The sequence below is a fragment of the Passer domesticus genome, chromosome 11, assembly GCF_036417665.1.
Source record: "Passer domesticus isolate bPasDom1 chromosome 11, bPasDom1.hap1, whole genome shotgun sequence".
Classification (NCBI taxonomy): Eukaryota; Metazoa; Chordata; class Aves; order Passeriformes; family Passeridae; genus Passer; species Passer domesticus.
In genome coordinates this window covers 1,974,569-2,046,657 of record NC_087484.1, presented here as the reverse complement: position 1 = coordinate 2,046,657, position 72,089 = coordinate 1,974,569, and the positions used below count along the sequence as shown (strand labels likewise).

The 72,089-nt window shown below is 43.3% G+C and overlaps 2 long non-coding RNA genes across 3 annotated transcripts in view; both read right to left on the bottom strand.

Moving 5' to 3' along the window:
* Positions 1-24,151: 24,151 nt before the first annotated feature.
* Positions 24,152-55,265, bottom strand: LOC135278632 (uncharacterized). Of its 2 annotated transcripts, XR_010346084.1 has the most exons (7): positions 54,340-55,265; positions 33,725-33,878; positions 31,737-31,803; positions 28,388-28,447; positions 26,455-26,767; positions 25,455-25,585; positions 24,152-25,155 (listed from the first exon to the last, which is right to left on the bottom strand). It is a non-coding gene; the product is annotated as an uncharacterized LOC135278632 (long non-coding RNA). The 2 variants fall into 2 exon arrangements; XR_010346085.1 differs by lacking the exon at positions 33,725-33,878.
* Positions 55,266-64,886: 9,621 nt separating this feature from the next.
* LOC135278406 (uncharacterized) overlaps positions 64,887-72,089 on the bottom strand; it is a 21,778-nt gene continuing 14,575 nt past the window's right edge. Inside the window, exon 5 of the long non-coding RNA XR_010345919.1 lies at positions 64,887-65,313. This is a non-coding gene — a long non-coding RNA (uncharacterized LOC135278406). The remainder of the gene's footprint in view (positions 65,314-72,089) is intronic.

Here is a 72,089-nt window from a genome sequence, read left to right as displayed (position 1 = left end):
AGAGGGTGGTCAAAGGTCCCTGTCCACTTCTTCCACCTCCTTGGAAGAGAAGTTTTCCAGCCCCTGGGGAGTTCTACAGCAGAAGGTTTAACTTCAGCCGAGCATTTAATTTAAGGTTGGATTTCAGGCCCTCTAATGCAGACTAGTTAATCTTACAAGGAGTTGTTTTACCAGCCTGAAAAGGTTAAGAGAGAACTTCTCAGACTTTCAGCTTCTTCCCTCCTGCTTCTGACCCCCCTTATTGTTAATGTTAACTTGTCATATTTAGGAACTGTGACTCAGCCTTCCCAGAATGAAGCAGCGTCCCTGAGGCCACTCAGGAGCCACGTGGTTTGTATCCTAAACCCAAAAATCTTCACAGAAAATAAGTAGGGGGAAAAAAAGGACCCTGAGCTGTTATTCAAGCACTGAGGGTGCAGAACTCCACCAAAGCCTCCCCTGAGTACGGATGTGCCGTCCACCACTCAGTTCCTCCCTCAGAGGAGCAGAGAGTCCCTGATGCTGTCAGATGTCCTTGGAAGAGGCAGGGATGACCTTTCCCAAGTGCTGGAGCAGAGCCAAGCCGAGCAGGTAGCACAGAGCTCTCCTCAGAGTGACAGGGGACAAGCAGCAGGGCTGGGACAAAAGGGACAAGGCACCTCCATCTGCTCCAGCTCGTGCTGTGCTGTTTGAAATGGATGAGGGGAGAGGAGATATTAATGCTAAGAGCCCTGGGAGACGGGGTGCATCCCAAATCCCCACACCACAGCACACATCACACATTGTTTCCAGCACTGTAATTATCTGATAAAGCTGTTAAGCAGCCCCCTGAGGTGCCATAAAGAATTCATACTTCCCACCAAAGCAATCGCAGCCACGGCCAGATATTAGTCAGCAACAGGATGCTACTTTGGGGGGGAAAATTATATCAGGAGAGCCATTTCCTTTTATTTCTGAGAAACTTAAGGTTTGTGATGGGAGGATGAGCTGGCTGCACTCAGCTCTGCTTGAGAAACACACAACTTTTCTTGGCATGAAGAGAGAGCACCAAACATTTAATATGTGCACAAGGCTGGGGGTCTCACGTTTGCCTCCACCCCACACTGAAACCTTTTTAAGTGAAAGATAACCAAGCTTCTATGGATTGACCCCAAATTAAATTTAGAGTTCAAGGCCAGGCTGGACAGGGCTTGGAGCAACCTGGGATGGTGGAAGGTGTCCTTGCCCATGGCAGGGGTGGCACTGGATGGGCTTTAAGATCAACCCAAATCACTCCATGACTCTGTGATTAAAGAAGCCCAAGTGTACACTTAAGCTCCCCAAACCTCAATTGCTTTGTCAGTTAAAGAAATAATGGGAAATTAATGATGAGACAAAAGAAAAATTGCAGCTACAGCTACTTCACATTGGAGAAAAGATGCCCTATAAAATAAACCAGCTGTGCTTGGAGAAAATTCCAGTCTGAGGAAGCTTCCAGGCACCATCCAGGCACTGCTCGTGGAGGATGCTGCCAACGACCAGGTGCTGCAGCACCTTCCTGACCTGCTTTGTCAAAGCAGCAGCACAGCTCCAAGCAGAGCTTCCCTGCAGCTGCTGCCTGGGAAAAGAGGGATAGACTGGTTCAAAACCTGGATCTGGAACAGTTCCCAGGTGAGGGATGGGGTGTCTGGACCAAACTTCTCCCTGAAGCATCCTATGAACCTCAGGAATTAGAAATTTTTGACCCAGGAAAGTCAAATATTATGCAAAAATCCATTTTCACTGAGCCAAAAACTTTCAGTTCTTGAGGTCAGAGTCTGTCAGCACAGAAAGTCTAAAACTCTCAGCACCCAGGGCTCCAACACCCAGGCTGCACATGTGCCCCTGTGCCCACCTCTCCTGTGATGAGGCTGCTCCAGGAAATGTTGGGAACACTCTCATGGATCTGCACCGGGGTCATTGCTGCATGCCAGGGAAACACCCACAGGTGAGCTCTTCCCAAAACTGCTCAGCAGCACAGCTGGAGACCCAGAGGGAAACACGCCCAGCTCAGTTCTGGTTTATCTTCCATTTTTAAAGTGCCAATATTGACACAGCCACAAACGCCCATCTCCCTCCTCACCTTCAGCAGCAGCAAACACAGGGGGTGACTTTGAGCCTTGTTTACCAGGGAGACCAATTTCAATTCTCCTCTCCACTCGTCTTTTATCTCCATTTCTTCCCTCGTATCCATATTTACCCTCTGCTCTGGCATCACAGAAATGTGTTAATGTATAATTAATGTGCATTAAGCAGCACTCTGAAGGGGCCTTACAACCCACACTGACCCAAGAGGAGCCTTGCTCCCCCTATTTCCAACACCCCCATTGGAATAATAAACCTGGGTTTGATCTTCCTTTCTTATTTTTCTTTTTTGGGAGCAGTTTTGATCATTCCAGCAGTCTCTGGTTGTTTTAAAGTGGCTCCTGCACCCAAACACTGTTTTGGCCCCAGCAGAGTAACTGCAGCGTGCTCAAAAACAGAGCTGCAGAGCAGCACTAAAACATTCTGAGCTATAACATTTACACTTGTATTTTATCATTTCACATATGGAGACATCACCTAATTGTCAATAGACTCACAACAATTCTCATCAAGGGCCTCACCCATAGCTCCTCAGAGTCAGTGAGACCATTCTATTGCCTCCAAATGGCTTTGGATCACCCCCAAAAGGAAAAAAAAAAACACCAAGATAAATTGCAAATTGTCTCATTAACTCCTCCAAATGTCTTTTGAACCATTTCCAGAAAAATAAATGAAGGGGAAAAAAAAAGTAGTCAAGCACTCCAAGAACACGACTGGAGTAAAAGGAGAAATAAAAATAAAAATGCAGCGCCCAGAGTAGTTTCAAAGTTCTACGAGAGAAAATATAATCACATATTGCAACTGACTCCTAAAAGCCAGGGAGAACCAACCCTGCCACGAGGCTGCCCCTCAACCCTTTCTGTCCCATCTCTCGGGCTCTGCTCGCTGCTCTTGTGGAAGGATCCACAGAGTCATTATCAGAAATCACCACACTTCTCCCCATCTGCACCCGTGCCGAGCTGAGCGGGGAAATAAAACAGGAAAAAGCCCAACAAAACCCCACACAAGTCACAAACCAGTTCCATCAACACATGTGGGTTCTGATTTAAACTGCCATTTTCCTGTTCCTAGAAGTCTTTGTTTTACTTAAACCATGTGGACTCAAAGTTCTCTTTTACTCAAGTACATAAAAAATTTCTTAGAAGCCAAACACAACAACAAAAATCCATATTAAGTTCCCAAGTCCAAAAGTTTTCAGATGGAAGGAGCCTAAAAATAATTTTAAAAAAAGAAAGACTGGATGTAGCACTTGGTGCCAGGGTTTAGTTGAGGCGCTGGGGCTGGGTTGGACTCAATGATCTTGAAGGTCTCTTCCAACCCAGTGATTCTGTGAAATATCTCTAAGAATCCTACCCTGAGCTTAGAATTCATCATCTGGGGTGCAGCAAATGCTCTGGGTATCTGTGATTTTCACTTTCTCCTATGCCTAGAATTGGTTAATTTGAACCTGTATCAGAGCAAAAATATTAATGCCACTGTCCTGAGTATTTCCTGTTCACTGCTGAAATAAAATCCTCTGCTGGGTGGTGATTATGAAGCCTGATTGCCCTCATAATTCCAATATCTGATTCCCTTAATTTCCAACTCTCCCACCAAATAAAGCCCAGGACAAGGGAGAAGATTCATTAGCATTACTAAATTAAAATTATTCCAACAATTCACAGTCGCATCCTGCTGGATTCCCCGTCAAACCAAGCTTTGTTCTCCAGCTTTTCCCTGTTTGAGGAACAGATTGTGCCAACCCCATGTCGTGGCTCCCCAGAAGGGGAGTTCAGAGAGAGGATCAGTCTTCATTTGTGACTTCAGTGGTTCTGATCGAAAATTGAGTTTTGTGATTTTGAGAGGGGAGAATTCTCACAAACACAGCAAAAACAAACCCCAACTGTTCTTAGTTTTCTGTATTTTAAAAAGTCTGTGATGTTAAAAATATTGCAGACCAAAAGCGTGGAATAGGAAATGCAGCTGTTTACAAAATACAGAGCAATTTTTGATTGCTTGTATTCCATCAAAAAACAAGATATTGTGATGAAAAATACCTCAGCTTAATCACACATCCTGAGGTGATATCCCTGCATTTTCTGCTGTGTCAGGGTGAATAATTCAGTTCCATCCAGATAAGATTTGCAATATAGTTTGAATTTCTCAGTGCATTCTTCTCTCCACAACACATTAGAGTCCAAAAACAGACATTTACCACAGAGGGACAAAAAAGCAGAAAAATTCACACCAAGCTGACCAATTTTGGAAATTAAGCCAAGATATTTTGCGTTTTCACCTCTTCAAAAATTTATTCCAACATCTGTCACCCACAAAAATACACATCCAGGTTTCACTCCACAAAAATAATAAATAAAGGGAGAATTTTTACATGATTATTAATTCATACCTCGAAAACCCCAGAAATATTCGGGAGGGTCTGGTGTTTCCTTCTCTTCCTAAAGAACTGGAGACTTGACCTAATGCATTTCCAAAGATTTGGCTCCCAATCCAAGATTCCTCACCAATTCCAATTTCTCCTCCAAGAATTTAGGAAGAAAATCCCAATTTCAAAAGTTATCCTAGAGAAGGCTCCAGAGAAGCATTTCAGCCATTAGAGAACATAATTACTCCTCCTTTTTTAACCCTGTTCCTTGCATGGAGCTTGGCCACAGGCTGGCAGTTATAAATTAAATGTTCATCACCACCATAACTGCACAAAAATAACAATTATTTCTTTTTCCCCTGAGGTGCAGCCAGCTGTCCCAGAGGAAGAGACACCGAAAAATCTCAGCATCATTTAGAAAACTTGGAAAAAATCTCCAAGACCATGAAATCCAACCATTTCCAATGCTGCCAAGGCCGCCACTGTCCCATGTCCCAAGTGCCACATCCTGGTGGCATTTAGATCCCTCCAGGAATGGGAACATGGACAGTTCTTTATCTTCTTTTTCTGCCTGGGTCAGGGTCAGCATTGAAAGTGCTCAAGATGGTATTTCATGTTCAGACTCAGATGTTTATTAGTTCTTATTCATGTCACGGTCTCACAAACCCTGAGTTCTGTTGCACTTCACTCCAACACACAAAAATGCAGCCCCATCTCTCTCTCTCTGCAAGGCCTTTTAAGGATAAACTGTCCAATTAAGAAATGACACCTCAATTATTTCTACTTTTAACCCAATAACCAACCACCCATGCCCACAATGGGGACTTTTTATCCAATTACACAAAACCACCCAAACCCACAGAGAAGAAGGTGAAGAAGAAGGACCAGTCTCCACCCCAAAACCTCCATCTTGCTTTGTATATATTACTAGATTCTAAACCCTTAAACTCTGAGTTTCCCACCCTGTGATATCACACACTGCTGTTCAAACTCCACACCCACAATCCCAGTTCCATCACTCCATTTTGGAAGCTTCTCCACAGCCTCAGGTCAATGCAGAGTTCTCCTGGGGGTCAGTGCCTGTCAGGAGAAAGTCTGAAATTCTCAGCACCCAGGGTTCCAACAGAACACCTGCCCTGGGCAGCTGCACCAATGTTTGACACCACTTTTGGTGAGGAAAACTCATATAAAAGTTCCACATGTTGAGGCCACGCTCGGCACCTCAGCAGCCTTTCCAAACCCAGTGTTTTGTGCGTTTTCCCTTTCTGTGTAAAAGCAGAAAACCCCAGAAATGCAGGAAATATAAATGGCCAAATAAAAAAAGGAAACCTATTCAGAGTCTGCACTGAACCACACTCCAGGGAACTTGTAACTGCTTCTCAGGAGAGCTGGGTAAAATATCTGTATGGAGCACGTCAGCAGGAATTACCAGCACTTATTTATGGCTATGTCACCCAATCCTAACATTTATCCACTTTATGTCACAGCTTCACTTTTAATTTGATCATCCTCCTGATTTTCTCCACATCCCAAGGCCCTGGGGGCTCTTTAAAAATAATACATTTATCGAGCCAAATTCACAGGGAAACACCCCAGATAAATCCAGGCCAGCAGTAAATAACCATTGGCTTCTCCCCTCAGATGCTCCAACTGCATTTATCCCACTCCCAAAAGTCCCAGGCTGCCTGTCCAATATCTCCATTTTCCACTCCTCAGCCCCAGTGGCTGCATTCCCTTCTAATGAGCTTTATTTTTGCACTATTTTTGCACTAAAACAGCTTAATTCTAAGGCAGGATAATTTGTGCTTTATCAGGATCCCAAAGAACATCAGTTTAAATTAAAAAAAAAAAAATTTGCCAGTGACAAAGAACAGATGTTCTTCAAAATTTTACCAAAGATTACTCCTGTTTTGAGCAGCTGAGAGAAGTTTTAACAAATAATTTCTGACATCAAATTCTTTTTCAGCACAGGCAATCCAAAAACATGTTTGAGACACTGAGGTAAAGATAAAGATTTGCAAAATACTCGATCCTCAATTCTCCTCCTTCCTCAGACAACAGGATGTTGGTTTGGGGGGTTTTTTATAGCAGGAAAAAATAAAATTAAAAATAAAAAGTATCAAACAAGACCAAAAATCTGGCACCAGCTTATTAAATATTCAACCAGTCTGGCCCAGCGGCATGTGTCTAACTCAGTCTGGCAAGTTTGCTACTCTCTGAAGAGAGATTTATTTTTGCATTAAACATGCATTCAAAAAATTAAGTTCAAGGGTTTGACAGGCGAGTTTGGGGAGTTTAACAGGGGATTTATTGGCCTGAAGTTGTTGCCACCTGACTTCCATGGAAGTTTCTCACCCATCTTCTCCAGAGGGATTTTTCCACACCTGACCCTCCCAGTCCTTGGGAACAGAGGCTCTCTTTAGAGCCTGGCTTTTCCTTTTTTTGCAACAAATCTGCCATTGGATTAAAGATTTTTTTAGGAAAAAAAAAGAAAATTGTATTTTAATGGATTCTTTTCCTTCAACAGGACATGTAAAAATAGTTACCTTGTGCATTAAGTGACTATAAAAGCAGCTGCCATCATTTCATTTGCTTTTAGAACCTTCCTCCACACATGATGTCACATTTTGCACACTAAAATAAAACCTGGCTGCACTGAAACTTCTCAGACAGCTGGGTGGTGTTCCTGGGACAGGGCTGGCTCCCCACATTCCCAAACCCTTGTTTTCTTTGATTTTTCAAGTTCAGCAGAGGTCCTCCAATCTCATCATAAAAACCATAATAATTGAGTGAGAATAATAGGAAAAGAATTTTTAAATGAAAGGCAGTGTTCAGCTGGGATCTTTTTCCTTGGGTGTATTAAGGGATTTTGATTTTTTTTGGTAGTTTTTTCTCATTTTCATTTTAAATTGAGGATAAGGTGCAAAGTGCTGCTGGTAATTTATTTACACATCTACACTATGACCATTAATTTGTCAAAAACCAGCACAAACCCAACTAAAACCATTAAACTGAGCCTTAATTAAGTGACAAAATCAGGTCACCTGGGCCAGCAAAGGGACCCCGAGTCCCCACTGAGCACCAACACCCCTGGGACAGCACTGCCTCTCCCCAGCAGGAAAATTCCTCATTCCCACTGCGTTTTCCCTGGCAGATGTTGAGTCCTTCCCTTGCCAGGAAAAGCAGCATTTCCCCAACATGCTCAGGAGACAGGATCGAGGTGGAAGCTGTGGTTCTTCTACTTGACTCAGAGTTCAGCCCCTAAATCATTCCAGGAACATCTCCAAGCCCACATTCCCAGCAAAGGCTGCAGCTGCTGCCTCCTCTGGAATCCCCATTCCAGCAATAATGGATCATTGAATTACAAGAGGCAGCAGAAAAGGACAATTTGTTACTGCCATCCTGATTTTTTAGTTCAGATCATCCTGGCAGGTCTCACCAGCCGCTGTTGGATGTTCCACAGGGCCACACAAACCCCACAATCATTTCAAACAGCATTTTTTTTCTCTCTTGGTTTTCTGGGCATAATTGCCAGGTATAAAATACAGCTCATCTTGAGCCAGCAAACCCCAGCACAGGGCTGCAGCTACATTTATTTCTTCTATAAATAGCATTTCATAGAGTGCTCACCGTGGAATTTATACCACTTTAGCAATAAAATGAAAGTGGTGTTTTGGAAACAGCATAAAAATGCATTTTTAATCATGAAACCTTGTAAACCTTGTCTAGAATAGTGTTAGAGACAACTTTTCCTTGCAAAAACATTGGAGGGATAAATGCTGACCAAGTCATGGGTCAGATTTTGGGATTCAGAGAGTGGCTCCAGACACACTGAGCTGTCTCAGCATTTTAGGGTTCAAGTTAAAATTACAAAGCAATGAATTTTGAACGGGATTATTCCAGAGATGCTTCTGGGCACTGCTGGAGAAAAAAATCTGGGCATGGTACAGGAGGCTGGTGAATGTAATTCCAGGACTTGGGATGGGGAAACCAGTGCATTTCAAAGGTGGAGATGGCCTGGTAGAACCTGGATTGGCCAAAAAATCATTAATTCCCACTGCCCTGAGGGCCCTGATCCTCCCTGGTCACCAACAGCTTCTTTCATCAAGGTCGGGCTTTGGTGGGTCTTTGTCTCCATTACCAAATTAACACTTAACTCTTGTTAAACTTGAGCCTAAATATGCTGGCACTAACATATGAAATTCCAAAGTTCTGGCAGGTAAAGAGAAAGAAAGCATCAGGATAAAGTCAAAAAGAAAGTAAAGCAAAAAAGGAAGAGTAAAAACCCAAACACATCAACCTCTTCCTCTTTATCCATGGAAAAAGAAGAAATTCCTTATCCTAAAGCCTATTTACCACCTATTTCCCACAATTTTCAGGAATCAACAGAAAAATGGGAAGCTGATTTTCTCCTTTTCCTAACAAGTGAAATAAAACCCAAGGAAAGGACTGAAATGGTGATTAAAGTAAAGGAAATTATTGGGGAAATCACAGGGACAAAAGAAAAAAGGATGTAATCATTGGCTTCCAGAGTGCATTGAAACTTGAATTCATTGTCTTCATGGGAAGATTGAACAAACATGATTTTAAATTAAATTCTGAACAGCAATGAACGCCCTTGGCCCAGACACTTAATGGATGTATTTTTTAAGGGGTGAAAAAACCCTGAAACCCAAGAAATTCCCATGAGGCAATCTGCAGCTCTTTCCTTTGGAAAAGCAGAAAATCCAGCAGGAAGGGTCAGTGAGGACACAGCAAAAGGGGTTATTTATCTCCATCCCAGGGTTTGGCTCCAGGGGAGCACTGAAGAACAGATATCCCTGTGCTTCCTCCGTCTCCCAAATCCAGAGAATTCCCACCACACAGATTCCCAGCAGCTCTAAAGTAATTCCTGAGCACTGCAGGCTGGCCTGGCTCAAAAAGTGCTGCTGTAAATAATTCCATGGTTAATTCAATGGAAGGGACAGAAACAAGGGAATGAAGATCCAATAGGAGCCATTCCTTGAACTTCCTCAGGGCGCCAGACACAGGAGGTGCTGATCCTACACAAAATCCAAAGGGCAATGCATATTTTAAAGGAAAATCCACTGCAAGCACCAAGGGAAGGCTGGCACTGACTCAGGGAGCTGCGCCTGGAGCACAAAAACCAGGAGAAGTCTCATGGAGCCCGCTGAACCCGAAGGAATCAGACATGGCCTCGGGAAGGCGACGCGAACATCAAATATTCCAGCTATAAATACCCTGCCTGCCTCTGGCAGCGACCTGGGCCACGCAGGGATAAACAGGACAAACATGGGAAGGCTTCTGGACCTCCCTCCGTGCCACTGACCACATTCCAGAGAGACAGAGCCACCAGCACACGGAGCAGGAGCAGCCACTGTGGACTTGCCATGGACTGGGTGGGAATGTCAACACTCCACGGATCCCAAACTCATGGGGGAATTGAGCTGTCCTAAAAACATCACCTCAGTGCTGCAGCAATAAGGGGGAAGGTGTAGGTCTATAAAAGAATTCTGGTTTTGGATGAGATTAGTATCCCTTTCTTTTGTTGCACACAGTAGGAAAAGTACAAGTGAGAGTCCATCAGCATTTCCCTTGCACTTTCAATCATGACTCATTAACACTTCATTAACAATTGGAGCTGTGCTTTAAAATATGCTGCATTTTGCTCAATCACTGGAATTTCCTGACCTTTCAGGAAGAGCCAACAGCAGATCTGCACACCTTGAAAAAGTGAGGGAAACAACCTAAGCAAAACTGGACAGAGCCAAGGAGCACACACCCCACCACCACAGCTCCGAAACCACCAAAAACTCCTCCCAGATTAAATCTATAAACCAATAAAAAAAACCCTTCAGTATCAGCACGAGGACTAACAGGAGTTTGGTGAATTATTTACTCACTGAGCAGGAGACAAGGGAAAGCTTGCAGCAACATCAATACTTGACACATTAGTGAGTCTTTCACTTCTGCTTTATCAGCCTGCTCATGTGCTCTCAAGTTTGCTGACCCATATTCTGGGGCTCACTGAAAAGAGCAGCCTTGAAAAGATGTGACAATCTTGTCCATGTAGCATCAAATCTGGAAAAATGAGATCTCTTTTTAACAAGTCTCTTCTGCAGCCACTACAAGGGTGACTCAAAGAACAGCTGGGATTTCATTTTGAGTTTTCCATGACACGAAGCTGTTCACTCATTCTGGGCATTAGCCGCAGATAAATGCATGTTTCAGGAAAATATTAGAGTTTTGACATTGCTTCCACTCTAATTTTTTTTTTAATTTATCAATGTTTCATTAACTTTCAGACAGAGAATGTCACACCTCTGATCTCTTCAGCAAAGGTTGGTGAATGACTAAAGGAGCCAAACTCATCCCTGCTCTCCCAGCAAGGAAAGATACAAAGGAAATAAATCAAACATCTTCCCTCCTCTCCATTCTGCAACACAGGAGGGAAGAGGCCACACCAGAGCTTCCATGGAACCAGAAAAAGCTGAGAAGGCACAATTTTTCCATGATTCCCCTACTGAAAAAAAACATCTCCCAGAGAGAATTTATAAGTCCAGAAGGACAAAACACTGAAAATGGCAATGCTCCCATGGATAATCAACAACCACAGGATATTTTTCTTCATATCTTTAAATATGGATAGCACCTCCTTCCAGATCAGTCTTGCTTCAAAGGGACAAAACATCATTTGACCAAATTTGATGGTTTTATTGGAAATTTTTATATATATAGAAAGATAAATGAAAATTAGATTTTGAAGGCAGGAAGCGGAAAGAAATCCTGCATTTTCCTTGAGTCTTTATCACTCTTTCCTGATTAAGCAACTGTCAGGCCCACCAGGGTTGAACAGTGACCACATCCCTTGTTCAGAGGGAAAAGCCCCCACTAAAAAAGTTTGCTTGGAAGGAGGAATTTGGCCCACGGATATTTCCTGGAGTAGTTACAGAAAGGAAGGAGCCTGTTTGAGCATCTCAGGTCACCAGCAGACAATTGAGGCACAGATGTAGAAAGAACATTGAGCTTTGGGGGATAATCAGATTTATTTTTTTCAATAAGTAGAGCGTATTATTTTCAAGTGGTTAACTGAGAATAACTCTTGCAGAAGTACAATATAACAGTAATTATTCCAAAATCAATGGCACAAAAGGGTTCATTTCAAATCACGTTATGATTGCTGGATTAAAGTAGTTATTATATAATAGGATAGCAATTACTCCACCTTAATAATTTCTGGGTTTCTGAGGGTGAAAGTGATAATACAAGCTACAGCAGGTGTCAAATTTTAGATGTTGCGGAATGAATATTCCAAAGGCTGGAAAGAAACAAACAGATTAGCATATAAAAACCACAGGCATGGAAAAGAGCTAAAAATACCCAACTACTTCACCCCTCTCGCCTTGAGCAGACATCCAGAAGCAGCTCCCTCATGACAAAGGGCTCTGAGCACGCAGCTCAAATCTACAAGGAGGCTGAAGGTTCTCATCACACTATCCTGAAGGAACTTCATGGCCTCTGGGGTATCAACTTTGTGACTCCTGAGCAGACAAGTGGGACAGTCTGAACTCCCAGATCTGCAGGACGCCCTAAAGACACATCCCACACCTCCAGCACAGCTGGGTCTGCTCTGCTTTGGGGTTTTGTCAGCTTGTTTAAGGCTCCAACTCCTGGAATGTCCCTCTCTGGGGCCCTCTGGACACAATCCTGTGCCATCACCCTGCCTGAGCAGGGAGGTGGCACCAGGGCATCACTGTGGGCCCTTCCAACCTGACCATCCTGGGATTTGCTGTAAAAACACCCCTAAACACATTGTTATTCCGGGTTTCTTGCTCCCTTATCTCACTTCTTTTTAATCCCAAGCTCCCTTCTTTTTTTTTTTTTTTCCCTAATACCAGGTGCAAACTGTTTTTTAATCAAATTATGAGAGCAGCACTTTTTCAGGTGCCACCTTCAATCCTGCTTGGAAAACTTGGAAGGAATATAAAGGAGAAACAACCCTCTTGACAAGCTTTTCCAATTCCTCTCTGTTCTGTGGTGGCTTTTCCCTTATTCCCAGTTCCTAAAAGAAATCTATGTTAATAGACCAAAAAAAAATTGGGATTTTTCACAGATTCAAGGTCCCAGAAAGAACTGGGTTGGGGTTTTTTTTCCCCGATTTTCCTTAGAGGGAAGATCCCATCTGTGCCTCAGGGCATCATCAGTTCCCAACAGCTGCAGCATCAAGGTAGAACTAAATACACAACTGCCTGATTCGTCTTGAAAATCGAGTTCTCTTGGTATTACAAACTAAATGGCAAGTCCAAATGAAGTCCAGCTAATTCCTAAAGAACAAATATTTGAGCCCTGACAAGGAATGCAAAGTCCCTTTGGCAAGGGAAGCAGGCACGGAGGTTCAATACAGGTAAATGTGCAGAGTTTAATACAGTTAAAGCAAGGAAAAAGGAAAGTCTCTTAAAAAGGTAAGTTTGTATCGATTGTAAATTTACTAAATGCAGTTCAACACAGGAGTTTTTGCCCAGGCTTGTCAAAATAGGAAAACACAGAGGGAAAGCAGCCCTGGAAACACAATCAGGCACGTACACACAGGGGTTTGAGTGACCAATCAATACAGGGTAACAACTTGTTATTAACCAATAAAGTGATTGGCAAGAAAGCTCCTGACCAATTGGAGTCACACACAGGTCTATAAAACTGGATAAAAGGAGTTCTGTGAGTAAAGAATGGCCTTTTTCCACCATGAAGGAAATTGAGTCGTGTGATTTATTCCAACAGCCCTTGCACATGAGCAAGCAGGGCAGCCAAACCCATCCCAAGCCTGTGATAATTTGTGATCCAGTGTGAGACCTGCTCCTGCTCCCTGCATGATCCCAAGACTGTTCCTGGTGGTGAGGAGCCAGGATGAGGCCCAGCAATGCCCAGGAGCCCCAGCAGGGCTGCACAGAGGTGCCAAATCCCAGCCCCAAAGCTCTCTCCAGGCTCAGGAAAAGCTGCCCCGTCCCTCCCAGCACAGCAAAACCACTGTGCTAAAAAGGGTTTCTCAGTGCTTTCAGCAGAGAGATTAAACATTAAAGCAGACAGCAGTGGTACAAAATATTAATGCAGCATAAATAAGCCCCTTATTATCACAAAAGCATATTAACCATTCACCTCAGCAAAATTCCTCTCTCATCTCTCTGCCTGCCTTCATCACAGCAGCTGCTCTGGCTGATATAGGCCAATTCCTCCCAGCTTCATGTGGAATTTCCTCGTGCTAAAACGCTGGAAACATGACACAGAAATCTCCAAAGAAATCTATGAAGTGCTAGACAAAGCTGGCAAGTAAAGTGTATTACAGATTTGTTCCCCCAGCCTAAACTGAGGTAAAACAAAACAAAAAAGATACCAACCAAACAAAAACACCCACCCAACAAAACCCCAAAAAACTAATCCAAACTCCTTACCTTGAAAACAGCAATTGTCCCATTCCTAGGAACAGGCCAGCAGAAATATCCAATTCTTCTGTATCCATCAATCCATGGATTATATGAATTCCACACCCCAACAAACAGCTCTGCTTCATCTTTCCCCCCTCCCTCCCTTCCTTCTCTGCTAAATTCCCTTCCCACAGCCCCTCCTCCCCAAGGGGCAGCAGCTGTTCCTGGTCTGCAGCACAGGTCCCACGGGTGGGAGGGATAACAGAGCAAATTCCCACAGTTTGGGAATTCCAGGCACCCACCTGCCTCCCACGGCCCTCCTGGAATGGCAGAGAGCCCCTCCTGACACTCTGCAGGGAGTGTTTTGGGATTAAAGCTTGGATCCAAGTGGAATTCCATGGGATCTCAGGAGTGTTAGCAGGAGCAGGAGCTGTGTCCTGCTCGGGGTTCCCACAGGAGGGACATTGCCCTGCTGGAGGAAGCCACCAGTGCTCCAACAATGTTCCACTATTCCAATAAATAACAGTTTAAAATTTTGTCTGACTGTGCTCCTGGTGTTTCTCTCTCTGAGTTTTGCTGTGTTACAGAATGGCTTTAAAATTTCATTATTTCCTTCCCCATCTTGCCCCGAACCCCTGATATTTGTGTTATTGATCCACACTTGTGCCCAGCCTCACACCAAACACCTTTTCCTCAGTGCAAAACCTCTCTCATTTACTGAGGTCTCCAGCTTCAAACCATTGCCAAGCACATCCCAGAGAGCTGATTCCTTAAATAACACCATTGCAGAGGGAAAAAAAGGAATTAATTCCCTTTGCAAAGCCCTACATGGAGGGCATGTTGAGTCTTTTGAAGGATCCACAACCTGAATTGGCTGCAAATTCCAGAGGTCTTGGGGGCACTGGAAATGCTGGTTCCTCTCCCAGAGCAGGAGTGGTTATTGCCAAATTTGGGTCTAAATTTGGAGGGGTTTTCATCTCTCCTCAGCTTCTTCTTTTTCAGATCCTTCCTTTTTTTTCATTGTCATGCAGGGAAGTCAAACTCCTGTGCTGTGAAATTGCAAACTGTTTCCATGGAGATGATTAATATGTTCATAAGTCCCCAATAATTCATTCACTGCGGGACCACTGAGGGTGAAAAGTTGGCTGGCAGAAGAAGATGCCTTTAAAAACAAGATTTTTTTATTTCCCTTTTGTAATAACCCAAATAAAGAAACAAAACAATTAAATAGGTGCAATGCGAACAACATGAATATTTTCAATTATTGTGTCTCATCCCAGGAATTTTAACTTTACTAAATGTTAAGGAATATCTTGTCATCAAACCTTTCAATAATTAAAAGCTGAAGCAATGATAATTAAGGCGTGTAGATGATGGATTATTGTTATTTCCACAATTCCATCATGTGAGAGGCACTCTGGGGCAGCTGGCTGACAATAATTCCCCTTCAAGATCAGGATTGTGCCTTTAAAAACTGTCCAGGTGTGACAGGAATCATCTCCTGTGTGGTGGAACTGCTCAGCTCCAAGGGGAACTTGTGGCAAATTCTGATTTTTGATGGACACGAGGGCTGGATTGAGCCTTTCCAAAAAGTTTAACGGGAACTGGAGCTACTGTTAATCCTTTGGAACAGCCCTGTTTTTAAATAAGTCAGAGTTTTACTTAGACTCAAGCACAAATAGAGATACAAAATTAAACATATTGGGTTTTCACACCATTTGACCTCAAATTAATAACAAAACTGTTAATAGAGAAAAAAATAGAGAGTCAATGGTCGTATTAGAACAGTCATTAAAGAGGAAAGTAAAAATACCTGAGAGCTTTCACACATTTTGCCTTTTTTATTGCATCTCCTCATTAATGAATCATTTTCTACTAAAGCTGTGATGCTAGAATTCAGCCAAACATCCTGGGATGTGAGAGACAAGCAGAGCTTCTCCACTTACTTAATATAGACCTCTCAGCTGATGGCAGAGCTGGAAAAACTCACTTCAAAGCACACGAGCAGAGATGAAGGGCTGCATGTGGAAGATGGGGATGCTTATCCTGGTCCAGACTCTCCAAAGAAGGAGAAGCAATTAATTTTAATTAGATTAATTAAAAGTTATTTGAAATTTCGCACTGCACTTTTGACTCCCCGGTTCCTGGTTACCTGGTTTGACCCCAGGAGATCTCAGGGGTTGGGGGCAAAACTCAAGACTGAGGTGGCAGGAAATGAAGGTGTTTGTTTCCTAATTTTGGAGATGGCAAAAAGCATCACAGGGTGACCTCATAGACCCATTTTCCAAGCTGGGTCTACACAAAACTCTTGTGGTGCCTGTCTCAGTTTGAAAAGCCAGGTGTCTGCTAAGGAAGGCAGGAGCCTGTCTTGAAATGGAAAATGTAAACCCCCACCCTCTGAATTATTATAATTTTGAAATTAAGGGCCTCTCAGGCAAAGATATGGGAGTATGAATAACAGGTTTTTATTAGGGAAAGAATAAAATAAAAATTAAAATACAGTAGTACAAAAAACCACAGCCAGAGTCAGTTCAGGAGCTGAGCCCTGTGGGTCAGGGTGGTGGCACAGCCCCATCCCATGGGGGCTCAGCCCTCCTGCAGTGCCAGCTGTGCTTCTGCTGGAGCAGGGATCCTGCACAAGGCTGCAGTTTTCCTCTGCAGCTCCAGGGCTGCTGGAGATGGGCCTGGTGTTCCTCTGGGAATGCAGGGCAGGAGAAAGCTGCTCCTCTGGGAATGCAGTGGGCAAAGGCTGCTGTGCTGTCCCAGACTCAGATTGTATCCAGGTAGGAATGCTTGGCTCCTCCCCTGGGCGGAGCATCTCCCCATGGGATGCTGGAATTTTCTCAGCCATGCAGGGACACTCCCTGGCCATGGACAGCAGAGATCTCCTGGAGGGAGGATTGGCTGTGGGAGAGATAAAGAAAAAACTGCCCCATGAACAGCAGAGAACTGCCCCAGCTCTGACAGATGGGAATGGAATATACACCCCAGCCACAGCTTGCATTGCCAACCCAAGACAGTGCCTTCATGGAAGGTTTAAGGGAGACATTCCAGGCCAGGATGGGGCAAATCCTAATCCCTGTCAGAAGAAAAGTCTGGAACCAACACCTCGGATCCTCTGGATCCAAATCCATCCTGTTTTCTGCAAGTCTGAGAGACTTTGGGAAATTTCTGGTTGTAGGAGAGGTGGGAGAAATGTGAGCAGCTGAAGGTGTGTTTTTATTTTATAACAGAAAATTCTGGAAATCTGAAGGATAGCTGGCAAAACTACACAAACTCTGCCATTCAAATTCTACAGGAATAATCTCCTGCAGAAATTCCCAGATAACACTGACACGGCTCCGTAGAGCTGCAGCAGTGCAGGAGTGTTGGAGTAAATGGAGATTTTTTACAAAAGTAAAATCACTCTGGAGTTGCAGTGCCCTTCCTCTAACAGTGCACATATAAATACATAGCCAGTGTAAGGGCAATGTAATCATATTGAAATATATTCCTGTTTGACACTTTCATCTGCTTTCTCCTGTTTCTTTCCACAAGGACTTTTTACAAGGGCACACACTTGTAGGATGAGGGGGAATGGCTTTAAGATGAAGCAGGGTAGATTTAAATTAAATATTAGGAAGAAATAATTCCCTGCTCCCTGGGAAGGTGGGGAGGGACTGGAATGAAATTCCCAGAGCAGCTGTGGCTGCCCCTGGATCCCTGGAAGTGTCCAAGGCCAGGCTGGATTAGGCTTGGATCATCTGGGACAGTGGAAGATGTCCCTGCCATGGCAGGGGTGGAACTGGATGAGCTTTAAGGCCCTTCCATTCTGTGACTCAATGGTCCCTTCAAACCACTGACTCCACAGAATTTCAAGCCACACAGGAAAAGAGAATTCACACTTGGCAACTTCTCTCTAGCCCTGGGAGCAGATTCTCTATTTCCAAATCTGTTTTCATGTTCCTGCACAGCATTTGCAGCCCCAGCACGGAGCTGCCTGTTAACACAGAGGTTTTGGGAATAACGGGTGGGGAGAGGGATAATTCACTGCTGCCCCAAAATCAGCCAGGGCAGCAGCTGCTCTGGCTCCAGCCCTGATCCTGCTGCAGTGGAGCAGGGCCAGGGAGACTCCTGCTCTGCCCATGGGCTCTCATCCACAAGGTTTGGATGGCAGCTCCTGGCTCATGGGTGAAAGGCAAATCCAAGCTCCAGCTGCAGTTAAATGCTGGGCTGGGTGATCCAGCTGCTGTGCCAGGAGCAGGGAGCAGCCTCCAAAAACCCAGCTCAGAGGGGGCTGCACCTGGGCCATGCTCATTTGGGAGCATCCCATCGACTGCATGGAGAGGGAATGGGGCCCTCTGGAAGCACAAGACTCCAAAATCCAAAGGAGGCATCTATTAAATAGCCTAAACTTCTCTTTTTAAGGCTTTAAATTTCTCTCTTCTTTGAGGCTTCAAATTTCTCTTTTTGTTGAGGCTTTTAATTTCTCCACCTAGAACTTGACCTCAGTTGAGCCTGTCAGATTTACGTCTGCCTACCTAAAAATGTTGGGAATTTACCCTTTATCCTGAGATCACGTTCCCCAAACCTCCCATTTGGGTGTGATAAGGACACTCAAATTACTATTATTATTATTAAGGATACTCCAAATTAACCAGCACTTTTTAAGCAACATTAAAGCTGTTCAGGATCCCTTAATTCCCAGAAGTTCCTAATCTCCATCCCTCACTGACAGGGCTGAGCTATGGCACAAATCACAAATGGAAATCCAGTTCCTGGCCCTGCTCAGCTGAACTTGGATGATGGAACCTCCTCAATGGAATGGAATTAACAGCAATAAATGTTATTTCTACTGGGCATTGTTTCCAGGTTCAGGCCTGGGTTATCCACTGTGGGAGGAAAATCTGCAGGACTCCTGAAATAGGCTCTAGCAGCTCAGTGGAGAGGGAAGGCTTTGGAAAACCCTGTCCCAGTTTGGATTGATCCTTAATTTCACAGCTTTGTATTCTCAAGGAGCTGGGTCGTTTTGTAATTCACAGTCTCCATTCTCACAGGTTCAAATTACTTCTTTAAATGTAATTTTAATTGGGCAGGTTGTCTAAGATCTCTTGTTCTGCCTAAATCTGATCTTTGTTGCTGTTTTTTTCCCCTGGTTTTGCAGCTTTTTTCTTGCCTATATTAAACACCAGTAGCAAACAAACTCAGCTTTAATAGCATGTAAAACTTGGCTTTAATCAAGAGAGACAAGGATGCTGCTGAACCCTTCCAGAAGAAAAAGAAGGGCTGAGTTCCCTCCTTAAGTTTCTCAGCAAAACTTAATCAAACCCATGAGGGAAAACCAGCAAAAAGTTTCCCAGTATTTTTAAAAAAAGAAATTCACAAATTCCAGGTAATTTTCCACCTCTTCTCTAGCCCAGTTTCATTTAGGTAGATAGGATTTGTGGACCTCCTGCAAAATAAAGTACTTTTAGCAATTTTTATGACAAGATGAAATTTATCCTTAATGGTACCTCAGCACTTCCTGGGCTGTGGAGAAGTTGTCACTCAGAGAGAGAATTTCAGGTCTAATTACCTCCACCAGGAGGAAAATGTGTCCTTACAAGCATAAAGTGAGCAGCAAATACATTTATTGTAACAAATCACCCAATAACACCGCCAGCACAAGGAGATTGGGTGCTGGGATGACACGATATCATTTCAAAGAGAAAATACAATTCTTATCAACCACCCAGCAGCTTTTAAAACAGATTTACTGATGGAGACAAGCTGTGTGTAAAACAAGGAGCTCGTAGTTGGCTGCTCCTTCCATATTTTATTTATAGACTCCCCAATTTGCCAGTTAACCACACAATCTGTCTTGAAAATGTTTAATAAAACTGCTGCTCTCTCCTAGTTCATTCTGCTGGCTGAAATTCCTTGAATTGTTGCTCCCAAAATTGGACACTTGGTGATTTATGAGGACAATGACTGCTCGCTGCTCACCTCAAACGGGCAGAGAAAATAATTGTTACTCATTTTTATGCTTTCATTTATTTTTGTTCTCTTCAAGCACTGTCTCCTAATGTGTCTTAAAAATATTAAATTTTAGGAATGGAAAGAGTTATGGTCTCCTGTCCAAGGGCTGACGTTGAAATGTTCTTGATGGTCACAGGTTCCAGGGGAGCAAAGGGAATTAAGGATCTGGATCAGCCCTGGATCCTGGGCATGATGGAATTATCCTCTCTGGTGGCTTTCAAAAGACTAAATGAGGCTGCACTAAAAAAAAAAAAAATCTTTTTAATCAATGTTTGTCTTTAATGCAGCAGTTCACACTCTCCTTTGTACTGATAAAGAAGGGAATGAAGACACCAACACTGGCAGCTCCTCCTGGATCTCCAGGAGTCATTAAAATCCCACATTAAATCCCTTTGATTAAATGAAATCAAAGGAAAAGGTTGGCCATCCAACTGTAAAATAAGCTACCAAAGGCAGGGAAAGGACTGTGATTAGCAGGAGTGGGTTTCTATTTGTGTTCCCACCCCTAAAACTTTATAGGCCAATCCTAGATGTGGTTGTTTGTTCCCAAAAAATTCCCAGCTACTACTGCACTGATCTGCGAAAGGTGGATGAGTTCCCTGCATCAAACTCTTGTGTAAAATTTCAGGGGAAAATGGACCTGTAAAAATCTTGGATTTCATTTCATTTTTTTTCCCCCTACAAATCTTTACAGAAGAGTTGGATTGACACAAGATCAGGAGTTTGAAGAGAAAGTAAAACAGAGTATGAGGGCCTGAACAGGGTTTCGGAGACCCTAAGCCAGAGAAAACAGGGAAAACCATCGCCACAAATCTTCTGGGCACGATTCGTGATAACTTGGAAGGCTTTATTCATCCTGGCAAAGCCACATTTTGTAGACAGTTATATATTGGATTCCTCATCAGAGTAAGAACCAAATATTCTGTGCCTGGGATTCCTAAAAAGAATCTTAAATATTGATAAAGAATGTCAATATCTGAGAGTATGAGAAGATTTCAAATTTGGTTTGATGGGTTTGGCATTTGAACTTATCTTCTTCCTGCATGGTGCATTTGCTTTTGGAAAATGTCTCACAAAGATCCAATTTTCAGTTGTACTGTTAATAATGGGAACTGCAGTAATGGAGACGAGGCAAGGATTTAATTTCATCACTATATAAAATATAAATTTGAGACAGTAAACATTCTTGGATAAAACTGAGCTTGGGATACTCAAAATATTTTAATTCCAAGTAGCAAAAGATGCTGCAGTAGAGGAAAGGAAAGGGAGAGAGTGGGGAAAAGGAGCTCAAAAAAATAAAAGAGACTTTTTCAACACCAAAGTATTAAAAAAATCAAACCCAAACGGAGTCAATTAGTGCCATCCATGCCATTCATATTAATTAAAAAATGCTTATCACCAGATTATATTGCTTGTTTGCACCATCCTTACTTCATTAGCGCTAATTGGAAGTAATTACGACTGATATGTGAAATATTTAATTAAAATATTTATCTGCTGCTATTGTCATGTTTCTGGAGCATCTGCAGCATTGTCAGGACTCCAGTTCTACCTCTGGACCTTCTGGGAGCCTTCCCCGACTCCTCTGTCTGTTTTCATCCTGGGCTGGAGTCCCACCACCCAGGAAAGGACCCAAACCTCAGGCTTCACCTTCCCCTCAAGAAATCCATTCCCTGAGGGAAGAACTGAAGTCTTCTTACCCTGATTGCTGAGAAACTGAGAAGCAGGCAGTCCCACAGATATTCCCCATCTCCCTCCAGCACTCTCCTCTTCCCTTTGGAGCCATCCACCAGATTCAGCCAAGTTTGACCGACCAGGAAACGCAATTTCTTTCCTCCAGGTTTCATATGTGAGCACAGAAAAGGACTATGCATTGATGCCCTGCCCTCCTGAGTCCTCAAAATGGGATTCCTGCTTTTACTCCTCAGACCTCTGAATCAAAAAACCCTGGGAGATCCAAGAGCTTCACCCAGAACCCCAGGAGGGGAAGCCAAACCCGTGGCTCAAGAGTTGGGCTCTGCTCTTTCCCAGCTCTTTTCCCCTCAGTAACACCAAGGACTGACAGCAGCAGAGAAAAACAGGTTCTGCTCCATGACCTCCCCAGTCACTGCTGTTCTCCTCCTGCTCCCAGGAATGTCTGCTGGGAATGCTGGCCCAGCTGCTGAGGGTGAGGACAGCGAGGTGACAGAGCTGACCCTGAGCCCCTCACGCCCAGCCCGGGCACGGTGCGGGCTCCTCTGCTCTGCTCCAACACCTCTGGCTGCAGGGAACAGCCACGGAGCTCCCAGGCTCTGAGAACTCACGGAATCACTAAGGTTGGAAAAGATCTCCAAGATCAAGTTCAGATTTGGCCAAACACCACCTTGTCAATCAATCCACATCACCAAGTGCCACACCTGCTCATTGTTGAACCTTTCCAGGACTGGTGGTTCCACCATGGCCACTTCCAATGCTTAATCACCCATTCAGTAAAGAAATTTTTCCCTAAACTCCAACCTGAACCTTCCCTTGAGGACAATTCCCCTTGTCCTATCACCTAGGAGAAGATGCCAACCTCCAAATTCCATTGTGCTCCATTAAATGGCTCATTGTAAGTAAAAAACTTCTGTTTTCCGTCCCAATATCCTATAAACTCCATTATTTTATATTAAATGCAGCCTAGTGATTACTCTTCCCATGCTCCTGTCACCCTGTAACCACCAGCACTGTTTTATGGGTGTATTTTGAAAGCTACGCTTCGAAAAGATCCTTTTCATTGTGTTACAACAATTCCTATAAAATTGGCTCTTTTTTGCAAACCACACCACATAACTTGGTCACAAGGCACTGCCAGGGTTCAGGATCTCTCTCAGGCACAAAATGAATGGTCTGAATCATCCACTGCAGCTTGGCTAAACCCAGCTCTTCACGCTGGTGAGGGAAAAGTGCCTTTTATAATCTCATAAACTGGGAGGCTGAAATTATCACTGCAGTTGTCAAGAGCTTTATAGAGATTAAATCTCCTTCATGATAGACTGGTAGCAAAGCTGAGGGTTGGTTTATGAGGGGAAAAAAGCAACCATAAAGAGAGAATTGGCCTCGCTCGCCCTCCCCAAACCTTGTTTGAAAACTCTTCCTGGCAGTCCTACAACAACAACAACAAAAAGCACAAAACCACAAAGAAATGAATTATTTCTTCCTGATTTTGTCCTTCCTTATCAAACAAGGAAGGTGATACAAGGAACATCACCTCCTGCAGGATGGCTTCGATGGGAATTGGGAACATTTTCAAGGAAAGAAGTGCACATTCAGTAGTGGGGTAGCCCTGAGATGAAATATTTTCACGATGGCTCAAGGGGGAGGCAGTGCCTTGGTGGGGGTTCCCTTCAGCTGCCACATTTTTAAATAAAAATCTCATTAGGAAATCAATTTTAGGGCAGAGAATGCAGTTTGGATCACAGGAAGGAGGCTGCTGGAAGGAGAAACCTTGGGAATAGCACAAGAGGTGCTGAAAGATTTGTTGGTCAAGGTTTGGCTTTGATTCAGCTCACTCCACATCGGGAATTATATTTATTTATTCAGATAATCACTTGGAATTTGTTTTTGATCACTCCCTGGATAAATCCATCGGAAATCAGTCTGACATCCAGCTGAAGACAAGGGAGCATTATCCAGTTGGAATTCTTCATCCACACTGTGGGGATCAGTAAAGGGGGTTGCAATTAACTCCAGATAAAGTGGATGAAAAGCCTTCCCCAAACTCACAGGATGCTTTTAGTGGAAAGTTGTGGTTGATTATTTTTGTTAAAGGATAGGGAGATAGTCAGGTAACCCAAATCCATATCTCAGGAGATATTTAATGGCAGATATTCCCAGCAGATGCTGAATGCAGCACTTCCAGAGATAATGAAAGAAAACTAATGAAAGCAAAGCTTTAAAAATGAGAAAAACAGACCTCCCAAACTCCATTCTCAACATCCTTACCCTGTAACACAACTTCTTAAATCAAAGAAACTGAGACTTTTTTGACAGAATCGACACCATCTGTAAATTCATGCAAAAAAACCCCAGTCACTTTCCACCAAAAAGTTCACATTTGGATTACATTTCCTTCATGTTAACTTTCAAATAAGCCTTCCTCCTGCATCCAGCCAAAGCCTTTACTCTGACATTGCCTTGAGATGCTCTGGCTGTTAGTAATAATAAGGACAAGTGAGAAATTATTAAAAGAGATTTATTGAAAGTGACTGAATGCTCCAGGGTACCATAGGAGGAGGTTCGATCCTCAGAACAATTTTATACAGCATATTGAGGCTCTTCAGACTTTCAACTTACAAAAAAATAAAATGGAAAGTTTCTCCTGATTCAGAGCTACTTTGACACAGCTTCAAAGCAGCAGCATCTCAAAGCAGCGTTGAAGGAAAAATGGAAGTATTTTACAATGACAGCTCTAATATCTGAACTCAGCCTAAAAGCTGTCAAATAAATTAATAGTGATCTAGCAGCTCTGGTAGGGAACCTTCTCATGTACAAATGGCCTTGGGTTTTAGCCTACTTTTTTAGGACAATATATTTGTTGATGAATTTTGGAAATTTTTGTTTGTGCTGCTGCTTTGTGGCACTTGACCACAACAAAGCTACTCAGTAATTGTTGACTACAATGTGACATGCTAAAAAAATTTAAAAATATGATTATCTGACTTATCTGAACAGCCTGGTGTAGTGAAAGGTGTCAAGCCTTTGCATGTGTAATAATTAACATGGGTAAGTTTAAAATCAACTTGCACAAGGGAAAAATTAACTGAAACATTTGGAAAATTATCTCCAAAATATATTCTGTTCATTTTACATCCAAAAGGACAGAAGGAGAAAATCCTTGCAATTACAGCCTTCAGAAAGTGTCTGTTCCTTGGATTTCTGTTCCAGGACTGCCCTGGATTTAATGCAACCACAAACCAGTTGCTGGGCTTTGACATCCAATGTGAATTTTGTTATATCAAGAATCTGGGGGCTCTGCAGTGAGAACCTTTTAGGATTATTTGGACATTTTGAAGTTTGTTTTTACCTTCCAACTGCATTCAAGTGAGACAGGCCCAGGGAGGCAGATCTCCAAGAGCTCCTGGTGTTTGTTGGGTTCGTGTGGATGTTTCCCCAGCAGAGCAAATTCTCCCAGTGTTTTTCACTCAATTCCCACAGCCCAGAGGTCACTGAACCTCTCAGGAGCAGCTCAGTAAAGCCTCAGCCAGCAATTATTTTTCTTGGATGCAAATTTTTCCACACTTGGGATGCTTCTCCCAGGAGCCAGAGTCGGATGGGTTCCTGCAGAGGTGTTGGAGCTCAGGTGGGATCTGGAGCTCCCAGCCAAACCAGCAGCCCAATAAATCCTCACCTGACTCTATGCTCTCCATTACCTTAAATTTTATGGGTCACACCAGAGGATTTGGTTTGGTTTTTTAATATTAGAAAAAAATAATTATTTGAGGATAAAAACGTAGAGAACTGGTTTGGCTTTTACCAAAAACAACCTCCATCCATGCTAATAACTCATTCCTCGAGGATGGAGGATGGATTTTCTTTGGACCTTCATGTCCACATCCTTTAGCTTTAGCTTCACTTACCTTTCCTGTCTGACTCTTCCCAAATCCAGAGCTCAGCCCAATTCCTGAGTCGGGGCTTGGGGTGCACAACCATCATCCTCCAGGTGCAACAACAACTCCTCCTTTTCCAATAAAACCTGTGCAGATAACACCTTCAAACAGGCTTCAGTGAGACAAATGAAATCTCCTTAGGTTGTGTTTCACCACAGTTTAAAAGGAAATTATTCCCCAATAATTTACTGGAGTCACCCTCTGCAAACAATACTAGCTGAAAGAACTGCACTTCATTATCTTTATAATAACAACACACAGAATTCAGGGTGCCTTAGAAGTCTTTTGGACAGCACGACCCTGTGTTGGTAATAGGATGTGAAACCAATGTTTTGGGACTCTAGGGAGGAAAATGATTTCTTTATAAAGCACCTTTTTTCTCTTAAGTGACACTGAATCACTGCAGGTCACAGGTAATTAAAGCACAGGAAATGAAGGATGGGATTTAAGAGCTGGAGTTCCTTTACTCAGCAAAGAGCCCCACAGATCTCAAAATCACTGAGTTATTTAGGTTGGAAAAGACCTCAGAAATCATCAGGTCCAACCTCATAAAAGGTCATGAATCAACTGTGTAAATACAGCAGTCCAAAACTGTCAAATCACTGAAAAAGGCACAAAACTGGGTTATTTTTAAGAAATCCTCCCTGAAAGCTTTTTCTTTTTTTTTTTTTTTTTAATAAATACACTCTATTTTTCCATAAAGACAAATAAATAAATAAAAATGCTCCATAAATTAATATGTACCAGTGAACATCCTGGGAGCACTGTAGCTCTACCAAGTCGTAACTCCCAGCAAAAAGAAATTTGGATGTCTTATCTAGACCTGCTTGTTATCACTGATCCTGGGAGTGCCAGAACAGCACAGGCACTGATCTGAAAACACAGGGAAAAAAAAGCCCACACAGAACCCGAAGCGCTTTTCAGCTGCATTTGAAAAAGATGCAGACAATGAAGTTTTTTTTCCCTTTACCTGGCTAGGGATGATATTTCAACTATTTGATCTGAGGAAAGGAGGCATCTGCTTGAAAATCCAGCAGCCAACGAGGCTTGTTATACAAGCAAGGTTGTTTTCTTCAGTGGTTTCTGAGAGCAAACTTTTCCCCACGAAGGCTGATGACAAACGAGCTCCGTGCTTTGACATCTGCTGCACGAGCTGAGTTGGCTAAATTGAATCCCCTTCTGTCTCTTCCAAACTGCCTTGATTTGGGAGCACACAGGGAAAAGAGGTTTTTCTCTGCCTGTTTCAAAGCTTTCCCAAAGAGAATCACGACTGATGGAAAATGCTGTTTGTGAGTTAAAGAGGAAAAGAGGGAGTAGGAAATTAACACACGGACTTTGGGAGGTGAGTTCTTCTCTGGAAATGTTTCTGTACATATTTCCAGATCAATTTGGAGCTTCCCCAGCCTCTTCTCTGCCTTTCCCCTTTGCTACATAAGAAAGAAGCTGAAATTAAGGGCAACTGCTCATCTACAGCAGATTTGGAAGGGACAGGTGACAGAAAAGTGAGGACACCACGAAGAGGTCTGAGGTGAGAAAGGCTCCCTGCAGAAAAGACAGGACACAAGGAATTAATGCCATCTGCTCACTTCCACAATTCAAGCAGTTGTGTTGTTTTCTAAGCTGGTTTAATTGGGTTTTTTTCTCCTTCAAGGACTGCCTAGAGAGGTTTGGAATTCCCGTCCCTGGAGATGTCCAAGGAGCGACTGGACTGGGCAGGGTGACAAGGTGGGGATTGGGCACAGCTTGGGCTCGATGATCCTGGAAGGCTTTTCAACCAAAATCACCCTGTGGTTTCCTAGTTTCTTTTGCCACTTTTTACCTTTCAGACTTTTGACCAAACCTCCTCCTATTTCCCTGCCAAAGCATTTTAATCCTCCAGGAGAGTGGGGAGCTCTAAATATTTTTTGTTTATGCTCTTGTAAGAGACTCCACACCGTCCCTGTGTTCCCTTTCCAGCCTTGTCTCCAGTTTGAGCTGCACTGCTGTTATCTTCCCTGAGCTGCTCTGTCAGGACTTTGACTCATCGTTTTTGGCAATCAGAAAGGATTGTGAAGGATTTCCTCCCCAGCTGGGGCAAGATCTGGAGCTCAGGAGTGAGCCCAAGCCAGCTGGGCTGTGTGAAACCTCCTGTGCACATGAGAGTGAATCCCCTCAAGTTGATTTTTCAATTATTGAAAAATGGGTTTAAATATCAAACAAGGAGCCTGAGATTGTATAAAAAGATCTATTTTGTCCCTTTGGAAATCAATTTATTGCTCAGAGCTGCTATTTAAGCTGATGTTTGCTTTTCAATCCCATTGAGCCACTCCAGGATACTCAGTGTCCTATCACCCTCAGTCTGTGGGATTTTAGGGGTGCTGCAGGAAGGACTGGAGGGATGCTCAGGGGGAGAATCTACTCTGCAAGATTAATTTTTTTTTTTTTTTTAAAGAGTAATTTGAAATGTTTGGGAGGGGCAGGCTTTGCACAAAACCTTTCCCAATAATTCCAACCAGCAGCAATTGAGTCTCCCCAACTCACACCCAGCCACTTTCTGCTTGTGGTGCCTTTTTACGGGGCTGACAAAATCCAGAGGCAATTCCAGCTTTTCCATGGGAATCTGGTGTCACAACGTGGCTATTCTGTTCATTCAGTGGGGTTTCAGGTGAATTTAGATCAGCCCTGGGCAGCCAGGCAGGCTGGATCCATCCAGCCCTGTTTGTGTCAAAGGTACTGACAGCAGCTTGAAAAGGGCTCAATAAACAACTTCTCTCTGAAAGACAAAGTCAGCCCTCAAAGGCAAAGTTTTCAGGCAGTTCCTTAAGAAAGTTGGCGAGGAAAAACTGACTTTATTAATTATTCAGCTCATCTATTTGACTCCCAGTTAAATAGCTCCATGCATTCTCTAAGTAGGCAAAAATCACCTGAAATTTCCTTTTAAATTCTGCTTTTCTGCTCAGGAGTGGGGTGTGCTTGATCAACACCTGAAATATAAAAATATATTTTTGAACTAAAAGAATCCAAGTATTAGGAAGTCATCTGCAATAAAAATGGCTTTTCCTATCATACATGAAATTAACCAGCATGAAATATGGATTGAGAATCCAAATTAGTTCATTGTAGAGAAATGGGGTGGGACCAAACAAATTTATCAGCATTTCCAGTCAAATGATATTCAAATTTTTATATGAACAATGTTTGCTTAGCAGGCTGAGATATATTTTATCCAAAATAAATGTAATTATTTCAAATTTAAGTAATTTCTGTTACAAATACTCACCCACTACCAGTTCTGTTTTATTCCTTTCAATCCCTCCCTGTGCTCATCTTCCAGCTCTCTCTGTCCCCTTCCATTGCTTCCCATAATGCTTTTATCCTCTAAACCAATTTTATATCTATGAAAACATTTAAATAATGCTTTAATTTCCAATTCCAGCCAAATTTTCTTGTCCCTCTCCCCTTTGTTGAATAGAATCCCTGCCTTCCAGGTGTGCATCCCACCTTCCATCTGCACCAGCTTCTCCAGCAGAGCACCAGACATGGATTTGTTCCCTGTTCAGACACTCCACAATCATCAAACAGAGCAGCCACCTCCTATCGACAAAAAATCTCCACTTGCAACTAAGAATGTCAATTATTCAATATTTCAGGATTCTGTCTTAAGCTCTGCCAGAAGTGTTACTTCCACAAGTGACAGGATCTGGCTTCTCCCCAGCTCCACAAGAGGCAAACACCAAAGGCCACTTTTTGCTGATGCAGTTGGAAGGATTTGGAGCATAATTAAAAAGCCAAAAGGATTTCAGAAAGTTGGAAGGGAAGGTAAGGAGGGTAAAAGCAAAACAATCCAAAAATATAAAAATATAAATTGGGGGGGGGGGGGGGTGGAATATGCAGTGCTTTATATTCTGGTTTTTTTTTTTTTAAATTCTAGTTTTACCAATAATACAATTTTCCTCCTCAGATGCTCTCTGGGCATGGATGATCCTGAGGCCTTATCTCATCCCAAGGCAGGGATTTAACACAATCTGGGGTGGTTTTCATGTTTTATTGGAATAGACAAGGAGAGTTCATGAGCTAGGTTAACACTGCACAGTAATTTCCAATGAGGAGTCTCAGCTCTCCTGCCTGGGAGAGCATCTCTGGTCTGCCTTGGATCTGGGAAAAGCTCTCTCAGCTAACCTGGAATGGGAAGCAGCACCTCTGGAAATGCTGTTCAGTGCATTTTAGGCCTTATCTCTTGGTCTTTCCTGGTTTTCTGTGGAGAGGTGCAATATTCCTTTTCAAAGGATTATTTAAAAAATCCTACAGGTGTATAAGAATATTGGGATGAACATCTGATCGTGCCTGTGGTGAGAACAGACCTTGGTGTCGTGTTAGGGATGAGCAATGACTGACAGCACCTCCCCTGTGGAGAGCTGGGATTGATCAGCCTGGAGGAGAAAAGGATCCAGGAAAGATCAGAGCCCCTGGCAGGGCCTGGAGGGGCTCCAGGAGAGCTGGAGAGGGACTGGGGACAGGGATGGAGGGACAGGACACAGGGAATGGCTCCACTGCCAGAGGGCAGGGATGGATGGGAGATTGGGAATTCCTGGCTGGGCTGGGATTCCCAGAGCAGCTGTGGCTGCCCCTGGCAGTGACCAAGGTCAAGTTGGATGAGGATTGGAGCAGCCAGGGACAGTGGAAGGTGTCCAGGGGTTTGGAATGCGATGGTCCTGAAGGTCTCTCCCAACCCAAACCACTCTATAATTCTATCTACCTCACTCAGCAAAAAGAGGATTTTTTACTCTCGCTATATTCTGCTTTTAAGAATTCAGTTCTTTAACTGGTGCTGGAGATTGTCCACAGAAAATCTTAGCCTGCTTTTTTAGATCTTATTTTGAAGCAGGAAAGTTGAGAGTTGAGCTGGTTTCTGTTGTTATCAGCCTCAATCTGGTTGTGCCATAATCACTCTTCACCTTCCCCAGGAGATGCATGGAACAAAACAAACACAAAAAAAATCCTAAAATAAACCAGAAATTATCAAAAAAGCAGAATATTGAAACCTGGACTATACATATTGTTTAGGAACTGGGTGGTACAAAACTGCACAGCACTGATTTGGGAAGCACAAAAGGCTTGGACACCTTTGGAGCGAGTGTAGCGAAGAGCTTCTCCAATGCCACACCCCTACAGAAGCAGCCAGCCAGGAGGCAGCCAAGATCTGATTTATCTGAACCCCAAACAATCCAATTTTCTGCCAAAGGAATCAGGCAGGAGCAGGAGGATTGATGGCTCTGCTCAGAAACTCCTCCTCAGCTCCATCCCTGCACTATTCCTTCCATCCCAAGGGGAATTCCCTGCATCTCTTGGAACACTTGGAGATGTTCACCAAAGCCACTTTCAGAGGGGACAAGGAAGCCTCAGGGGCTTTGGAGAGGAAGTTTGGGCAGCTGTGCTCACCAAAAGCAGCATTTCCGTGACCAGGAGCATGCAAAGATTTGTCACAAAAAGCCATCATTTCCCCCAGCCTCCCAAAGGTGACACTGAGTGACTTCAGAGCTGGAATCTGTCTCTGATATAACAAATTCAGGCTGTCAGCTTCCTTTGATTCCAGCATTAACTCAAAAAAAATTATAATCAATTACCCCTTCAATTTTTTAGGAAACCTGGGAATTCTCTGCATTTAACAGAAGGTGACTGCACTACCTCAAACTCCTTTTGCATCAACTGCAAGGAATTATGATTTTTCCCCAGCAATGCTGAATTGTTGAAGGTATCTTTCATTTTGGGAACTTCAGGCACCTCTCAGACATTGATTCAGGAGGGCTGGCACCAGTTCCACCTCAGAGAGAAGTGCTGCTGTCCCTTTTTCAGGTGAGCCATGGACACTTCAAGTGCTTTGCTTGAGGCCAGGAGCGAGTCACTGGGAGAACCAGAACATCTCTCATGCTGCTGCCAACACCAGCTCATGAAAATAATGGCAATAATTCATGGCAACCTCAGAATTTATGGCAGAATTTAAGGAGTTTGTGGTCAAGTCCATTGGACTAAGAATCCTTCAGTAATAATTGATGTGGTTAATGTTCATAGCCATTCTCACGTGACTGCTTGGGAAAGAATTCCACAAATTAACTCTTTCTAATGCTAAAATAACCAGATTTCCCCAAAAGACACAAGTGCTGAATTCATTAAAAACAACCCATATGCCAAAAAAAACCCACTAAGACCCAAGCCACAGTTTGGGACACCACACCAGCCACTTTCCATCCCTAAAAGGAAATTGGAATTACTCACAAAAGGGAACAAGGGCCAGGACTTCTCCAGGGGTCTTCATCAAGCTGGGATTTGGTTTTTGGTTCTCCTAAATGAAAATTCCCAATGTACAACTGTCATTTGTAGGAGAGAGCTGTTTATGGATCATTTCCTAATATTTTGTGTGTTCTCCTCTCCTCTCAGCTATAAAAAGGAAATTGTTGGTTATGATTCATTGGTCAGACCAATGCAAATGCTGCCCTTTAAATATGGCGTGATTAATTTAATAGTTTACTTCTGCTGCAGGAAATTATCCCCTGGATAGAAACAAATAATCCAATTCCTGAGGAATTTCACATTGTTTTTACAACACTTCCAGCAATGGTATAAACAACTCAGAAGTCTCTCAGAAACATTTTGAGTGGTAATTGCCATATGTCACTATAAAATATTATCTTAATTCTTGCTCAATTACAATAAAATGAAATATTTCCATGGAAATAACACCGGAGTGTTTACCTGGTGGTTTCCCAGCCTTTGGATGTTGTGATTCCCAGAGTGACTGGGTTTTTAAATGGTTTTAGAAAGGGGAGGCTGAAATATGCAAATAAGTCCAAGGCACAGAAAGCAGCTCAATTAATTCTCGGGAGGTGCTGAATGGAGGATTTTCAATAGAACTTGGTTGTTGGGGGAGAAAAAAACCCCAGCATTGCCCAAATCCATCAATCTTCTCACAGGACCAAAACACTCTGTTGTAGCACTCCATATTCATCATTTTTTTGGGGACAAGCCACTCTTTTTGTTCAGTGAAAGGTATAAAATATCTCGACTGCTGAGCATGGCTTTGTGATGTTCCCAGGGCAAGGATGGCAGTTTTTTACATGGAATTGCAATGTTGGAGACACTTGGAGTGTGCAATTAGCCACGGCACTCTGCAATTTGGCTGTCAGCAGGGAGGAGGAGATTCCTCCTCCGAATCCCTCAGGATTTTCCTGCAGTGCCATGAAAATGTCGCCGCGTGCTGGTGTTTGCAGGTGCCTGATGTGACAAATTCCTGTCCTCACAATCCACCTGCAACTCCATTTTGGGGTTGGGAAAAGGACAGAATTTTCCCAAGGTGGCTCCAACTACACTAAAATCTGCTTCAAAAACTACACTGGAAGTGACTACATCCAAAGCACTTCAGACTCGATTTATTTGGACAAGGAAGGGCTGGGTGGGGTTCCATCCAAACCAAGAGCAATCCCAAGGGTCACAGGGAGTTCTCCAAGGCCAGACCTGCAGAAGACACCATGGACACCCCCATAAAGTCACACCAGCCACCCCTTTTTGCCAAGACCCCAAGTTCTGCAGGTGATCCCCTACAAGGCTGGACAGAACACCAGGCTCACTCAGCCCTTTGCCATGGAAAACACCAGGAAAAGCCCAAAATGTGCTGGAGGTGGTGGGTCTGTCTCTGAAATTGAAGGAATCTCTGTGGAAAGACCTGGATTGGCAACATGTCATGAGCTCACAATCCCTGGAAGTTCAAGCAGAGGCCCAATAACACATTCCCATTCCAGGGAGATTCAGACTGAGCACATCCATCTTTAATGATTGAGGACACAGGAACGTCCTCCTGGATTTATCAGCTTGGGCTGCTGCTTTTCATTTCAATTTAATCTTTTGAAGAGTAGGAACAGGTACAGCAGCAGCCTGGGAAAAAAAATCCATGAGGTTTGACTCCTCAGCCCATGATAGGAGGTGAAAAACAAAACCTGACTGTCCTTGTTCACATCTCCTTCTGCAAAAGCTGAGGAAGAAATGACAAAGGAGGAAAGTCTGGACTCATCTCAGTGTTGGGGGGCAAATATCTCAACACTGTCATGTTCATCCAGAGCCAGCCTGAGCCTTCCAGTGTCCCCAGGGTCTCCAACATATGGAAGTGCTAGAGAAAGTCCCCTGGCCTCAAAAGGAGGTCACATTAATATTTCAGACCACATTTAAGCACAAGTCCTTCAAGAGAGTTCCCAGCACACTTCTCTGCATACCTGGAAATCCTCTGTTAGGCTGCTTTCTTACCCAGCCACACGTGGGGCTGTGTCCAGCTGTGCTCTGCAGCTGCAAACATCTGCCGGGAGCTCTGCCACCTGCCCGGGCCAGCTGTGACCACACATTCTGTCACCAGTCAGATGATGAGTGACACTGAGGAATGTTTTGTGGAGGAAATCAGTGACCATGTGGCAGCACAAGGGGACAGAGCCTCCAGCTGTGCCAGGGGAGGCTCAGGTTGGACACCTGGAGGAATTTCTCCATGGAAAGGGTGGTCAGGCTTTGGAAGGGCCTGCCCAAGGAGGTTTGGATTCCCCATCCCTGGAGGTGTCCAAGGAGTTCCTGGATGTGGCACTCAGAGCTCTGGGCTGGGAACAAGGTGGGAATCTGGCACAGCTGGGACTCGATGGTCTTGGAAAGCTTTTCCAACCTTAATGACTCTATAATTAAGTGAAAAAATTAAACCAGCTGAACTTCTTAATGGAAATTATTTGTCCTTTCCCAATCACCTGAGCCCAAAGCTATCCCCTTTTATCAACACTACAGCACAGCAGGGGAGCAAAAATTGTAGGGAGACCCAGAATCAGCTCTGCAATTGTCTCCAACAATTATGGAAATTGGCCATTTCCATAGATTTTTAACTTCTCAGCATTCCCTGAAGATCTTCCCAAGAAATAAACCTTTTTATATGATCAATTCATCCAGCACAAACTAGAAATACAGATCTGTATTACACACATCTCCTGGTCCAGGCAGCTTTCCAAAATACCTTTGCCATGAATTTCAACTAATTAAGTCATTTCCAAGGTACAATATTGCCTGGAAGAAGAAGTTAATGAAATGAGTATATGATCCTTTAGCTGAGCTTCATAGTTAGGAAAGAATTTGAACCTGTCATCAGGTCAGTCTGAAATTATTCATGTTTAAGGCTAAAATGATTCTGAATTAGCCTTAAGTTAATAATATGCTTGATAAAGGTTTTCGTGGAAGGAAACCCTAGGAAAACTCATATGGAATTTTTAGTTTAGCTTTTTTTTATTATGGAATTTCCCAGAGGAAAGACAAGCCATTCAAACAGTGCCTTTGATCTGCTAAATTTCATATTAAAAAATGTCATTAGCACTCACAAAAATTAATCTTTCTGCATCCAGAGTGATTTAAGCCATGCATGCTTATGAGATGTACATCTCCACAATATATATGATAAAAAGTGAATTTGATCAACTCCACTCATCCTTCAGCAGCTCTGATCACTTCTGAAGGTACTTTGCCCTTACCAGTTCGTTTTCATCTGAACTATTTCTTATAATCCCCATCTTTGTGCTCCCAGCAGCTGCATAAGAACAAAGCCTTGCTCAAGAAACATTTTCTTGCAGGACATGTAATTATTAAATTGGGTTCTAATTACAGATCAGAAATTACAGACACTTCTTTAGCAAGAAAATACCCAGAATGCCATAGAGAAATTCAATGCCTATTTCGAAGTTAAACTAAGACCATTTTGGTATAAAAAAAGAAAAAAAATGTTAGAAAAAGAAGACATTTAGGGCTCAGCTCATGCCTGCTGTATGAATTACATATGATGATATTTCAGATGCTGCTAGGCATTATTGTACACAAATATTACTTCCTATTAAAACATCTAAAAACGTATGTCACTTCTGTGTGGCAGCAGCAGCAGAAGAGCCGTGCAGTCGGCATTTTCTGTGGGAAGAGAAAGGAAAGGTGCCTCTGGATATGTTCTTTCTATAGAAAGACAGACATCAGCGTGCTGCCAAAGCCCTCCAGGAAAGCCTGAGCTCCAGCAGGAGCACTCAGCTCCCAAAAAGCAACTGGGAGCCAAGGGAAGATTAAAGAGATTAAAGCGACCAGCAAACGCTTGGTGCTGGCTCCAGCTGAACCTCAGCTCCTCAGCAGGGCCTTTGCAGCACCCAAAAACTGAGGGGACAGACACCAAAATGCAAAATTCAGCACTGTTTGAGCAAAGCAAAGGTTGGTGGCTGGAAAGCAGAGGCAATGTGGAGGTAAAACCTGAGGTTTGGATCCAGAGCCCCTGGCAGGGAGTCCAGCACTCAGCAGGGGCAATGGCAGGGACAGGGACCACCCACAGCCCACTGGTGGCCACCCCACAGCTACTCCCACAGGAAAAGTCCATCACAAGTGATCCCAGCAAAGAGAGACCACCCAAAACATGCTGGTGCAGCCAAATGACACAAAGAGCTGGGCCTTCCCCCCATGGCCAAGGATGTCACCCTCAGGATGTCACAGAGGGCCCTGGCTGTGGCTGGGGTCCCCAGAGTGGAGCATTTCCAGTTTCACCAGTTCCCCCAGCTGAGTGAGATGAGCTTCCACATATCCCATGTGGAATTCCAGGATGGGTCAGGCCCACAGTGGGTCAGTCACTGGTGTCACCTCCCCGCTCCTGCAGGGCCATCCCAGAGCACGTGGCACTGGGTTGTGTCCAGAGGTGATGCCTCAGGTTTAGCTTTTCTATGTTTCACATTCTGTGCTGCTTTAGTGTGCAGTTCTGAGCTTCACATCAGGGCATGGTGAGCTCTGTGCACAGAGCAGGGAGACAAAACAATTCCTGCTCCAGCTGGGCACCAAGGACAAATGATCCCAATCTCAGCCCAGGAGCACAAACCCCGTGGGCTGCAGAGAGAAAAACAAGCAGGGTGGGACTGCAGGGGCTGCAGTGGGATTGGACACTGAACTGCAATGTGCACATGGAGCAGAGCTGAGCCCAGGGAGAGACCCCGGCAGCGCTCGTGCATTTTGGGGCCATTTGGGTTCATCCTGGGGGCAGCCCTGGCTGGGCTCTGCTGCTGCCCAAGGGGGATCCATGGAGGAGATCCTTTGAATCCATCCCTGCTTTATTCTGGAACTCTGGCCAGCCTCTGCTCTAGGGCAGCCTGCACAAGGCATCAGAGGGGTCTGGAATATCCCATTGAGGGACACTCCACACCCTCTCTGTGGCCAGTCACTCCCACAGTAAAAATGGTTTACCTCATGTTCTGGTGGAATTCCCTGTGGAATTTCTGCCCATTGCCTCTCCTCCTACTGCTGGGCCCCACAGAGCAGAGCCTGGCTCCAGGCTAAGGAGATTTTTGGGATCTGTTTTTCCCATCCAGCATGAAGAGAGTGGCTGTGGAAGCACCTTTCTAGCAGCTGCCCTGTGAGATCAAGGGAGGGAGAGGATCCAACCCATCTGATCTACCTCATCAGGCTCTCTCTGGGGTGGCGGGAGAAGGAAACGGGGTCAAAGCTGGCTCCAGCAGACCCTGCCCAGCATCCCACAGTCCCTGACAGTAGAAATGTGTGAGGAGAGCCAGGGCTGCAGTTAACAAGATTTTGCTGCCATCTTCTGATGAAAAGACATCACACGGGGAGAAATGCAACTACTGGGCATCACCACATCCCCTGTGCCCTGGAATGATCCCATGGGAAACCTGGCTCCTTTGGCTCCCAGCAGCCTCCCAGAATCACTGGGATAAATTATTTAAGTTCCTGCTCAAATTCCTGCTCCAAACTTCAGAAAACAGCCCTGTGCATACTGTAGTACCTCCATCAGTACTCAGCAATTGAACACCATCATATTGTGTTTAATAGCAAATATTTTATCATTCAAAAATCCTCCATGCTTCAATTTCCAAAAATCAAAATTACAGCTTTAAATCAAAGGTATGAATGAATTTAATTCCAACAGTTAATGGATTTTCTTCAAATTTTACTTTGCTCTCTAAAAATGGGTTAAATATTTCAGTCTCTCACTTCATGGAATATTTTCACATTGGCAGATCTGGAAAATAGAAAAGGGACTTTATATAACATGCAGAAAAATCAACCTAGCATTAAAATAAACTTCTTCTGAGGATAATGATGAACAGCCTACTTCTCTTTTGCATTACAGAGGCACAAGCCCTGCTCCTTTCTCAAAAGTACCACACACAACTTCAGCTAAAACACACAAACCAGTGAAACTGGAGCAACAACAGTTCCCTTGCAGTGCCCTAAGCTGCAAAGTTTTTGCAGTAACTCAGAATTTGGGTTTTTCTCTGCCACAGTGAAAATCAATCCATACATTCTGTTCTGGTGCTGTTTATTTTGTCCTCATTGCAGACAAACTGAAATACTCCTTTGAAAGCCTCTCTCTTCTGCTTAGTGGAATGTCAAAATAAAAACACTTCAGAATATGGAACTGAGCCATTGAGGGCCTTTTCTCCCCTCCTGGAATCACAGAATGGTTTGGGTGGGAAGGGACATTAAAGCTCACCAAGTGCCACCCCTGCCATGGCAGGGACACCTCCCACTGTCCCAGGTGCTCCCAGTCCCAATGTCCAGCCTGGCCTTGGGCACTGCCAGGGATCCAGGGGCAGCCACAGCTGCTCTGGGAATCCCATCCCAGCCCTTCCCCACCCTCACAAGGAAGAATTCCTCCCCAGTCTCACATCCATCCCTGTCCTCTGGCAGTGGGAGCCATTCCCTGTGTCTTGTCCCTCCATCCTTTGTCCCCAGTCCCTCTCCAGCTCTCTCCCCTTCCTGCACTTCACTGCATGTGGGATAACCTGTAAATTCCTTTGCAGGTACTCCAAAATTCTTAATATTGTCCCTGAATATCTAATTAAACAGTACGATTTAAAAAATCACCTGTTTATATTCATTTTTTTCTTCAGTATTCCTCAGCTTCAGTGGCCACCTACATTTATCCCAGGAGCAAACACTGGACAGAGCTGGGAAAAATTCTCTAATTGTGGAAGAGAGTTATTGCAGCTCAATTATAAATTTGGGCAGGAGAAAAGCTCTCTCCCAGCCCCATCTCCTGCCAGTCTTTGGAGAGGAGCAGTGCAAGGTGGGTGAGTGTCAGATTAAATCAATCCTCGATGTTCTTTGGAAGTTGGCATGAATTCCAGGTGTATTTGAGTCCTGCACTTTGTGCCTACAAGGAACACGTCCAGTTTGTCCTGATTTCCTCACCAGATCCTCTCTAGAATGGAAAAGGGATTTATCCCAAACTCAGATAGCCTCTCATGGAATAAATCCCCAATTTCTCTTCAGCAATGAGCTCCACAGCATCAGACTAAATTTAAATGATGGCAATAATCAGAAATCCATAATATGCCATGATTATTGCCGAGCTTTGTTTACTTCTACAAACCTAATGCCATCTGATTAAATTTCACCATGTTTACACATCACACCCCGGAGTTCCTCAAACAGCAGAAAATGAGATTGACTCTTCAACAGAAAGTGATAATGGGATGCAAATCCATCCATTCCCAATGTAGCAGATTGCATTGTTTGTCATGGATGTGGATCTCCAGCACTGGCACCAAATGCGTCCTTAACTGGCTCACAGCTCGTCCAAAGAGCTTTCATTTAATATATTTATCCTCATGCATAATTGATTGAGATTTGTTGCGTAATTGTGCCCTTTTTTATGAGTTTAATGGCTTTAGTTCATCAGTTGGGAATGGTGTGGGAATTTAGGCAGGAAAAGTCACGACCACACAGACACAGAATTGACTGCCAAAAAATCCGTGTTCAGCACAAGAGATTCACTTTCCATTAATTATGTTCATTCTTAACCAATCTGCTAAGAAAGGTCACATCCAGAACATGGATCTGAATGTTAAAAATAAAATATTTCTATTCAACTTCTCTCTTCCTGCTGCCTTTCAGGAAAACAAATAATCAACAATACCAGAGTGTCCTCCTTAGAGACCATTCCCCTTATCCTTGATCAAATGACTCTTAAGCTGAGTTTTCCATCACAGGGCATTTCAATCTCTGCCTGTGCTGTCTTAAAGTACACAAAGACTTCTGTCTAGGCTTCCAAGGAAGCCTAAATCAAGATTCACTGACTAATACAAAGCTGATCAAATCTCCTGGAGTCAATAAAAGAGAAGCAGAAATGTTTGCTTCATTTTCAGGAATACAGCAGGGAAAGGAGTCTGTTGGGCTGAAAAAGGCCCAGTCCAACAGCTCTGTCCCTAAACCATCCCTTTTCCTGTGATGCCTCCAGAGTCAGAGGCCAATCCTGGCAGAAAATTCCATGACACCCAGATCCATACCTGTTTAGGATTCCTGCAGTCTTAAATCATCCTAAACACACATTATGATAAATTAGGACTCCCCTAACAGTGCTGAACTATATCCAACACAGCAATATTTCTCCTAAATTCACTATTGGCTACTAGAGCCTTCCAAGTCCTCAAAATCCATTTTAAAAACCTATTTTCCTTTTTTTTTCCCCTAAGTTCAGAAACATAAGCCTTTCCTAAAATTGCAGTGATACCACCACAGTGAAGGAAAACAAGGGACAAAATAAACAGCAGCCAGAGGCTAAAGCAGAATTTTTCAAGACCATTCAATGCTGGGCTGTAGAATTATCCCCTCACAGAGAGGATTTATAATTTCAGGCAGAAATTCAGGTAATTATGGTTACAGAGAACACTGAGTCTACTGAAAGTTTATAAGACCATAGAAAAAATGGCAAATCTTGGGAGAAATCACATTGGTGACTCACAGAAACATGTACATTTATCAACACCATGTTCAGAGATTACCAAAATGTTCTTATTTGCCCAATTTCCTCTCTATTTTCCTGTTATCCGTGAGGATCATCACATCCCATTCATTGAGTCAGGCAATACCAACATTCCTGGTGAATTTAGTTCACCTGATGTTTGTTTTGCTGAGTTTTGAGCACAAAAATACCTTTCTTTCATATTAAAAAAGAAATTACTAATGCATAGGAAATGCAATGATCTTCTAAAAGCACAGTTAATTACTGATATTTTTTCCTATTAGTGAAATGTCATTAATACCTCCCAACAATGAGCTCAGACAAATATTAGGAGACATTTTTAGATGTCTTGTCCAGAATGTTGTGAAGATAATTATAAATAGACATTCTTAAGTGTGGAAAATATAAAAATCTCTTAGTCCTTACTGTTTAGTCCTTAACTATAAGGAGAAAACAAACTCCTAATGGATTTTGACAGATAATGAAGTTGCAGGGACAAAAAAAAATGTATGCTGGTTGTCTTTGATGTATTGTGTCTTGAGGTGGTACCACAGTCTAATTTTGCTGCTAAAATTCCTCCCTGATAAATCACTCGGTCATGACATTTAAATGAAGGCAAAAAGAAGAGGCTTAAAATTAAGAAGTCTTTATGAATATGTTGTTGCAGTGGATAAATGGATTTATAGCAACAGCACAAAGATCAATAATTCTATTAAAATGGAAAAGTGATTTTCTCCTTCACCCCACAGCCAGTGGGCTGCAAGTTACTCTGAAAATACAGAAATGGGATAAATTGAAAAAATATCAGAATTAGGGCACTAAAAGTGGGGGTATTTGGGGTTAGGACACTTTTAATGAGTGCAGCAGTTACTTCTTCGAGTATCAGCAATCCAGATCAAATAAAGTTGAGTTTTGCTGTCTGATGTTAAATCAATTCCCAAATACAGGAATGAAAATGAAACCAACTCCTCCACAGAGCTGCTTCGAGCCAGAGCAGCCAAAATCAATGGGATGAAGGTTTGGAACTGTGCCACAGCCCAGCTCCCCTCACCACAAACCACATCCAAATAATCCATGGGCACAGAAAAGTTTGTGTTCCCTGCTGTGGGCAGCCACAGGAGTGACACATCCCTGAAACCACTGGAGCCACTGGGAAAAACTGGAATTAAAATGACAGAATTGGTCCCACACTGACTTGAACTTGTGGGGTTTTCTCCACTGGCTTTTGGCAGGGCTGTGGAGTCAGGGAGGAATCAGAGAGGAGAGCTGGATATGAGTCCATCAAAGGTTGGGTTTCATTTCAGCTGCCAAAATTGTAGGTCAGGACATTCAGCCCTAATGGCCACAGGATGAGGGTGTGGGGGATGTTCCTGCCCTCCACCAAGGTGGTTCATCCCCCTCTGAGAGCTTTGGAAGAGCCTCTGTGCTTAAACGTGGCTCCAGGGGACATGGAAATCAAATCTTTATCCCAAGCTGGCTTATCACCCTGCTTCCCACCCCTATGGATAACACCTGCTCGTTACCACACCAGAGTCCTGCAGTGGAAGTTCTACCCCAATAAAACCATAGAAAGAATTTAAAAATTAAAATTTCCCCTCTGAACCTGAGCAGAGAAGCAAAGCACTACGCCGTGTAGGCAAATGCCTTTTCCTGACTGAACTTCCAGAAAAATAATCATTTATTTTCCTGCTTTATAACTGATTGCCATGGGGCTCCTTCTCGTGGTTCTCCCTGTCTCACATCTCCCATCCCAAGTCCTTTCCCACTTCCTCTGCCTGGAGTTTCCTACTAAGTTCCTTCTCCCTCACAGTTCCATTCCACAAGGGTCTGGAGTGACAGGACAAGGGGAGTGGCCTTAAACTGCCAGAGGGGAGGGCTAGGTGGGATTTTGGGAAGGAATTCCTGCCTGGAAGGGTGATGAGGACTGGCACAGGCTGCAGCCAGCAAGGGGCACACCTGACAGCATCATCCAACTGCTTCTGCTATGACAAAATAAACTTGACTGGACCTACATTTATTTCTTATCCACCTCACAGCTAAAAATCCTGATCCAGGACAGTCCATAAATAAATTTCCCTAAGTACAAAGGAGCTCATTCCTTTCCATGAGGTCACCCAGGTGTTGGATAATCAGATATTCAGTCCTTGCAGAAGGGATGTGAAAGCCTCCAGGACAAACAGGAGCTCTGAGGCAACACTGCACCCACATGAACACGATATTTATCTGTACCTGATGCTTTGAGAAGCTCAACCACAATAAATAATCAGAGCTAGGGCAGTGTTGAGATGAGACAACTGCTTTAACCAGCACAGAGCTGCTAGAAAAATACTTTCAGCAACAATTTTCTTCATTTGTCTGCCGATAAATTCTCTGGGCAACAACTTTCTCATTTTTTTCCTGCAATCAAGCACATCAGTTTCCTTTCTATTTTAATTTTTGATAACAAAAAGCAGATTCTTTTGTATTATTTAAGTCCCTAGACTAACCCTGGCTTTCAGAGAAATCTGATTTTTGTGTCTGAAGCTCCCAGCCCCATCCACTTGTGCCACCAGTGGAAATCTGAAAGGGAAAGTTCAGCTGCTGACGATCCAAATTAAAATGGTTCCCTCCATTTGAAAGGATGTGGAATTTTCTCCTAGATTGAGTTTGACACTGTATCACTAAAGTGAATATAATTCACTGTGATCTCCTTACCATTTAGAACCAATGGCCCATTCATGTGTAAATGCACAGTTACAGGGGGAAAAAGTACAGCAAAGACAGACCATAATGTCATCTGTATCCAAGCAATCACCTCCATTGTGGTCCTGGGATAAAAGGAGAGGTAAATATTAAACAGAAAAAGGATTGTGGTTTCACAGGCATTCAGGAATGTCCATTTTAGACAAAATTCAGTCACTCACTGTATTTCTGTTCTAGTCTACAGAAAAGAGAATTAAATTCTGTTTAATACTGGATCCCCCCTACTCTGCAGCCAGAAATTAAACATCCCTGCAGGCAATAATCCCAGATAATTTCCCACAAAAAGATGCCAGAGCAGGAACCCTTGGAAGGGAGTGTGACCAACAGTGAAACAGCATCCTCAGCTGTGGATTCCTGGTGGGCTCTGAACACCAGGGCATGGAAAGGGCTTGAAAGACATTTCCTTATCCTTGGCTTCTGATATTAAGCCAGAAGCCAAGCCTAAGGTTGAGTCCTACAGCACAAAGGGAATAAGGAGGACTGATATAAAGAATAATTTTAGAATGATAACGTAGGAAAATAATGAAGACCAGTCCTCAAATAAAATAATCATCAGGGCACAAATAAGGGGAAATGCCATCGAAGAGATAAAGGCAGAAGCCTCCCCTCTGCCATAATTTTAGTGTAAAAGCCACTGATTTGGTTACAGAGCCAGATCCAAAGGTTTTTAGACACCACAGTTTCAACCCTCAGTGCTTCTGGGTAGAACCCTGAGGCTCTTCCTGCAGTGCAAAATCTTCCACAGTGTTGCACTGGTTTGAAAAGTAAAATATGCCTAAATAAATAAATAAATAAACAAAAGAATCACTAAAGTGGGCTGCAAATAATCTTTCCCTTCTTCAGTGGTCTTTAGGTGAGGGCCCAAGAGTTTTATCCTGCAAGTCCTTCTCAAACTGAGGAAGTCAAGAAGCGGCTGGGTAAAAAATTCCATAGGATTTTTTACTGGGGAAAAAAAATCCAGCCTGAGTTTATCTAGTTTCTAATCTCTCCTTCTCTGTCACCATTTCCAATCTAGATCTTTTATGGAAAAGGCTGCACTCTCTAAAGGGTCCAAATTGTGGGAATTCACTGCTGGAGGGTTTTGTTCCTGTCCAGCCCTCCTGGCTCCGACTACTGCTCGCTTTGGTACAGTTGTAGATGATTACAAGAGTCATTAAGCAGCATAAAATCATGCATGCTGGCTAATTAATGTGGAATTGATTCTCCTTTTAGTTTCATATTTTATGCCTGTTGAACTCCACTGGAATCAATAAAGGCAAGCTCAGTAAAGATTGCAGTAAAATTGATGTAAGTGAAGGACGTCGGGTTGGAGTTTAATGAGTTATAAAATCCAAAGAAACAAAGAGAAAATCAAACTTCCAGCTCTGTCCATGTATTTATTGTAATTGTACGTGATCAGGAGTGTTTGGGAAATTTCCCTCAATATCAGAGTCTAAATGATGCACTGGAGTTTCAGTAGAGGAGAAAAGAAAGTTCTCAGAGTGATGTAAAAGGAGATGAAAACCCCAAAAAGTTCAAGCTGAGGCTCTGGAAGTTTCCGTTCTTTACTGCCACCTCAAACCCTCTCCAGATTTACAAAGAATCTTCCCAAACTTTCCTTCTATTTGCCAAGGGTTGCTACCTTCATCTTGTTTCACTACCCACCTTCAGTGTTCAACCCAGTCTGGGTCCTTACAGATCTCAAGTCTAAGTTAGGAAGTTCTAACCCAATTTAAAGCACAGAAAGAATTTACCAATTAAAACTTCACCTCTGCACCCTGCTATTAAAACTTAAGGAAATCAAAGAATGTTGGTTGGCTTTCTCCCTCATCTCACACTGCCCCTCTCAGAGCAGAGTCTCCCAAACTTTGGTTAAATACAATGTTTTCAGGAGTGTCACAGTGCTGTGACACATAAAGTGGGGCTGTCATGTCACATTATGGGATGTGACACAACACAGTTTGATGGGCAAACCTGATCCGACACGGATACCTCAGGTTTCATCTTTTCTGGTTTAGATTCTGTGCTGCTTTAGTGTGCAGTTCTGAGCTTCACATGAGGGCATGGTGAGCTCTGTGCACAGAGCAGGGACACAAAACAATTCCTGCTCCAGCTGGGCACCAAGGACAAATGATCCCAATCTCAGCCCAGGAGCACAAACCCCGTGGGCTGCAGAGAGAAAAACAAGCAGGGTGGGACTGCAGGGGCTGCAGTGGGATTGGCCACTGAACTGCAATGTGCACATGGAGCAGAGCTGAGCCCAGGGAGAGACCCCGGCAGCGCTCGTGCATTTTGGGACCATTTGGGCTCATCCTGGGGGCAGCCCTGGCTGGGCTCTGGTGCTGCCCAAGGGGGATCCATGGAGGAGATCCTTTGAATCCATCCCTGCTTTATTCTGGAGCTCTGGCCAGCCTCTGCTCTAGGGCAGCCTGCACAAGGCATCAACACCACAACTCCCAGAGATTTGTGTTTATCCAACCACGAGCTCGTGTCACCCTCTCTGTGAGATACACACTAAATATTTGCTATTTATCTATTCCTTTTTTAGCTGTAGATCCAGCCCTTGACCTTTCAGGGCTGGCTGGAAATGAGCAGTGCCAGATTTGCCTGCCGTGAATGTTTTGACAACAGTTTTGCTGATGAGAGGATCAAGGTGTTGCCATGCTGAAAACCAACCTGCTCTGTGCAAAAAAGTGAAGAGTTTGCTTCAAAAATAGTTGTATTTCACAGCCTTAACTATATTAGACCTGAATAGAGCATGGCTTTCATTCCCGTTCCTTCACAGTTTTGGAAAACCAAAGTAGAAAAATGAAAGAACTTCAGAAACTGTTGATTCCGCACAGAAAATAAATAAATGAATAAATAAATAAATAAATAGTCAAATTTCTAAAAGGTATGATTAGGTTTTTTGCCCTCCGAGGCATTTTTTGTGGATATTTCATTGCGCTTTGGTGATTCCCATCAAAAGTTAGCTCCAGCAATTAGGCAGAAATACAGGAATATTTCTGTCAGACACATTCCATGATAACCACAGCAACACGTCCAGGCAGCCTCTCCTCAGGGCACATCTATTTGTTAAATGGAAATGAACCCAGAATGAGCTGAATTTTCTTCAGCCTCCCAGCCCAGAGAAGGTGCAGGAAGGGGTTTTTAATCCAGCCTTTCTCATCTTTTACAGCTCCATAAACTGTATTTGTCCTAAGGAGTCATATGGAATTTATAACAGGCCAAAAATGGAGCCTGGGTAATTGGTAAGAGGTTTGTTATTTATCCTCCCCATTTTTATGTTTAATACAAATTATCCAATGACAATCTCTCCAAATCATATGGGAGATTTTTAAAAATCAATTTTTCCCTCACCCCTGGTAATCAATGGGATTATTTTACCTTCCATGGCCATTTTGTCAGGGAGGTTGGAACCAGATTCCTGCTTCTTCCTTCAGACAAATTACATGGATTCATCCCACTGGAACATCTGCAGCATCAAGGAGTGCCTAAATCACCCACCAAGGTGTGTGCACAGCTCATCTTTCCCTAAATGCTGCTGTAGGACCTTATTCCCTGGGATATATCCACTGTCTGCTTGCATCAGTGGGGAATTCCTGAGTGCAAGCAGCTGGATTTGCACCCAACAGAAAAATGCCCACACATTCCTCAGATCAGATCAAGAGTTTTGCCAAAAAAAAAAACCCCAAAACTGCCTCATGCTTAAGGCTTTAGATTTACTCCATATGGAAAAATGACCAGAATTAATTCTAATCTATTTTTAAACATCACGATCCGTGTCAGTGCTCAAAGGGGGTTCTCTCAGAGGGATTTTTTTTCCTCCCCAACAGCAGCTGCTGACTCACTCAGCTCTTAGTTGCTAAAATTTATGACAACAATAAAATGTTCAAGTCAACCTTCCTTGGAGGATACGGCTTGGGCTGGAGAGTGTGCAGTCAAAATCCAGGGAAGTGACACAGGGAGAGGGATCCTGGGATGGCCCCAACCATCCATCCCAACCAAATCTGTCTGCATTACTCCTCCTGGCATGCTCCAGGTGGTGTCAGGCTCAGGGAGCTGAATCCCAAGGGATTTGGGCTCATCTGCAGCTCTGGCACGTGCTGAGGGGAGAAGAGACTGAGCAGGAACCAGGAAACTGCTCAGAAAGGGCTCCTGAAATTGCAGAATGTCCTGAATTTGAAGGGATCCACATGGATCAGAGTCCAACTCCTGACCCTGGACAGGTGACTGAGGTGGGAGTGGGGGTTGGAAATTGGCTGCTCTTCACTGCAGTCACCAAACTCAGGAAAACCATGTTTTCCCTGGAAAATCCTATGGAATCTGAGTTTTATTCAAGCATCTCCAGCAAACAGAGTCCAGAGCCACTCACAACACTTGGGTGGTTCATCCATCCTCCTCACAGCCCTTCCTGTCTCTAGACTCCTTATGTCTGATTAATTTGATTTACTCTGATTGCATTGGCTATTAGGCAAAAAGGTGTGAGCTGAATAAATATAAGAATAAAAATATAATAATGATAAATATAGTAATGAAAATATAATAATGATAAATATAATTAAAATAATAATATAAATATAAATATGATTGTAATAATACATACAATTATAAATATAATTATAAATAGAAACACCCTGCACTCAGCAGGTCAGGCACCACATACCAAGCTTATCCCTGCCAGTAAATTAAAATTAAAAACTGACCATTTGGTGAGAGATTTAAATTAAACATTGGGAAGTCATTGTTCCCTGGGAGGGTGGGCAGGCCCTGGCACAGGGTGCCCAGAGAAGCTGTGGGTGCCCCTGGATCCCTGGCAGTACCCAAGGCCAGATTGGAACAGCCTGGGACAGCAGAAGGGGCGGAATTTGATGAGTTGTAAAGGTCTCTATTAACCCAAACCTTTTGGATTTTATGGAAATGGTCCCCACTCTGTCAGCGGAGACCAAGGAGAAATGAACGATTTAAGGGCAGCTTGAGCAGGAGGCAGAGAGGGTTGGGATAATGTGAACCCTGGATATTTCTCTGTTTGCTGGGTCAGACATCACCAGTGACTCAGGCTCTGAGTCAGCCCCGCCGCCTCACGCTGCTGCTGGGGCCTGCAAGAACCACCTCACCTAAGCTGGAAATTTCACTTCATTAAGCAGCCCACACACCCTGATTGGTGGTGCTTTATCCTGTGCCTCAGCCTCTCTGGGTCACCTCATGCTCTGCAAAGCATCTGAAAATCAAAGTCGTTCTATCCTCCAGGACCAAACGTTGCAGGGCCATTTTTACTGCACATTTCTGGGGGAGTGGGACATCACTGAGGTGTTTAATTAACTCCAAGTTACTCTTTCTGACTGTTTAGTCGGCCTGGGAGGAATTCCCAGTGCTGTGGAATTATCCAAAGGAACGACAACAGGAAAAGTGGGATTTCTATTTCAGGAAGCCAATCCCCAAGGTGCAGGTGACTGCCTGAGCTGTTCTTCCCTTAATGAAGACACATTGATCATCTGCAGGAGCTTCTGGGAAACAGTTCTGTGTTCTCATGGCATCAGGTTGGAAAAGTCTGCCTGGAAAGTGGTGGAGTGCCCATTCCTGGAGAGATGGAAAAGCCATGGAGATGCTGCACTTGGGGACAGGATTTAGTGGGGAAGATGCCAGAGCTGGGTCAGAGGTTGGACCCTTTTAGAGAACTTCTCCAACCTGAAACTCCACAGTTCTGTGATTCCTGAGACTGCAGGGCACACCCCACTTCTGGAGGAGTTTCTGCTCCCCAGTCCCAGCCCTGTGATCCCTTGGGATACTGGAAGCAGCTCCCAAGGCAGGAATTCCCAGCATTAATCCAAATCCACACTCCTGGCTCCTTTAACTGCCTCCAACTGTTGATACAAGCCGAACAATCTTATTTAGGTGTTTGTAAACCATTAATAAATCATTAAACACTAATTATATTTCCTTTCTTTCCCCTTCCATTCGAGCTGCTCCTCTTGCTGGCCCTTCCTGCCATGAATATTTCCAGCCCACATTCCAAGGAACTATTCCATGAAGGATGGCTTTTAAATCATTTACCACTAACAAATGCTCTCAGCCATCCTAGCAGACAGCATCTGTTTATTTAAACGATCTGAGAGGACTCATTAATCCAGAGCACACAATAAAATTGTCACTTTGGGTCAGGAAATGCTGTTCCCAGCCTTGACAAGGCCCAAGGAAGATCATATCTTGTGCTGTTAAGGATTTATCCGGAGAAGTTGGATCAAACCAAGACAGACACAAAACCCTCCCCACCTCTCAGAGTCAGCCAAGCCCCAGCTCCTGCCCTGCTGAACTGTGAATTTCCAGCATGTTTAACTCAGTGAAACCCACGCCCAGCATGGAATAAAACCTATAACTTTTACTCCTATCCATAATTCAGAACAACCTTCAGGCGTTTGCAATGGCTGAAATTAAATAGGAAATTAAACTATTCCCTCAAGGTGGTGGGTTGGAGGCAAAAAAATGCATTTAGAAATAAGCACACAAGTAGTTCGTGCTGCTTTTGTGGGGATTACTCAGCATAACTCCTTAGCAGTCCCCTGACACGTTTTTTAGGATATTCCCTGAAGCACCCTGATTTTAAGCTGCCTTAATGCCTCCAGCATGCTCCCAGCTCCCCCTTCCAACGTGTCCTCAGCCTGGAAAATTGTTTTTCACCCATTGTAAATCCATAAAAACCACACCATGCCTCTCCATGGGTTGAAGGCCAGGTTAAAGTGCACGCTCCCTCCTTTTTGGGGAGTTTTAAATCCGTACAGAAATGAAATTTGCTGTTATTGTAGAGTACAAAGGAAGATATTCCCTTTCCATCGGGCCCTGCCTCAGGTAACCCTCAGACTTTTAAAAGTGCTGATGCTCTCAAATCTCAGCCCAAGCTGAGACAAACATTTCCTTTTGTAAAGAAATAAAACCTGGAAAACGCTAAACCTGGAAATTGTTAAACTTGGAGAGAGGAAAGGATGGGGCACCTGCAAAGCCCATGGGATACTGGGAATGCCCCAAATTTTTCATCCCACAAAAGTGACAAAAATGGGAATTTGAGAAGTGGAAAGAAATCCCAATTCCTATGGAAGGCTTATAATCCTTCCCTTCCTGCTGAAATAAACTGACATTTTAGGAGTGCTGCATTTATTTAAATGCCACCCTGGCATGTAAATATTTGATTCCATAATGATTATTGGCAGTCATGATAAAATAGCTCACGAGTTCACCCTGTGAGTTTGTTTATTGCATGAAAGGATTTGCCCAGAAGCAAATTTTGGTGGTGATGAGAGCTTGTATTGACACAGAAAAAATTAAATGGGAATTTTATTGTCATAAAATATCAGGATTAAGCTAATCATACCCCAGCTGTCAGTGACAGAGAGAGGTTTATCAAAATATTGCAAAATTACAAGGTCGTGGAGCCGGGCTGGGTTTGGGGTTTTTTTTCTGTATCATTTTGATATTAGATTAGACAAGAGTCTATCTATCTCAACAGTGCACTCAGTTGCAATCTTTAACAGTTAAATGGGAAAATTCAGCTTTATGAACAGGACAATATCAGTCATTAATCATTAATTATAAAACCTGAAGAGACAATACCATCAGGCTGACATTTAATACTGAGAGGAGAGCCACGAAACCACGGTGTGCACAATAAGCAGCCCTAATTATTGAAGGAGTTGCTCAATGGAGAGGTTGATCCGTTTAGGCAGTGCCACAGGAATCAGATTTGGGCCTGGTCTGAAGGAAAATGGGGATCTGACAGCCAGGAGGGTGGGAAGGAGCTGGGAACAGCTGGAATGTGGGGCACAACATCCCAGAGCCACAATCCCAGGAATGTTTGGGTTGGAAGGACCTTAAATCCCATCCCATCCTGATGCCTTAGGATCTGATCATTTCCATTTCCATGTATCTGTACCCCTGCAGCTCTTCAGTGTGTAACTCTGAGCTCCACACCCAGTGCCAGCTGCTGCTTCCCCATCCTGGGCAGACACAACAATTCCTCTCCAGGCCTGGCAGTCAAGGACACCTCCCTGCCTCAGGGCCCAGAGATGGAAACAAAAGTGAGCAGGGGGAGCAAACTGGGGGTCAGTGACTGCATGAGCTGAAGCTGGAACTGGAGGATGAGCCCCCAAAATGCAAATGGCCCAAACTTATCCAAGTGTGAAACCCGTGAGCCGTGGAGCATTTTGGGTGCAGCCCTGGGGGGCTTGGTCTGCCCTGGCTGTACCTGAAGGGCCTGCAATAAACAGAACTGCTTTTTATTCTCTGCACTCTGGCTGCCCTCTGGTTTAGGTAGCCCCAAAAAGCATCAATCCCATCCCTGCAATGGCAGGGACACCTCCCACTGTCCCAGGCTGCTCCAAGCCTTGTCCATTCTGGCCTTGGGCACTGTCAGGGAACCAAGGGCAGCCACAGCTGCTCTGGGAATTCCATTCCAGCTCCTCCCCATCCTCACAGCCAGGAATTCCTTCCCAAATCCCATCTAACATTTGAAGCCATTCCCTGTGTCCTGTCCATCCATCCCTTCTCCAAAGTCTCTCTCCATCTTTCCTGCAGCTCCTCCAGGCCACCATGAGCTCACCCCAAAGCTTCTCCTCTCCAGGCTGGACAATCCCAATTCTCCAGCCTTTCCTCCCAGCAGAGCTTCTCCATCCCTCTGACCATCCTGGTGCCTCCTCTCAAGTCATTCTTCAAATATTTCCATTAAAAACTCCAGAAAGTCCCATTTTCTCATGGAAACCACATTTCAGTTTGTCACTTTTAAAGCAATTCCCCCTTGTCCTAAGCCACAACATTCCCAACACTTCCCTGCCCTTGTACCACGTGTTTATAACACACAAAGTTCCTGGTGTGGGTACCTGGGAAAGGTCCTGCCCCACCTCCCTCCTTAATCCTGAACCTTCCTTTCTGTCCCACCCATGCCAAAGGCAAGGCTTGTCCTCTGAAGGAGAAAAAAATAAATTAAGGAAATTAAAGAAAAAAAACCACCCTCAGATAGGAAAGTGTCTTTCATGCTCTGGAAGCAGAATTTAGAGACTTCCTTTATCTGGGGTTTTTGTCCATCCCAAAGCCTCAATTTGTTCTTCCCTGATTGTTTTCTAACTTTTCCAATTATCTCAGGGGGGCATCAATTTGTTTTCAAAGTCAGGCATTAATTTAAAACAACACTTTGAGCAATCCTGCTTGTTTCTTTCTGAAGGTCTTTTTAATGGCACAAGCATCTGCATAGCCCATCAATCTTCCCTCCTGGATATCTGGAGAGCCATCTCTGTCCTTACAGAAAGGCTGCTCCAGGAGTATTTATTAATTCCAAAAGATTCTGATATCTCATTATGCCCTACCTGGAGAACCTCTTGCTGGCTGGGGACACATGGGGAAAGTTTTGCTGCAATTGTCTCCAGCTTGACTTTTTTTCTCCCTCAAAAAATATCTCAGAAAGCCACAGACTTAATGGAAATAATTGTAAATAATGCTGATTAACAGTAATATCATTTTAGTGGCTCTGAGGTGTCTTAGGAGGGAATATAGAGCTGGGCTCTCCTTTAGGGATAGGGAGAATAATTTCTTTGTATTTGTACCCTGTGAAATCCAACAGTGCTTATTTCAGATAGTAATTGGGATTATCCAGGCAATTCTCCCTATTGGCCTTAACTGCTGATAACTGAGTTTGTTCCTGAGCAAAGATTCGATGGGATGAGTGGGAAAATGGGATCAACAGCTTTTAACCCTCTCCAAGGGATGGACTTGGTTGTTCTCTTCCCATTCCCTTCTCTCTGCCCAGAAATAATCCAATACTTCCACACTTTTTCTATCCTTTTTTACCAAAATTTGAGAAATGAAACTTAAAATCAGCAGGAAATCAGCCCCCTGAACAACCCAAAGTTTTCCAAATGCTTCCAGGGAGACTCTTCTGTTTCCCTGAAAATACCCACTGTATTTTTCTTGAATTAATCTTTTAAAGAACCATAACTTCCTAAAGAAAAAATATCACTGAATGCTTGGGATATTTTGGATCTGCAATAAATCTCTCCAGAAATTACAGACAACTCCTTAAAATTATTGTGGAAAAGGAATCCCAGAGCTTGCAGAGTCCACCCCAACCACAGCATCTCCTCAAGCCCTAAATGAAACGGCTCATTACTAACTCAATAATTAATTACAGTATTTTCTAAGACTTTCTCCTTATAGCATTAAGGAAATGAAACAGAACGAGAAAGAGGAGAGGAAAATCATTTTCACCATCCCCTTATTAAAGTTTCTACTGCAACACTCCAGGTGTTATTAAAATACAATAAAAATGCAAAAGGTCAGAAGTGCGAAGGAAATATGGAAGGATTGTACTTGAAAAACCAAAATATTAAGCAGCTGATGAAGGAGATGAGTCAGAATCCAGAATAAACTTAAATTTTGTATTAGGAGGGCAATATCCCCATTTTTAATCTTAATTGAGCCTCAGGATTATTATTTAAATTTGGGGTCTTTTTCTTTATGATGAAAGTACTGAAACACCCCATTTCCCATGGTAAATATGCAGAGTATTGGCAATAACCAGGAAATCAAAGGGGCATTTCCTGCTTGGTTTCCCACATTGGTTACTCTGTTTCAGGTCAATAACTGAGCTACAAACTGAAAATGAACATTCAAAATCTGTTTACAATCACATTTTAATTAAGGAAAGCACCGTATAGGTGATTAAATGTAGTTAATCACAATTTGTGCTTCCAAGGAAATCCTCACTCAGGAAAAAAAAATCAATGAGCTTTGTATGTTTTATAAAAGGTTCCAGATTCATTTTTAGGCAAGGTTTAGAGTAAAACCCCAATTCTGTGGCCTTCCCACAAAGGTGATTATCCCTCAGAGCAGAATTCCTGTGTTAATAAGGCACCAGGTTTGGGATAGAAGGATTAATGTTGTGTTTACCATGGGATAGGCTAGATTGTAGAACGTCAACATTGTTAAATGGCACATTTAAATAATAGTTAAAATATAAGCAAGATGCTTAAATCAGCACCACTTTGAAAAGCAATAAATGTATACATTAATATAATATCAAAATTATTTTAATTATTCATATTTATAATTTATTACAAAATAATATACATATCGGTTTATATATAATTTATATAAATATAACTTCTCTTTGTAATTTTTATTATATGTAATATATAACTATAGATTATAGATTTTATATCATTTGTTTCTATTCTTTAATATAACTATTATAAAGTATTTTATAAAATTATTAAATAATATAAATATATTTGAGAAGTAATAAATATGCACATGCTAATATACATACACATGAACCAAGTTTATCACAGAATACTCCAAAAGTGCTGGAAATTTATCACAACTTACCCCCCTAGGCCAGGCCAAAAACTGAAATAATTCACTTTTCATCTCTCTGCCACTTTTTAACCCTAAAACACCAGCTAAGAGCTGGGACTGGAAGCTCAAAACCCTTCCTGTCTTTACCTCAAACTCCACCTCATCCCAAAAACACTAACGAGGCTTCCCTTTAATTTCTGGCTGCATTAAAGAAATTTAATTAGGCTACAATTGCAGGCAGCTGAAAATGCAGAGCCTTTCTTTAATCCCGGTTCTGCTTTAAATCCCAGTTCTGTTGCAGTAATGGTGAGTGGTCACTGATTTGCATTTATTGGCTAAATCAGCCCAAGGACATTAGCAGCAGATTAATTTCAGCTAATTTGGGGACAAGTTCTGCTCCCCATTACAGGCTGGTGACTGCAGGAGAGCAGCACAATTTCCCTGGATTTGTCTGGGAATCTTGCTCTCATTCCTGGATGTGAAGTGGCACCACTCAGGTGCCTCCTCAGCACCTGGGGAACACAGAGCAGGTTAAAGTGTTCAAACTTCCTCAGAAATCTGAGTGGTTTTCCTGTTTCAGGGAAATAGTCTCATTTCTGGTCACGCATTTAAACCAATCTCAGAAAAAGCGTTAATTAAATATGCAGGGGGGATAAGCATGGTGAGGTTAATCAGAGAATTTGTCCTGATTGTTTGAAAAGCTGCTTTTTTTGTTTGCTTCTTTGCAACTGTTACAATTCCAAAGAAAATTATTGTAGCTTCAAGGGGGAGAAATCATTCCAATGGGAGATCTTCAAAACCAAATTTAAACTGGATCTTGGGAAGGAATTGAGGAGGGGCTGGGAAGGAATTCCCAGAGAAGCTGTGGCTATCCCTGGATCCCTGGCAGTGCCCAAGGCCAGGTTGGACAGGGCTTGCAGCAGTCTGGGACAGTGGGAGGTGTCCCTGCCATGGCACTGGATGGGCTTTAAGGTCCCTTCCAACCCAAACAATTCCATAAAATGTAGAAATATCAGAGAAAGTATGAACCTGCCCTTGTAGAAACCAACATAATAAGAAATCTCATTATTATTTTGATTTATCTAAGTACATGGATGGCTCCTGACCCAAATTACTTCTTGGAACAAAACAAAATAAAACTTCCCATGGCATTAAGAACAACCATCACAAAGATAAGAAGAGAAAAAGTTATTTTTTTCTTGTTAAAATGCGGATGTAATTTTACATTCTCTCATAACTGAAGCCTGAGAGTCCATTTCCTAGGACTATTTTTTATTCCATTAAAGCTCTGCCTATGCCTGCACACACTGATGCATGAAAGCAGTGGTTTGGGATGTTATTACATTCCAACAGCTGCTTGCTACTTTTCATTAAAAAGGGACAGACAGTGGAAATAACATTTTTAGGGGAAAAAAACCCAAACCTGGAGAATATTTTGATAACCGTGGTTATCAGGTATTTTACCTCTGGAAGTGAAGGGGTTTTGACAAAGCAGCACAGGGGAATTGTGAGGGCATCACCATGGGATGGCATGTTGGGAAATTCAGTCTTTGTCCGGGCAGGAGGGTTGGGAAAAATGTCAAATTCAAAGGCTCCAGTTGTGCAAGATATTGAGAGTGACCTAAAATTAGGGACTGGGAGCTTTGCAGCTTCCCAGGCACATCATGTGCCAAAGAAAATGTCACAGTCAGCAAAAATGTGCCCAAACTGCAATGGGAGTCTGAATGGAACCATTGAAGGAGGAATTCCATCCACACCACCCTCCAGCTTCAGGTAAACTCAACATCCCTGGAGGTGCCCAAGGCCAGGTTGGAAGGTTTGGAGCAACCTGGGATAGTGGAAGGTGTCCCTGCCTGTGGAACTAGATGAGCTTTGTGGTCCTTCTCACCCCAAACCCTTCTGGTTTCCATGATTCCAAGGTTCTTCCATGATCCTTGTACTCCCCCATGCCTGATCCCATTTGAATTGTAACATCAGGTATCCTGGCACAACATCCCTCTCCCACCTGGATTTGGTATTTTAAGGGACATCCCTGAAATCCACACACATGAAGTTAAATATTCTTTTTTTTTTCATTGCGCATTTGAGGGTAGAATGGTAAAGTTAGAAAGAGAAGCCTGGACTGATTCCAGGGCTGTATTTTCCTGTTGCCAGTATGAGCTCCTTACTCCTCATCCATAATTCCAGCAGGAGGGATAATGTAGGAAGCACAAGAAAAATCCTGCAAAGTTTCTCTCTGTGAGGAGAGTCCATTTCCCCTCCTCTCACACAGAAAATGTTTATTCCACAGAAGGCTGAAGGCATTGGCTAAGCAGAAAAAGCTCCTGCTCATCCCAACAATTGGAGTGATGGAAAATGTGGTGTCAGGAAGAAAATTTGCTGGTGTTCTCCTAATTATGCAAAAATGCTTCCTCATCACTGTGTTCACCCCGTTAAAAGTCAGTTTGCAGCTCTAATTGTTCCTTTGGGTTCCCCAGAGATGGGGATGCTGCTCCCTCCGTGCTATCCCAGCTCGGATCCCGCTGTCTGCAGAGGAAATTCCAGGTTGTTCTGCACTCAGGGAAGGTGGCAAAGGGAAGGAGCTCTACTGTTTATCCCCACACCCTCACTCTCCTTCATCTTCCTGGGAAGCAGCAGCAGCACAAAGGGAATGATCATTTTCTAAACTGGATTTGAAAAGGGAGAATAAACAAAACTATAAATAAATAAATAATAAATATAAATAAAGAATAAATATAAATAAAGAATAAATAAATCCAAATCTGGAATTTTTCAGTGAGAGGAAGGAAAGTTGTAAAAGACACTGAATCACCAGAGCATCTGAGGCTGAAGAGCGAGAGATAAAACACACTGAGGGCCCAGCCCCAGCTTGGTGCCCATTCCCTGACCCCCAGCATGGATTGTGCTGCCTGACTGGGACACTGGAATAAATCAGGACATTCTTCATCCATGTGCTCCCTTCATGAATTTGGAGCATTGTGGAGGAAACCTCTTGTCCATGACAAACACAGGGAGCTGGGCTGGCTGAGGGCTGGCCATGGCAATAAATGTATTTTTACCCTGCTGTTGGCTCTGGCTCAGGCTTTGCCATCTGGAGCAGCAAATATTTCATGTGAAGAGGGCTCTTGAGCGGGCTTGGATCATCGAGGATTAGACTGGAAAGGTTTGGCAGCAAATCTCCACGAGGCTGCTCCCAGGAATGACTTCAGCAGGCCTGGGGAGAAGGGATGGGCACTCGGCATCCCTGGGACTCCCAATCTGCCAGGGATACCTGTGGCCAGGGAGAGGGAAAAGTGCTGATATTCCAGATAGATTTGGAGGGCTTTTTAAAATTGTAATTGAAAGAACAGCTCTTTATATTCCTGAAAATATCGGTGGCACCCAGCTCGGGGCTGGAATAAAAGAGCTGCAGTTTGCCCAGGGAGGGCCCTGCTCAGCATTCCCTGCTGCCAGAAATTCCCATTGTCTCCAGCAGGAGCTTTGCCTGCCTCAAACAAAAGGAATTCTGAATAGGGACAGAAATAACCCGGCACGATCCCAGGCTCTCCATCATTCCCTGAGTCCATGGGGCACCACCTGCCCTGTTCCCAGGAATTCCTGCAGATATCCCACCTGTATCCTGGGTTTCCCAATCACCAGCACCTCCAGCTCCACAGGAACACCCAAGGGGGATGATCTGGGACCTCAGTTTGGGCTGGAATTTTTGTTATTTAGGGTAATATAATAATATAATATTATTATTGAAGTGTCCAAGGCCAGGTTGGAAGGGCTTGGAGCAGCTCAGGATAGTGGAAACTTCCTGCCCATGGAACTGGAATTTTTTAAGGCCCTTTCCTGTTGCAGTAAGGTCGAAAAATTATAAAGAAAAGCCTTATAAAATCAGGCCTGCTCTGGCTGGCCTGTCATTTCTTCTAAGTCAAGGTAGCCCTCTGCAATTCCCACGTGAAAGCAATCCTGGTGTGAGCAGTTCATTAACATAACAATCTATTCCCAGGTAAAAACAACCAACACCTATATGAACTGCTTTTACACCCTTAGAAAAATGAAAACTATCTCTCACAAACAACTTTTCAGCACGTACACACCGGGGTTGGAGTGACCAATAAATACAGAATAACAACTTGGTACTGACCAATGAAGTGATTGGCAAGAAAGCTCCTGAGCAATGGGAGTCACACACAGGTCTGTAAAACTGGATAAAAATGTGAATAAAGAATGGCCTTTTCCCACCATGAAGAAAATGGAGTGTGTGGGATTTATTCCCATACTTTCTAACCCAAACTAGTCCATGGTTCCATATAATAATGACACATTCCAGTGAGTATAAAGTTGGTGAGGAGAAGAGGATGAGAAGCTGGAGAAGGAAATTATGGCAGGGTTTGCCTTTCCCTGTGTCAGCAGCTGCACTGTGTACAAATCCCAAGGGAATATTTCTAAAAATTAAAAGGAAAATTGCTAGCAATAAGATCATAATCTGGAAACATCTCCGAGCTGAGAACAATCCATACAAATGTTGTGTTTAATCAAGCAGCCAGAGCTCCCTCTCTCTTAGTGTCTGCTTCAAACTGGGCTGGGATTTCCTTGGAAGGTGAGATGAGAACAGGATTCAGTTATCCTCTGGGAACGGAGGAAACAAGGAAAACTATTAAAAAAAACTTGCCTGATTCCTCCAGGATTTGTCTTTCTTTTCTTTAAGCCATTCTAAGACTTGAAAAATTCCATATTCTGTAAGAAGTCATTCCATGGGTCTTTATCTTATTGTTTTGAGTCAGTCTCTTTCAAAATACCATTTTTATTAAAGCCAAATGTTCTGGCTTCAATTCAAGGGCCCATTTAAAAATTGGAGTTTTTATTATTTTTTAATAGGAAAGAGAAAAGGAGAAAAGGAAAACTCAAAAGGAAATTTCCTTCCCCTTTTCCCCAATTCCCTAAATTTTATCACTGTAAATGAATGTTCAGTTCTTACACTGAATATTAAGGTAGGATTAAATGCAAAATTAATGGGATTTATGGTCAACTTTCTGCCTTCAGGAAAAAAATTCCCAATTTTTTGCCTACTTTTTGCTTCTTATTCATTTTAATTTTGCTTTCCTGGAATTAAAAAATGGGTCCTGAGATTTGTAACAATTTTGGGAATAAGTTAATAGACCTGGGATTTGAATTTTTGTGTGGGTGCTGATGACTGAATAAAATTTTACATACATATATATATATAAAACATATTATATAACATAAATAGATATAAATATATAGAATACATTGCATAATATAATAATATATTACATGGGATATATATAAGTATACATATATAGAGTATATTGCATAATATAACTATATATAATCATAATTTCACACTGGATTTTTAGCCTGACAAGAAGAGCTTTTGTAGTACAGAGTATTTCTTTTTTCATTGTTCCTCTTTTTCCTCTTTTTTCCTCATTTTTTCCTTTTTTCTTTCCCTTTTGTCCAGGACATTAATTAGGATAAGGATAATCACTGTTTTCCACTATGGTGAGAACTTCAAGGATCTTTACCATGTCTCCCCCTCTCTCCTAACTCAGCAGTAAATCCTTCCATCACTGACAAGGCCTAATAAAAATGCAGAACTCTTTTCATAATTGTTGGGAAGTTAGAGCCCAATCAGATTTCCAGCATGGTCCCATCACTGAGGAGCAACAATTGCACAGCAATTTTGGAACTGAAATTTCCTTTCTTTTTTCCCATTTCCCATAGTTTCCTGTTTTTTTATTGTAATGGGTGAGCATGACATAACTCAATGCCGATGTGAAAGCACCACCATCCACTTTTCCTCTTTTATTGCAAATTAAAATTTTGTTTGAGATTGAATTATTATTTTTTTATTCAAATCCTACCGCTTTAAATGGGAACAGTGAATATTTGCCTTTTTTGTCCTACATTTTGTGGGAAATTTGGGGTTTTCCCATGTTAACTTCCCAGAGTTCTGCCTTGTTTATTTTCAAGTAGAGAGATTCTAAATTTACCTTAAAAAATATTCTGGAGCTGAATTTCCTCTTCCAAGCAGTTTCAATTCCCAGCTCAGTTCTGTAGTTTTATATTAAATCCTTCAACTCTGACAAGATGGGCCCTTTGTTTTTGGATGGTTTCTCCTGCTTTTTCAAAAATAAATATAAATAAAATGTTGCTGTATGGTCGGGAATGTCCCGGGCTGTCGGTCCTTGGGGTCCAAGTGCCATCTTGTGTTCACACACTGTACTTCAGGAATTTTTCCCCTTGAATTCCTCAAAACCTCAGCTCCTGCTCACCATTAAAATGCTTGGAGAGGTGTTTGTATCATTCAACACTGAATTATTGGAAATTGAAACACCAGCAAAGCCATTTCATAATAAATAAAGCTGGAGATTTATAAATATGAGCTGCTTACACAACGAATTCCTGGGGTTTACTGTAAAATCCACTCCCAGTTCCTCCAGTGGGATGCAGCTCCGGCTGTGCCATCACCCTCCTCATCCCTCTCCAACAGGATGAATCTCAGGGGGAGTTAGAGTTGCTCAAATTGAGGAACTGCTCCAGCAGAAGCACAGCTGGCACTGCAGGAGGACTGAGCCCCCATGGGATGGGGCTGTGCCACCACCCTGACCCACAGGGGGTCAGGGCTTGTTCTCATTCTAGCAGTGTTGTGTTGTACTACTGCATTTTTATTTTAATTTTATTTTTTCCCTAATAAAGGGCTGTTATTCCTACTCCCATATCTCTGCCTGAGAGCCCCTTAATTTCAAAATTATAATAATTCAGAGGGAGGAGTTTACATTTTCCATTGCAAAGAAGGCTCCTGCCTTCCTCAGCAGAACCTGGCTTTTCAAACTCAAACACCCAGATTTGTTCCAGATTCCCTTTTCCTGCCCAGTGCTGCCAAAATGCAGCTCCACGTTCCCTGCCCTGAGCTGCAGTGACAGACTGACAGACTGACAGACACTGTCAGCGAGGGGCCGGTGACAGCAGGATGGGTTCGGCTTTTCATGGAAGTCAGCAAGAAGGCAAAGCAGCAGCACGTGCAGCTCCAGGAGGCCTTAGGCAAAGCAGCCTTGAAAATGCACAATTCCAGAATGTTTGATATTAGGAAATAAAGAGGCTTGTCCAAAGTGTTGTTTTTAATTTGCTGTCACAGACCTGGGTATTCTCACTGCTTGGGAAATGGGTGTGACCAAACCTTCACCTTGTGGTTCATGTGAGGTTTGGGGTTTATTGTGAGTTTGTGGTTTGTTGTGAGGTTTGGAGTTTATGGTGAGGTTTGTGGTTTATTGTGAAGTTTGGGGCTTGTTGTGAGTTTACGGTTTGTTGTGAGGTTTGTGGTTTGTTGTGAGGTTTGGGGTTTATGGTAGGGTTTGTGGTTTATTGAGAGTTTGTGGTTTGTTGTGAGTTTGTGGTTTATTGTGAGGTTTGGAGTTTATTGTGAGTTTGGGGTTTATTGTGAGTTTGTGGTTTATTGAGAGTTTGTGGTTTGTTGTGAGGTTTGGAGTTTATTGTGAGTTTGTGGTTTATTGTGCTCAGCAATCTGAACCCTACAACCTCCTGCAGGTTAAAATGTGGTAAAAAAAAGAATTTAGCCACTTCAGCACGAAGCTGTGGCTTAGCATCTACTGCCACTTCATTTAAGCGTTTGTTTGCATGCAGAAAATTCTGATTGAAAGGTCATAACTCCTTCCATGAGCTCAGGGAAACATTGTGGGGTTGGATTGGGAGGGACCTCAAAGTCCATCCAGTGCCACCCCTGCCATGGTAGGGACACCTCCCCCTGTCCCAGGCTGCCCCAAACCTCTCCAACCTGGCCATGGACACTTCCAGGGATCCAGGGGCAGCCACAGTTTCTCTGGAACTCCCACTGCAGTCGCTCCCCACCCTCACAGGGAGGAATTCCTTCCTTTTTCTCTCCCAGCCCTGTCCTCTGCCAGTTTGAAGCCATTCCCCTTGTCACTCCATCCCTCATCCAAAGTCCAAGCTGTGAAACACCAATGCTGGGAGCCTCCCTGGCTGAATCCTGTCGGGATCCACTGCTCCTGAGCTTGGAGGAGCTAATCCTTGAATATTATCCAGCTTTCCTCCCTGCAGGCCTTTGTCCCAGGCCGCTGAACCAAGCAGATCAGTTTATCAGCTGAGTTATTATCAAAAGCAATAAGCAATGCTGTTTGCACTGTAAATAAAAGGGGAAAAGCAGCAGATAACAAAATCTCCTGCTTGAAGATAAGAGAAAACTGAATTACAATTGTTCCTGCACAGACCTAATCCTCTCAGGGCTAATGAAGCCCCAGCCCTTCCATGCCCCTGCAGGAACAGCCCAAAAGTGCCAAAATCCAGCAGAGATTCCCATGCCTGGAGCTCACCCATGCAGGCAGAGGTTCAGGACATCATGGCACAAGCATTTAACAGCACATTTTCCCATTATCTGTTGCTTTTTGTGTCTTTTTTTTTCCATAAAATTCACATTTAAACTTCAGCCCTCAGCTGCTTTTCCCTGAGGGGTGACCAGGAATCAGCAGCCTCGTGAAGGGAACCTGTTCCCTGGGAAATCAGCATATTCTCTGAGGGGGAAAGTGGATGAAAAAAAATAAATCCTCTCATGAGCTGGCAAAGAAAATCCTTGTTCTTCCTCATACATTGCAGTCCTTGTTCAGTCTCTCCTGGATGAAAAGTTAAACTCGACCTTTGTGTTCCTGCCAAGGTCGGCGAGTGCTGCTCCTGCAGCTCAGACTTGCCTGGGGCCTGCTTTACCTCACACAGCAAAAAGTGTCATATAAAGAGACTCAAAACTTCAAGAAAAGGAGGACAAATTGAAAAGTTTGGGCCAGTTCTCCATAATTTTCATTTTTCCCTGCTCTTCCATCCATCTGGAGGGAATCCTTTGTTTGCAATGGTGGAAATGTGGGTTTGGAGAGGCTTGGGAGATGTTTCCCAAGGATTCTGCTCCAAACCAGCCCTGTCCTCCATCACCCTCCAGAATTGTTCCCTCTGGATGCATTAACCTCATTATTTTTTGTCCAAAACACAGAAAATTGGGTTACATCCCACTCTCCAAAGCAGTTTCCAATGGGTTACATCAGCCAGTCCATGCCAGAGTTTAAAAGTCAATTTCTGTAGCCAAAGCAGGACACAAAAACATTCCCATGCTGAGCTGCACGCAGGAAAAACACAGCCCAAGGAACTTTAATAAAGAGCTGTGCTCCAAAACCATCATTTTTATATTTAACTAGGGCTTCATAATGTCATTAAAAATTTAGGTCAAGCACACGATGTCCAAAGGTTCTCAAGGAACATGAGGATAAAATTATCTGCCAGGAATTGATGCCCACTGTTGGGCAGCAGCAGGTAGCAGCTAATTGAAAAGTGCCTTATCTCTAATTATTCTGCCTCATCCTCCTTAGCAGCCCCATTAGAGTGAATACACAAGAAACAGCCTTAAATACTCTCGAGCCTGATGTAAAAAAGAATATTTGGGAATGGTGATACTCTCATTTTAATCCATGTTTTCCAGAGGCTGCTCTGCAAAGCCCTTTTTTTAGGCTGTATCCCTGATGTTTTCTGAGGCAGGCCTGCACATTCCACGCTGTTGCTCCCACAAATATAAAATTTAGTTTCACTTTAGCTTGGTTTGTTGTGGGGGTTTTTTTTGCCTCTACTTTTTCTGAGTTAGAGCATTTCTATATTCCCTGCAAATAAAAATGGGTTTATGGCTGGAGGTGTTGCAGCTCATTGCAGTAATTCCAAGATGCTCCACGGCCTCTAAGAGTGCACAACCCTTCTCAGCCTTCCCGTGAATTCCTCTGGAGATTCCCGAGGCTGTTCTGGTCCAGCAGCAGCAGATGGCCCTTGGCTACAGGAATGATTCCAACCCAGAACTTCCCATTTCATCATTGCAAAGTCAGGCCTAAGGAATTGCTTTTTTTCCTCATTAGGAAGAGCTGCAACTCCTTCTTAACCCCTCTTCTCATCCCAAACCCATCATTTCACTTCATTCCAGCAGCTCCTTTCTTTCCCAGTTCTGTTTCCAGATGAAATGCCCACAAAAACCAGCAGCATTTTAGTGTTCCTGTGGCTTTTCCCTGCTGGGGACAGCTGGTGGCAGCTCCCCATGGCACTTGCCACACATGATCATGGAATTCCAGACTGGTTTGGGTTGGGAGGGACTTTAGGGATGATCCAGTGGCACCCCCAGCTATGGGGACACCTTCCACTACCCCAGAGTGCTCCAAGTCCTGTCCAACCTGGCCTTGGACACTTCCAGAGATCCAGGGGCAGCCCCAAGAGGTGTGAGAGGATGTGGGGCATCAATGAGGACAATTCCCAATGAGCAGCACACAGAGCCCTTCACCCAGCAAAGCCTCCAGATAAAATTCCCAACAATTCCAGGCTGCACAGCTTTTTCTGGAAAAGGAGAAAAAAAACCCCAAATCACCAAAGATCAGCTCAAAAACCACCCCCAAGGCAGATCTGCTTTCCCCCACAGCATTTATGGGAATATTATACCTCATCCCATGAGCTGGAGAGAAAAAACTGCTTTAATTACACAGAGCACATCCCTGCTTCCTCCAGCATCCCTCAGACCTGTCCTCCAGGCAGGGCTTTCCCAGGAATTCCCCCCGAGCCCTGCCATGCTCCTCTGCCCTGTTTGGTGCCAGCTCTGAGTCTCCAGAGGCACTTCCCTGGTGCTGCAGCAAAGGCAGAGAGATCTGCCCTCCCCTGCTGAGGGACAGCTCCCAGGAGGAGAGAATCCCAACCGAGTCCTCTCCCAGCAAGACAGAATCCCAATGAAATGTGGCTTTTCTTCAGGGGATCAGGTTGAGTGTGACCTTTTCTGGCTGGACCTCAGCAAAAATTACTCTTCTCAGACTACAAAATGAGGGCAAAAATTCCCAACAAACGTGGTCACTTGCAGAGGGAAGATAAGAACTGAAAATAAATATTTGTGTCCCAAATTCCTTTTTGTCGCAGCCATGTGGCCTGGGGGTCTTCCGTCCTTGGGAATTCCACCTGGAATAAATAAAATAAAACAAATTTTTATTTTATTTTTCCAGCAGAAATAAGCAGTTTTTTCCAGTATATCCGCCTATCTATAAGTGTTTATCAGGATCTCTGTTGATTCATATCCTGATATGGATTCAGAGCTGAGGATAAAACAGCCCCAGCCATTTAAAGAGAGATTATTCTGAAATTAAAACCCCACTTTAATACAGGGATCATTCTCCCAGCTCTGCCCTAACAAAACTTTGTGGCAGTGACAGAGAGGGAAAACTTGGAGGCTGGAAAACAAGATCATGGAACGATGCTGAGTTAGCAAGAGCATAAAGCAAAGCACGATAACTGATTTTCCAATTGCATTTAATTTGGGGAGTTTAAGACTTAAATAAAGAGAAAATCGTGGAAACTTCTTGGAGCCAGAAGCCATTAGCAGACTCTAACTCTATATTAGTTTAAAAGGATTCTGTCAAATGCATTTTGAGCCTTCTAAATTTTTTTTCCATGTAATTAATGTCCCTGCAACATTAGTTCCAGTGTCTTTGAAGCTGGAAAATGGTGTTTGCTTCCTTCTCTTCCCTGACATGCACCTCCCCTCACAGCTCCTGTGGAGACTCATTCCAGCTCTAGTTTGATTTATTTATTTGACCCCAATGATATTCCTGATTTGTGTTTGCCCACAGATCTGTGGGATGTAAAGCACCCTCTCCTGGGTTTGGGACACTGACAAACTCATTTGGTGCCATTTAAAAATGTGAAACAACATTTTGGGGTTCTGCTTGGGCCAAATCTCTTTTAGAACTGTTGGGAAAATTATTAATACTGACAAATTTCATTATATAAAAACTTTGGATTGATTGATTGATTGATTGATCCTTATTTTCCTCTAATTAAGCTGATCAACACTGGAGTTCGTGGGATACAGAGAATTAAGGAGCAGTTTCAGATGCCTGGTTTCCATAACTCCCAGGCAAAATTCCTTCATCTGGGGAAATCCTGATTCATAAAATCCAGAAAAACCTGCTGAAATTCCTGATGCACTCAGATGTGTCCATGCAGCAAACCCAGTTACTTTTCCAGAGTTAAGGACCAAGCTTGGAAGTTAAACCTGGATGTAAATAAGTTTTGCAGTAATTAGCATTCCAAATGTTCTGTGGCAATTCTGCCTGGAACATTGTGTTATCAGTCTCCTGCTTTTAACATGGCTTTGGGGGAAAATAAACACCTCCAAAATGTGGAGACTAAGCTTAAATTCCTTATTTTTGCCGTGGATTTGGAGGTCCCTTCAGTACAGGATTTTGCTGCCTCCGTGAGACAAGTGCAAAATTGTGTTAACAGAAGTTTTCCTTTCCTGAGCATCTTCCCATCAGGGATATTTCAGTTCTTGTTCCACACTGGGACTCTCTGGGATCAGTGTAAATTCCAGCTGCCAGGAAACACAAGAATAACTTGTGTTTACATCACCAAACTGAATTATTCAGACAGCAAAACAACCTGGAAAAGCCATGAAAAGCAGAAATTCCTTGGTGCCCCGGGTGTGCTGCTCCCTTTGGAAGGAGATGGGCCCAGTTAGATTATCCAAAGATCAAGAATGATCCAGGAAAATTATAATCTCATTTAGATTTCTGATGCTTTTATTGTACTTAAAGAATCAAAAAAATGCTGTGCCCTAAGTTAGCCCAATTTATCTGCCATGGATTTCACTTAATTTATTTTATATCATCAATTCATACAGAAATGTCTCTCAAGCAAAATTGCTTTGAATAATTTTAAACCTCTTGATTTTTCTTGTAATCGTTTACTAACCACAGTTTTTTTGATTTTTAAAGCCCTCTCAATTAGAGCTTGCTTTTTGTGAAATACTTGCAATATTTTTAAAGATCTTATAGAACCAGCCCCACTGCAGTGACTTTTTCCATCCAGGCAGGAACCACTGGGCTCCAGATGGGCTCTGACCTAAATCCTTCAGTGGTCAAACTCCCAGGGCTTCTTCTGAGCCCTTCTCAAAGTCCCTCTGTAAACACTGGCGCTTTAAGGAGCATTTTAAGGGACATTTTCCACAGGGTCACCAGTGGCCTGAGCCTTTGCTTTAAGCCAGAACTTGGCATGTGAGATATCTTCAGCAGAGAATATTTTTTCCCCAGCGAAATTCCGACTGCCTCCTTCCCCTGGTGTCCAAAATTGATGTTGGCAGTTCTGTGCTCTGAGTAAGAAGCAGAGTTTATCAGTTTAAGTGACTTCAAAAAGCTGGGATGAGCATCTTTGATAACACACAAAAATTACCAGGCTGCTCAGCACTGACAGGCTCAAATTTGCAGCCACGCAGAGAAAATTCTCAGCTCTTCTTGTTCATATTTTATTCCTCCCTGAGCCTGGAGCCTCCTAAACCTTTCCTTCAATTCCTACTCCACCTAAGAGCAACAATTCCCACAACACATTCCAGGTCCTGCAGGGATTTGCAAGGAATAAAAGCCCCAAACAGCCAACCCTGAGCTGGTTCTGGTGTCAAAGCCAAGGAGCAGCTCCAAAGATAAAAATCCCAAAACTAATAAAATAAATCATCAAATAAATATTAAAAATAAATAATTAGATTTTGTAAATAATAGATCATCTAATATTATATATTATACATTATATCTTATATATTGTATATCATATATTATATATTAGTTATAATATACTATATATATATTTATAAAATAAAATAAAATAAAATAAAATAAAATAAAATAAAATAAAATAAAATAAAATAAAATAAAATAAAATAAAATAAAATAGCAGATTTTTGGCAGAGAAGGCACCAAGTCCCACCTGTATCTGAGGGAAAGATCTGCTCCCAAGCATTTAAATTACCTTAATGATAATCTCAATGCAAATTCGCTGCTGCTGAGCTGTTGTACACCAGGCAGCAAAGACTCATTTGTTTAAAACTAATCTGCAGTTTCTTTCTGAAAGTTCCTAAGTTGTTGGGCTGGTAAATCTTCAAATGAAAATAAAAATTCAGTAAAATTCAGCTGCATCAGCCCATGTGGGCTGTTGAGAGCCTGGCAACTCCAGGGCATCTCAAGCCTGAGCGTGCTTAAAAGAAGTGACTGGAAAAGTTGGAAGAAAATAAACAATTTTTTAAAAAACAGCTGTTTTGTCATTTTTTTTTTCAGTCTTGGGTAAACACAGAAGGTGCCAAACACAGCAGATTGCAAATACCCAAAGCTTGGCTTTTTCTGCACCATTGCCACCCAAGCTGATCAGGGGAAAGAATTAATAATTAAGGGTAATTATCTGAGTGGACACTTTTTAATATGCTGAACTCAGGCTTGTGTTGGTTATGGGAAGGGGAGGAAAGAGGCAAGGGAATTCTGGAAATGCCAACCTCATCACCTGGAATTATTTTAAGTGGTATTTCATCTTACCTCTCATGACCACCACGTTCTTCTTCTCCATATCCCCTTTGCCTCGAGTGCCAGAGGTGACAGGAATGGGAAAAACCCTTCCTAATTCAAGGATCAAATTGTGCTGGAATTACACCACCCTGCTTCTTTCCTTCCTCTACCTAGAGGGAGTTTGCTAAGGAAAAGCTCAGCAAAGGAATGACAAAGCTGTTAAAATACAATTTTGATTTATGATCTTTATACTGAAAAAAAATTCCTCTTTCCAACTTAGCTGTTAAAAAATATGGGCTGGGAAAGGTTGATTGGAATTTGACAGCTGGAATAGAGAAATATCTCAGGATGAGCCAGGGAGGATCAAGGAGTGTTTAGTGGAGGGTTTCTCACAAACTCTCAGCACCATGGAATTATGGACTTATTTAGGTTGGAAAAGCCCTCTAAGATCATCAAATCCAACCATTAACCAGCACTGCCAAGGCCACCTCTGACCCACGTCCCCAAGTGCCACATGCACAGGCTGTTCAGTCCTTCCAGGGATGGGGACTCCACTCCTGTCAGGCCTGGACACCCCTTTCCACAAGAATTTTTCCTTATTTTCCAGCCTGAGGCCGTTCCCTCTCCTCCTGTCCCTGTTCCCTGGGATAAGATCCCAAATCCCCCCGGCTGTCCCCTCCTGTCAGGAGCTGTGCAGAGCCACAAGGTCCCCCCTGATCCCCCTTTTCTCCAGGCTGAGCCCCTTCCCAGCTCCCTCAGGATTCTCCAGCCCCTTTCCCAACCCCAATCCCTTCCCTGGACACGCTCCAGCCCCTCCATGTCCTTGTGAGGGACCCAGAAGTGCCCCAGGGCTGGGGGAGCCTCAGCAGTGCCAGCACATCCACTAATTCCTGACAGAGATTCCTAATTCCTGACAGAGATCTCTGATTCCTGACACAGATCCCTCATTCCTAACACAAATCCCTCATTCCTCTCACAGATCCCTCATTCCTCTCACAGATCCCTCATTCCTGACACTATTCTTCTCACCAGGTTTTTCAGAGCTGCTGTAACTTCGTGGCTGTCACTGCCAAAATCCCAAATTCCCCTTTGCCTGAATTCCCCCCAGCTTCAGCAGCGCCCATGACTTTGCCACTGCCTCTCAGGCCTCGCTTTCCTCATCCTGAGCCACAAAACCCCACGAAAATACCCGAGTGAAAATTTGTGTGCTCCTGGCCCTGCAGCTTTTTGGGCAAATCTTTACCTTTGTGGGCAAATCTTTCTGTGCACTCCTAAAACATGGATGGGATGTGGGAATGTTTGAGAGCTCAGCCCTGACAAAACCCTTTCCACCCATCACGTGCTGCCTAAGTCCCTTCTCTGCCTTCTCTCACTTTCCTGACAATTTTTCTCTTCATCTTTGTTCCCAATCAATTTAAATGTGACACTTCTGTCTCTTGCCCAGAAGCTTGGATTTTGCTGTCTGTTAAAGGGTTTGTACATATCAAAATAAAGTCAATTATTATTTCTAAAGTACCTTTAAACATGTAAAGTACAATCAAAATTATTATATTGCTACAAGTCACAAAACCCAGATTCAATTTAACTTACTTGCATATGTCATTTAAACTTTCTATTAAATAATAAATCTTTTAAATAAAGGGGAAAAGCGAGAACTGAAGGAAAAACAACTTCTGCTCTTGTTGCCGTCCTGCTTTGTTTCCTGCACGGAGAATTTCCAATATCCAAGCAATAACTCCAGACCAAATGGGACCAGTGGGGTCACCAATCCTCTTTAAGAGGCACCTTTCCCCAGGAGGGGGCAGCAGGTTTTTATTCCTGCGTCTCTGCCTAAACGTTGGATAAATGATGTGCTAAAAGCAGATGGTAAAACTCTTCCTAGATATGGCTGGGAAAATTGGACTTGCTCAGAGTAGTCCCAGGGGCCTTTTCTCAGAGCGTTCCTGTACAAGGAGAAACAATTATTTTCCTTTTGGCTGCTGTTGTGTCCTGCTGAGGGAATGCTGCACTGGAATGATGAACTCTGTCAAGGGTGAAATGAGGGCTCTGCTGTTTCATATCCTCAGTGCTGAAGAGTTTGGGCTCCCACCGACCTGGCAGGACTTTTCTGGCTGCAATCACAGCCTGGGCTCCAGTTTTGCTCAAAGTGGTGTTTTCTGAGGGGGACCAGGGCAAGGAGCTGCTGGGGGTGAGGCCTTCAAGGTGGGGTGTCGAGTACATCGCTGTGATGAAGCCTTAGTTTGGATTTTGTATTTTCCAGGTTCTGTGCTGCATTGTAACAGTACATGTATAACTGTGAACTCCACACGCAGTGCCAGCAGCTCTCCTCTCAGCTCAGGCACAGAACAATCCTTTTCCAGCCCAGAACCAAGGACACCCCAAAGTGCAAACAGCAGGGGATGGAGGAGAGCAACCTGGGAGGGTGGGACTGCAGAACCTGGGGCTGGGATTGGGCAGTGAACCCAACAGGGAAACGGACCAAAACTTATAAAAGGGTGAGAACTTGTGACCCAGGGTCCAGCTTGGACCGAGCTTCAACCAGGCTCTTTGTGCTGCCCAAGGTGTGTCCTGTAAAGGCCTTTGAATAAATCCCTGCTTTATTCTTTAACTCTGTTCCAGGCGGCCTCTTTAGGCATCAGCTTCCCCTCACAATGCATTCCCTACTCTTTATCAATAAATTGTTTTTTCTGGAGCTAAGTTATGAACCCTCAGGCCCCACTAACTGAGTTCAGCACCACATCTGCCCAACCCACCCATGGATTTGCCCATCAATTTTCCAGTAACAATCTTGTGTTCTCAACATGCACGGGATGGAGGAAAGACCCAAAAAAACACAGCATCCACCTCCCAAAAACAACTCACTCAGCTTCCTGGGAATGAGCAAAATAAGGCTGGCATCCCTAAAAACCTGCTTAAGCTTTTGTCAGGCTTCCATGATCTCGACTGCCAGGAAAACAAATCCTTTCTGAGCTCGTAGCCCTCAGTTACCATCTCAGTGATTTAATTAAAAAGGAAAAGTTTCCTCCTACAGCCAGCAGGCACCTGGAAGTATTGGACAGTTGGAAAGAAGAGCAAAATAGCTCAGGGATATTGTTAAAAACATCTGGGTATGAAAAAATCTTCATAATTTAACAAGTTGTGCTGACCAAATGCTGAATTTTAAACTAGGCCCAAACCAGAAATTAATTTCCTTGAATTTAACCTGGGCTTCAGAGGCTGCAATCCTCACCTCCAAAACAGCATTTTCAGCATCCCTGTCTGCAAAATATGCATTATTCTTAGGAGAAACAGCCCATCCCTGTGGTTCCAAAGCCAGGATTTTGGGCTCACCCAACTCAAACTCCCCAGACTTATCAGGAGCAAACAGAACCACCTGGAGCCTCTCACAAAGGTAAACAAAATCCAACATTA